The 72,089-nt window shown below is 40.6% G+C and overlaps 1 long non-coding RNA gene across 1 annotated transcript; it reads right to left on the reverse strand.

Moving 5' to 3' along the window:
* Window positions 1-8,505: 8,505 nt before the first annotated feature.
* LOC113029187 (uncharacterized) lies at window positions 8,506-18,397 on the reverse strand. Its single transcript, XR_003273357.1, has 3 exons — window positions 18,367-18,397; window positions 11,150-11,232; window positions 8,506-10,648 (listed from the first exon to the last, which is right to left on the reverse strand). It is a non-coding gene; the product is annotated as an uncharacterized LOC113029187 (long non-coding RNA).
* Window positions 18,398-72,089: the final 53,692 nt, after the last annotated feature.

Below are 72,089 nucleotides of genomic sequence, written 5' to 3' on the forward strand. Positions count from 1 at the left end.
TAGAACTGCTGCTCACTGGATATTTTTTGGCATTCCCTGTAAATGCTAGAGATGGTTGTGTAGATAAATCCCAGCAGATTCTGGAATACTCAGAGCAGCCCGCCTGGCTAAAAAAGAACACACACACTATGTTCAAAGTCACTTAAAATCACCTTTCTTCCCCAAACTGATGGTCAAATATGAACTTCAGTAGGTTGTCTTGACCATGCATGAATGCCTAAATGCACTGAGTTACTGCCATGTTTTGTTTTGTGCAGCTGAACAAAGTAGGCAGTAATTTTCAAAAGGGAAACTAATGCTGAAATTAAATAAGTAAAATAGATGATTATACTCTAGTCCCAGAGTTAAATGAAAAAGTAAAAGGGTGCAATTAATACAGTAAACTAAAAATACTGCCTGTTTTTATTGTATTAATGGTATCAAAATTCATTTACTTCACGTCATTTGTTTATTTCCTCACAATTATTGCACTTTCGGTCCTCCTTAAATCGGCATGAGAAGATGACAAAAATAAGTTAACGGTTCAGTTCCACAGCTGTGGATTAAAATGAATCAGCGATTCATTTTCACAAATCTCTCCTCATCAGAGTAGCACTTCATTGCAAAATTATATTCGTTACATTAACAAATGTGTTTCTGGAGAGGGCTTTTTTCCCCTTCTTCTTCTTTTGGAAGATCTGATGGCAGAGCATGGAAGTGCCTAATTAGGCTGCTGTCCAGGAGGCTACAGCGTGTGTGAGAAACGCCCTATCTCTGGCATTTAATCTAAGCCTGTCACATCCACTTTGCCTCTCCCTCAGCCCCCAGAAGTGCTTTGAACGCATGGCTGAGGGGACACCTGAACACGTCGCTGTAATTTTCTCTTTCGCACTGATATCCCTCTAACATGACACTGGCTGATGGTCTCACTGCCTGCCTTGCTTGTGAAATAATGAATCAAGTGCCATATTGTAGTGGAACCAGTGTGTTTGGGTGTGTTGATGCGTGTTCGTTAAATAAAAGGGAACGAGCAGACGCTGTTACAGGTAGGGAGTCACGTATAATTGGACAAACTAAACAATCACTTTGACACAATATATTTTTAAAATTAATTATCTTTTTTTAAAATGATTTTTCCAAGTGACAGACTTGAAAATTGAACTGTCTTCTATTGATCGCAACATACCAATGAGGCATGGAACAAAGGGGACGCAAAACTACCGAGACAAGCGCTGTGTCAAACATGGGGTGCGTCTGACAGGCGGGAAAAAAACAAAACAATTAGGGCTCTCACGAGGTGACAAGACATCCTAGAAACTTATTATTTGTCAAGTCATTCACATGTTTCTTTTTCACTGGTAAGATGGACACCAGAAGGGGCATTGTTGAACTCTGAAAAAGCAGAGCTGGGATCAGAGGAACACCTCATTCCCCCCAAAAAATCAAAACAAAACGAAATCACAGGGGTTTCAATCCTGGGGAACATTTCAGCTTTGTAAATTTTGATTTTGCCATCACTCCAAAACAAATTTGTGTGCAATCATGGCACTGAAATTAGAAAAATTTGTTTTTTGTTTTGTTTTTTATGAAAACAAAAGAGCTGCAACATCTGCTTCTAGAACAATTTTTCATTTCACTGCAGACAATCTACAATCCTGGCAATGAGCAGTTTTCAACTAATTTCCCCTCAATAAACAGTCTAGATGAAAAGATACAGCCTGAGGAAAAAGGCAGTACGAATTTTCTTCCGAAACTTTTGTGAACTCCTCGTGGGTAGTAAATGCCATATCTGGCCTTTGAAGTCAATATTTCACTTTGTGCTCAAATTAACTTTGTTTTCAAATTCGCTTGACCCAAAGCAGCCGAAGAAATGTTGACTGTGAGCTCTGGAAAATTACAAGTGGAGAGTGGAAGATTTTTGTTTTGTCACGCGTGTTAAAAAGAAAAGAGCTACAGATGTCGTCAGGAAATAGTTTTTGTTGTGCTTGGCTTTTAAACCCTCTGAAAACTAAAGTAAATCCTGAGGATATCTGTGAATCCAAGTTAGATTACGAGAACCTTGTTTGTTATTTATTTAGATTTTAGCTGCTGAAATTGATCTCCCAGCCTCATCGGTGTGATGGGGTGTTCCTATCAAGTGTTGACGCAACATTAACTGTTATTGAAAGTTTAGCAGTACTCTTTCATTTATTTTGGTGTTGCGCTACTTGTACATGTGCATAAAGGCAAAGACAAAACCAGAAAGACAACCATTTGTATGTAAAACACTGCAAAACTGCTAAATAGCGTAGCCCATCCAAATGGGATTTCAAGGCCTTTTAGGTCACTCGCAGCTGACACTTTTATAGCTATGTGATTAAAGCAATAAAAATAACATTATGACTGACATAAGCTATATTAACAAGAGCAACATGTTGCTTTACCTTTTCAGTGGCGATGTTCACCTTGCAGCATGGCTGCACTATTTGCACTACTGCAAATAAAAAAATCTTAAGGTGTGACAAAGAAATCCCAATCGTACTTTCTTTGCATTAAAAAAGTTTTATTTGTGTAAGGCCTCAAGGTTTCTGGAGGTCTACAAGTCCCCCCTGTGACCACTTAGGCTGGCCACTTGGATTTAAAACAAGGAACCTTAAAAAAATGTTCTGTTCAAGTCTTAGGATAAACCCGGCTACCAGGTAATATGCTGCAAGTCTGAGGTAGACACCATCCCCGGGGTTAGGGTTAAGGCATCATACTACTTGCAACCATCTGGCACTTACCAGTCACTAAGGAAAAGTGTGTATTCCTGGCTCGTTGGTGAGTGGTTCAATTCACTTTTATTTATATAGCACCAAATCACAACAACAGTTACCTCACGGTGGTTTATACTGTAATGTTGGAGCTTGATGGAGGCTACCCATATGGAAAAGAAATAGTAAAAACTTATATGTGATTACTCATGAAAGTGGCCACTTTCTCATTACTTTCGTACATTTTCATTATATAATTTTTCAAGGGATCTTATATCTGTTTTCACTCTTATATGCTTTTCATACAAGTTTCACACAAGACAGATACAAACTTTATAAGATTTATATATATCTTTTCCATATGGGTACTGACAGTCCCTCTCTCATCTTTAAATGATGACATGTGAACCCTGTTTCCGGGTCCAAACTACTCTGCGTTTATTAAAGCTGTTGTGTTTTTAACATGTTTTAATGCTTTGTATCTTGTTCTATTTAATCTGAACAAGCCCCTAAAAGCAGTCAGTGATCACTGTCGGCTTCTCTGGGTTTTTATTACCACTGTTTATTTTAAAGCTCGGTTTTTAAAACCTTACAATGCAACTACAGACTTAGACTTAGAACTTTTTGTCATTTTACAGTTGCTTGCACAATGAAATTATGTAACAAGACCACAAGGTGTGAAAGTAAAAGACAATATACAAAACACTATGTATACCAAGAACACCATGTACACTAGAATATACTAAATCATAAATAAGGGTGGAAGGGCTATGGAAGTTGCATATCTGCCAAAATATTGCACAAAAAAGACATCAACATAATAAATGCCAAATAGCAGCAACAGAATACTAATATGATTGTATGGAAGACAACTGCTCAAACTCTGAATTTGCTTTAAAGTCTGTTGGTTTTGCACCTGATGGATCTGAGCCTTTTTCCAGGATTATCTCAGTTGTTCTCCTGACTGAAGTTTGTCCGTTTACAACATCCTGCCATGCAATAACATTTGTCCCTAACCATTGGGAACCCTCACGTTAACTTTTATCAAATGGAAAAAAGTTAGCGTTCATCTTCCTGCTTCACTGTGTTTATATTATGCTAACCATAGCCGTGTAGCTTGCTACCATGTATATACCAACTAGTCCAACTTCAGTAACCCTACAAACGTCACTGCTATTTAGTTTTCTGTCTTCATTTATGTTGGAAGTGGTGGCAGAGCTGTACGTTTTAATTTTTTCAGAAATCCCTCTGTCAGAACATGCTATACCATGTTTAGAAACTACCAAGCTAACTCCCTGCTAACTTCTAACTCATAAATTCTGTTTTCATTGATGCCTGGATGTTAAACTTAATTGTTACACCTGGTAGAGCAGGAATGCTGATCATTTTATTAAAGATGAAAGAATTTAGAGTTTGTAGCTTTCAGTGATGCCGCAGTGTTCGTTTGACTTTGGGACCTGAAGCGGAGTGTGGATCCGGAAACGACTAATGACTCGGACTTAAAGACTGGATTGCAAAGAAAGTGGAAAAAAAGTGTATTCCATGTCCACTTGCTAGCATGAAGTTGGTTGCAAACAGGTTACACGGAAAATCTTCTTGTGATTGCTTTCTTAGCTAGTGGGTTGCTGGAGTCTCCCATAATTTACATCGAAGATCTCATCATCGACTGTGTGACTGAGGACTTTGCTTGTTCGGCTTTGAATTCTGGAATGAGACAACAGAGCTACTATCCATAACATGTAACTGCAAATTCTCCATCTTTCCATTAGTCCAGAACACAGCACCCTCACTCAAAATTCATAAACTGATTTGGAACAGAGTAAACGAAATACAGTGTGAAAATGTTCCTAAAAACAAAGTTTCCTTCCAGCACCCCAATAACTGTGCATTTGTTATCACTGTTGCTAATTTGTAGTCTTAAACATGTCGTGGTTTTATCAAATTTAATTTATTCACCTCCTTGTAATTAGGGTCATGGCAGAGGCATGTCAGATGTTTTGCTGATTTTATTTTCAACTTTAATAAGCCAAAACCCAAACTATTTGCATGCACCGCGTGTTTCTTCCTCCTTGATAGGTGTATTTAAATCTGTGTTTACTCATTCCAGCCTCATCATCTGTGCTTTCCTTGTTGGGAGTCCTGTGAGACTGCTGCAAACATAAAGCAAAACACGTCGCAGAGTCAGTGCAGGCTTCTGCGTGTTCTCCTTCAGGGATCCTGCCTGCCTTTCTCATCTCTGCTCCACGGCCGCTGACCACATTAACACTCGCAGGTGTAACCTACGGCGAGCCCCAGTTAAGCCCGTCAGCCAGCTGCCACCACGGTGAATGCTGTCTCAGTGGTGCTGGGCTTTAATAGATGATAATCACAGCAGGACGTAGGAGGGCACATCAACATGATTTTAATAGCTTCAGATGGATGTGTCTGTCTGTAGAGCAGGACGAGGAAAAGAGACAGCGACATAAGCACCTACTCACTCTGACTCTGAGGTGACCTTCTCCATAGAGACAGGGAAATGTCATCTCAATTAGGCCAATCACATGCTCTGTTTCTGTCACGGCTGGCCCAAGGAACGCTCTGAGGAGTTTTGACAGCTGGATGCTAAGAGCTCAAATTGCTCCATTAGAAACATTTTGATTTGAAACATATATAAATCTAAAAGTGATCCCTGATGTCACAGGTTAAACATACCGGCTTTGTAAGTGGCTGGCAGCAGCATGCTCCCATTCATCCCGTCTATAGGTGGTCCCATTTATTTACGTCTGGAGAGAGGCTTTAAAATGAGGCGATTGCAAATAAACTGAAACTCTAAGTGCATGTATTTAACCATGTTTAAACAAACTAGTGTAGGCCAAGAGAGGGAGGAAGAAAAAATGAATCTCTGCATGTGACACCAACCGGCAAGAGAGACTTTCATTTAAATCATTCAGGTGCCCTGTCATTGCATTTCTAATTTTAGTTTTAATCAGCGAGCTGATATATCTGCATTGTTAAATCAGAAACCTCATATACCTGTTAAGCCGGATCGTTAATCAAGTGATAATCATTCCAATATTCATTTTCTCCCTGGCATGAAAAAAGCCTCCCAGATACTTAGATATGTACACATGAGCACACACGCGCACGCGCGCACACGCACGCGCTCGCTTTTCCTCTCTCGCTAACACAAACATACACAGAGACGCGCTCACTCAAATCAGAGCTTTTCACCCTCACATGGCCTATTAAACAACACGTAATGGTGACCTTGGTTTCGCATAGAATATGAAATAAGCTGGGCTATTATTTCATTAATGCAGAGAACGTGTAGTCCTTCAAGCACTTTAGTTTCTGCCTTAACATTTAACCGTTCTTTATTGCTTGCTGACTAGGCTCAAGACAGCAAGGTCAATTACCAAGGGTTCCCCTCAGAAGGTGCTTTACCTGCCTCATCATTTTGCATACAGTCTTCAAAAAGTGACCATAACGACCCCTGTAAACGCCAGGCGGAGGGATCAAAGAGCTCATCGCTTGTTTTGACACACTACTGTTTTGTGATTTTTATTATTTTTTATTATTTTTGGCCAGTGCTGGGGAATAAAAATAAGCAGGGAGAGTGCTGTAAAAAGGTTTAACATCTTAGCGTGTTAAAATATTCCGCGTGTGACTCGAACAGAGGGTCACTACATGAAAAATGTTATAGACCACGTTATTTAAGGCTTCCGGAGAAGAATAGCAGCTTCCCCCTCAAGCAACATTTGAGGGAGACTAGGAGCTGTGTCTGCAGCTGGCACTGCAGTTTAAGTGCGTCCAGAGCAGAGGATTGTAAACAGCAAACACCCATCAAATTATTTGTATAGCCCCCCCTTAATGACACCGGGCGACACATCACTAATCCACCCTCTTCTCACCACCTCTCTCAAAATGCGTGCACGCGCACACAGGAACGTCACACACAAGTTGCCTCATAAATTTCTCACCTTGCACCATCTAAAGTAATCATACGGGGCCATGCATGACACACTCCCCCCAACACCCCTTCGGCCTCACACCCCTGTACTGACAGAACCTTAATCAAAGGTCACACCAGAGAGAGGGAGGGGAAAGAAATGCACCGCTCTAATTGTTACATGCCTAATTTAGTAGAACATTGCATAAGCTTTGGGCTGTTGTCTGCCATTGATTTATGTTATTGCAGCCCTATTGACTTTCACAACAGTATTCAGTGAGCTATTCCCTTCTAATGTTTACTACACTGGATCTGGCTATTACATCATAGACAATAACTTAAACAGCAATGTACCTACATGATAGGAGATGTTGCAAGATAAAAATGTTTGTCTCACTGGAAGCAGAACTGCCAGAGACCCCCTCATGCCTATGTAATGTAATGCTTCCAAAAAGGAATGATATTAGACGAATTTTTCAATTCGTCCTCAGACAACTACATCTGGCTCCTGCCACCCTACCCCAAGGCATTTGCTATACGAATTTGAAAAGCACACTCAGCTGACAGTTGCTTTTTTCCCCTTTTCTTTTTCCTGCTTGCGAATGCCCCATACACCCTGGAAACTAATTAACTGGACATTTACTTCTGTCGAGAGCCAGCGACTAAATGCCCAAAGTTCAGCTTCTCCGAACTCAAAAAGAAATCAGTCTTAAGCTGCCGTTAACAAAAATGTCACTTATGAAAAGCAAGGGTTTAATATGCGTCTCTGCTCACATTTATATGCGCACCATTCACAGCTTGAAACAACTTAATGGACTTTTAAGTAAAGAGAAGGCTTTACAAAAAAAAGACTGCACGCAATCCTTGAATTTTAATGTTTATTTTTCACGGGTGGTCTTGAAACACTCCTAAAATTTCCCATTTCTCTCTCTCGCTCTTTTTTGTTTGCTTTTGATGGGAGCCGCTGATTATTTTGCACATTTTCATTTGAACTTAACGAGGTCAGATGTGCACGCGAGGCTCGACGATGCTGCGAGGAAGATGGAGGTGAGGATGAATGAAGCAGGATATTGACTAAGATGCAACTTCCTGAATGAAAATAAAGAAATAAATGCCGCACTATTGATTTACTATTTAAGATTCCCATCGAACTTAACGCTTCCTACCTTGACACTAAAAGGGTGAGGACTTGGAAAATAGATGGAAATCCACTCAGGCTGAGTTCTGCCAGGTGGAAGCGCTATTCAATGCAGCATCTCAAACACAAATAGCTCGCTTTGACAGCGCTAAACATAACCCTCCACTCCCCCACCACCGCCACCCGCCCTGTTCAACACTCGATGACAAACATCCCTGGAGTCGAGCTTGTTGGCCCTGACTTCACCTGCTGCTGTTCTGATTGTGTTTGAGCAGGCCGCAGTGTTAGCTCAGCCTCTCACAACCCACTGAGAGCTACACCCTTTCTTACAGGATGCGGAAACGTTTCTTTATCCTCCTCTTGAACTTTATGTTACATTTATATGACTAACAAATATCCCTTTTTTGCAGAAAGCTCCCCACCCCACTCTAAACATGAATTGTGAAAGCAGCTCAGCAGCAGATCTGCACAATGAAGTCTCACCCCCGGTAATTTGCCTCAGGCTCCATGTGGTTTCAATCATTGTCAATCATTTAGTTTAATGCACTTCGGAAGACTGAAGAGGACCCGTGTCACCGCTCCGAGCTGCGCAGCCTCCTACCTCTTCTCTGAGCCGAAAGATAAAAAACAACAAACATGCACTCTAAATTGGTTCCTCTGAATATAATTACTATTCTCCGGGTAATTCCCCAACCACGCCCCCCCCTTTCCCTTTTCTTTTTCCCCCCTCTTCCATCTTTGCTCTCTTCAGATGTGCTCATTTGAATAGGAAGCAGGAATCATGTCCCTTTAATATATGATGTGTTTTCTTTCTTGGACAGTATTATGGAGCCCTTACAGAATAGTTGTAGGAATAAAAACGTCACTGAACATAACGCCCCGATATACTGTAGGACCGTAGACACTGACTATGCTAATGAACGCTCCGTGCAGCCTCATTATGAGCCGTGGAGAGAGCTCGTTTTTCTTGGCTATTTTCCCAATGAAGTATTGCTTGAGGTGGGAAACTGGGCAGAGGTCTATGGTGTGTGGATTGTAAAAGAAGGAAAAAAGAAATAGGGTAAATGAAGAGCGAGCGATCGTTAGTTGGTGTGATTTATATATATATTAAAGGTCGAAGTGTGTGTGCGTGTTTCGTGCATGCGTTGGCTATTTCGGTTTACCAGCTCTTGACAAATGAACAGCAAATTAGTTGTCTGTGGGCATTTTATGGACGTAATTATGGCTTGAGTTTCCCCGCCACTCCAGGGACCTCACGTGGTTTAAACTTAATTCCCATCCAGTTCAGAAGTGGGAAAACAGACATCCTGTGTATCCCTTTTATTTTTTCTTTAATGTGATGCACATGGCTAATAAATTAGATGAGTATGTATAACAATTTTATGCACAACTTTTCCAATTTTTTTTAATGTAATAAGCTCAGGGTCCTGAGACAAAAACTGAGCACGCCAATTAAGACACTCATCTTCTCCCTCTCTTCATCTTCTTCTGTTTTTTTTTTTTTTGGCTTTTTGCTACAGCCTCTTCTTCTCTCCTGATTATTTCTGATGCTGCAATCTCCTAGTCCTACCCCCCATTCCCCATCAGCATCTCAACCTCGTAATTAGCCGGCATTAATTAGATGCACTGGCATAATTGTTAATCATTGGTTACGCTGGAAACATCTTGGAGAATGAACAGAATGCCAAGTAAGGCACAAGGAGAAAAAAGGGAAAAAGGAAACACAACTTTGTAGCAGTGAGAGCGGGAAAGATAGACAGAGAGGTGGAAGATTGTGTGTAGATGGGAAAGCCTCAAAGAAAATGCAATCCAATGTGATTAATTCCCCAAGACCTCAGTTTCCCTACTTAAGCCCGTGGAGATGGCAGCAGCAGTGAGATGAGGTTGGTAATTCATTAATGGATCTGAGTCCTGATATTATTACTGCACGCACTCCAGAGGATGGTTTTGAGAGTTAAAACAAAGCTCGAAACCAAGCTAAGTCGTGGATTATAAACACTCATAAAGGCCACCGCGACGGATCGCTAAACTAGAAAGTCATGGGGATAGTTTGCTTATGGAGTCCCCTCGGCTCGCGGGCGCTGACTGCACCACTGCCTGTCCATCTCCGATTACCGTCTAATCGAATTCAGCCTCATGTCTGGCTGCTCCCGTGGGTCTGCTCTCGCGGTCGACTTCTGTGATAAAACATAAAAACAAGACACCGCCATTTCATTGTGGAACAAGTCAAAGGGGACGTCGGAGACCTGCATCGCCTCTCTTTAGTTATCTGTCTTTCTTTTGCTCCTTTTTATGTGCTCGTTTGCATTTTCCTCTCTGCGTTTGTCTCTCCTCCTCGCCCCGTCTGCCAGCGTGTTGAGGACGGCGGCAGAGTTTGGAAGTAGTCGACTGAGCTTTGGCTGTGTCATCAGGAGTCAGGCCGGCATCTTGCAGAGGTTACGTGGCTCATTCTTTATTCTCCGTGTCAACTGCCCGTAAATGTTTATAGCTTTGTGGTAAGACCTCAGCTATTCAAATTATCTTGTCACAATGCATCCCTGAGCAGGAATAAAGCCCTCCTTTATGGGAAACTGTAAACAGTCGCTGTGTGCTTCATGGGGAACAATACCCATTTATAAGAGTCCAGCAGAGGCCATGTCCAAAGGGGACAGTAAACTTTTCTCTGTGTTTTTTTCTTCCTGCAGCTTTCCCCTTTCTTCCTCCCTCCTCTGTTTTTTCCTGCCTTTTTCACCCTCCTTTCCCAGGGCTTGGCTGAGATCAGGCTGGGCTTTAATGAGAGCTGCTGCCTCAGTCTGAGCCCTCCTCTCTATGCAGCTCCATGAGCCTCGTAATCCGCCATCGATCCTTCCGTGAGTTGTTGCTGTCAGCTTTCTGAAATAACAGAAAGAAAAACAAAACGCCATTCCAATTAGTCCAGGTTATAATTGGGTATTATTACAGTGCTGGAGCAGGACTTGGCAGAGCGAGACACATGTCATCGTCCCCCTTCCCACCCCACCCCTCGCAGCAAAGCCCCTCCGAGAGGTCGGGAGTGACACGGTGCCCTTCTTGCCAGCCCACATCCTGACCTTCTTGCCAGCTCATATCCACAAGCAGAAAAGCTCTCGCTGCCACAGCTCACGACACAGAGCCAAGTAAGCACTCCATTTAAATGTGACTGTAATCCTAATTACACACGGACAACCGTTCGGTAAGAGATTGCTTCCTTGCTTTTATATAAACGTGTACCTCTAAAGAAATGGACTTTGCTTGGCAGAATGTCTGCTGACTTGCTCAAAAAAGCTCAAGGACAGTGGAGGGAGATAACCACTCCAAGGAGGAGCAGTGTTACAATATGCCTCTCAAAGCTTTTGTCCCATCAGTCTGTCTCACCTTTGAGTAACACCTTTGTCGCCAGACAACTTCTGATTCTTTGCTCTGCCTTCACGGTGCTGAAGTTGCACAATGGAGTGAATCTGAATAACAAAGAGGGGCAGTTAACGAATGAACCTCACATTCATTTTCCTCGGATAATAGCCGCGCAGGCTAATATGTGGTATCATTCATTTATTAGGCTTTTTTCTACAATAAACGCCAGTGAATCCTGGTCGGTGCTGCTATTTTTATTATTTTATCACCCCTGAAAAATATGAGAAATCAGACAAAATTGTTTCAGCAAAAAATAGGAGTAATTTTGCAAAGTTTGAAACCAAACTGATTTTGCAGTTTGCTTGAATTTCATCTCAGATTCCAGGAAAAATAATCCTCAGAATAGTTGAATTACTGGACGAAGCCAGAAAAAAACAAACGCACGGCCTTCCAGGATCCAAAGCCAGTGAAAATAAGTAACATTTGGTACAAAAACTCACAAGTGTTAGAGAGGCTTAAATGAGTCTTCACACTCCTCTCTGAAGTGTATTCAGAGAATTGAATTACACCCCTCTGGAGAGACGGAGTGGAGAGAGGAGAGCGTGGGGGTGGAGGGGGGGCAAGAGACAGAGACGGAAAAAAATGGAGACACTGAGCGAAATTGGAGTTTGCTTTGCGTTGTGTGGCTAACAATGTGGAAATACAGTTTTCTGGCACTGAAAAGAGCAAACACCAGGAGTATCAGCTCACAATCGAGCCGAGGCTGGCGGTGTTACTGTACCGTGCGTTGCTATGGCAACAGCTAAACCAAGTGATGATGTGAGGTAGCCTGATTGTCACAAACACGGTCACCGAGACCTGGCTGTCAAGCTGCTCGGGTGGAGAGGAAGAGGGGGGTGAAAGCACTCAGAGCACTTACAGAGGCTGTTCTTTTCCCTCGGTTTACCGTAGCCTTATCCCTCCAACTGCCAAGCCCGGCTTCGTGAAGGAAAGGCCGACTACTCCACACTTTTATGCCATGTCTGAAGCAACCTGTGTAAATCTGTGTGGGCTGTTTGAAGCGCCTCTGATTTGTAGCATCAGGTCTTCTGAGACTTTGATGTCAGAGAAACGGGGGGGGGGGGGGGGGGGGGGAGTAGCGAGTGCAGTGTAGCTGTGCCATTAAAAATAGTTTTCCTGACTTTAATGTGCTGATTAATTATTCTGTGTGAAAAAAGAGCCTTTCTGTTTCCTTCTCAGTAGCTATGGAGCCGCAGACCATGAAGGTGTTTAATAAAAAACAAGGGAGCGACTGATGATCTTTGTCCCTGCTGTCCCAGGGGGAGGTAGGCGATGGGCAGCGGCCACCTGCTACTGGGAGCACTGCACTTTACTGGTGCCATGAAAAAACAGAGGCAGCTCTCCACAGGCCAATCAAACTATACTAACAGCTGGCCAGCTGCCCTCCTCAGCCATGCTCTCTTTCCATCTCTGTCTCTCTGTCTCAGTTTGTCCCTTTCTCTGTGCATCTTTCACTCAACCCCCGCCACAGTCCTTTCTCATCAACCAGTGGTGTGATAGCACCGCAGAGGAGCATCTCCGTCGCTCTACTCCCTTGGCTACAAATATTTACTGTGGTGTCCTGATTTATTCTGGGTTAATTAGTGAAAGTTAAATAGCTATCATCGGCATGATTCTGAAAAAACACAAACTCGGACATGCACGCACACATGTGTGCTGACAACTGGCTGTCTCACACAAGCTCGACGCCAGCTACTGACCTGCCCTCTAGCCCCCAAAGGCATAATGTGGTTTATTATAGACATGTGAAGACTTAATTAGATGTGTATAATGCATGCCGTCCAGGGACTGCTTGCTGTAGTGCTGTATAAAACCCAGGCTGTGTTTAAAACTGGCTGTGTTAACAGTCTGCATTAGTAAATCTCTTTGTGTTGTGTTAGTGACGAGAGGCAGCTTGGTGGTACTGCTTGTGCCTCATTATGACAGACATATGTGGCTTTACTAGCAAAGAGAGGAAGAGTAGTAGGGAACACTTCAGACACACATCTTCTGTTTTTGAATAATTGGCTCTCTATACAGTAAGGAAAACTGAACTGTATGAGAATCTATAAGTAATGAGCGTTATCATAAAACAAATACAACCTGACACACCTTCTGGCTCACTATCTGACAACTCCAGCAGCGACAGCTGCCACATCTGAATATGTGTAGAATCTCTTTCCTTCAATCCCAGCTCACAAAGAAGTTTCTGCATCTCTGGCAAATCATTCGGCCAGGCTCTGTGCCCCTGCCCTGGAGAAAGCCGTAAAGATTAGCCGTTAGATTACAATCTTTACTACAAACAGTCTTTCCAAGGGAGAGTGGGTGAAAGAGCAGGCCAAAGCTGTGCCGATGAGGGAGATTAGCCCAGGCCTAAACAAGAGGGACAAAACAAATCCACTCAAATGAAGAGGCCGGTCACACAAAGGGAAGAGGTGGGAGACTGTGTAAAAAATGGAGGGATGTTGTTGACTCTGGGAAATGTTTATGGCTTGCAGTGGGCATAAAACTTGAGTCAGAGCTTTTGTGAACAGAAACAAAAAGAGAGGGAATCAATAAATCCATGCAGGTTCACAGTAACACCAGATTCTCTGACATTTGTCACAGGCATTATTGGCCTTTTGGACAGCACTATGACCCTGGGTCACATCGCTGACCCTTTGTTCATCTCTGTCATCGGAAACGTGCAGAAGCCACACAAAGTGCAGACTGTCATAGAAACAAATGTTTCCTCTAGGTGTTCTTCCATGTTTTATGTTTTATAGAATTTCCATAAATCCCACGGCAAGACCTAAGCAATCTGTTAGCCTATCTCACTTCTCACTCAGAGCTCGCTATTCTTGCAGCCCCAAGCTCAGTTGTTCCTCCTAAAGTAGGACACAAATTCATTTTGCCACATACAGCCCAGTGTGACCAGTAAAATGGCTGCGTAATAACTTGCCCCCATAATTTCCCCCCCTTCCTTTTAGTATGAACAGATGGTGACCGGTCTGAGATGTCTCGAGAAATATGCAATTGCAGTTGTTTTCCTCAGTCAGAAATAATACCATCAGAGAAACTCATCCTCAGCTTGGTTTGGTATGGGTAGGCTGTGGGTAATGTCTTTGTCAGTAAGAAAGGCTGTAAAACTGACATAATTAGACCTCTGGCTCAATGTAATTAACAGTTTAGATAGTCACTTTGATGACATGAGCCATTCTAATGAGTTGCAACACAGTGCTTTCTGGTGCAAAATACAGTGACAAGTCCAAAATAAGCCCCCACCCCCAGCAGTTTTCGCACTTTGCAAAGCCATATAGTGACTGGACAGTTTTCCCAGTTTTATATGCTCCACGCCGTCGAGCTACAGAAACATCACATTTAGGGTTGCCAACTCCCTGAAAAATAAATAAGGGACACCTCGTGGCCAGGGCCAGTTGTCTTCACCCTTCCCAGTGTGGTAGCTCTTTTTTTGTGTGTGAAATTATTTTTTTAACCATTTGACTTGAAGTTGATTTAAGCAGATGCATATTCTTTGTGATATGACCATATGGGAAACAAATGATCATTTAGCCATTTATTTTTAGCTCAAAATGACAACATTAACACAATAAAACAGGTCTCTTTCTTAAACAGAAGCCTGTCATGCTTAACTTTTGAGAATATAAGTAAATCTTTCTTTAAAAGCACTCTGTCCTGCTTAACTTAAAATAATAGAAAACAATAGAAAGAAAAATATTCTTGTAACAGTGCACATTTAGTGCATTTAGTACAATTGGCTTCAGTTGAGGTATTATTTCAGCTTTTCTAATGCTAATCAGCTGCTCCTGTTTGTAAACCCACTTGTTCCCATGATTACGCACCATAACTCATCATCATTATTCATCTATGTATTACTTTTATGTATTAGTGATCTATTTGTTGTAATCATCTATCCTTGCAGTTGTTTATTACACAAAATAAGTTATATTATCACACTTCTGGCCACATAGCGCTGATATTCACTGCACATGCCCATAGTAACTTTTTCCAGCCAGGTGTTTTCCTTTTCCCATTCTTCCCTTTCTCTGAGGGGAACAAACATTGCTGCTCTAATGCTGGGCTTACACTGTGCGATTTTTGGCCCATTTTGAGACGATTTTTGAGTCGTGCGACCGATTTGGTGATCAGACCGATTTTGGCCTTCATCGTGCGTCGTGTAGTATACGTGGGGTAACGAGAAGCGATTAACACCTCACGACCAGCTCCCGATCATCAATCGCTCGTGACGTGTCACCGCAGCCGCTCACACTGCTCACGCGCAAACACATAAACGTCGGTGAAAAAGACGGTGTTCTGGACACAAGCGATGGAGGCACAACTTGTAGAACTTTGGAAAGCTCATCCGAGCCTTTTCGATGTGGCATCACAAAATGATCACGACCACAACAACCGTGAAAATAGTTGGATTTACACTGCTGCTTAATCACAGCTGCCTGATCAATGTTTTTCATTAGCAATTTAGCAAAGTTGATGGTGGTGGTGTGTCTGTGTGAGTGAGAGACAGAGAGGGAGAGAAAGCGAGAGAGAGCGACAGATTTTCTGTTATAACCTTTATTTTATGGAGGCACAGTGTGAGCACTCAGGTCGCATCAGAGCATCGGGCGAGTCAATCGTGCAGTTTGAAAATCGCACAGTGTATGTCCAGCTTTAGGTGTACTGTCGTCCGAGACTTGCACCGCAGTGTCGGCGTTTGTTTCCCTGTTGGCCATGCTTCTTGTTGTGGTCATCTGTCGTCTTCCGGTATTTTCTCCGCAAGCGACCTTTCCTCGACCAATGAGATGAGCGGTAATCTGAATTGTCATACTCGAATTGTCATAAGTGTGCTGTCAGCTCATTGGTCACAAAGCAGGAGAGGGGCTGGGAATTATGTTTTCAAACAAAGTGTTAATTCCATAAACATTTATAGACTACTTTTGATTCTCACTGTATTACGGGACAAAGTGCGTCCCTTATTAGCTCAATACGGGACGTGTACTTTTGTTTCGAAATACGGGACGATTCCGTATTTTAAGGGACGGTTGGCAACCCTAATCATATTTCTTCTGTTAATTTCCTAAGACAGCTTGGCTCTGCAGTTTCTTTATGAAATTATATTTACTTAAGAGTAAATAGTGCATTTTGTGCAGCTGAGGATAAATGCACAAACCAGCAGTAAATATTTACAGCACAACACTAGTGTGTGGATTGATCGAGCAATATGTGGCTGTGTATTGTCATTTAATATAGTTTAGATGATATTAAACTTTAGGCTCTAGCTGCAATAGTTGTTAGAAAAATTGTTGCTTTGGTCTTTAAATGTGATTTGTTTACTGTAAAGTAGAAATAATGTACAATACTGTGTCACCCATCCATCCATTTTCTTCCACTCATCCGAGGTCACAGGGTTATCCAGGCGTGCACCAATGTGTTCCCAGACCAGCAAAGAGATATAATCTCTCCAGCGTGTCCTGGGTCTGCCCCAGGGCCTCCTCCCAGAGGGTCATGCCTTTCTCATCCTTGTTTGATGCCTGAAATCACCTCAACCGGCTCCTTTCGATGTGGAGGAGTAGCAGCTGTACTCTGAGCCCCTCTTGAACGGCTGAGCTCCTCACCCTAACTCTAAGGGAGAGGCCAACAACGCTTCAGAAAAAGCTCATTGATGTTTCGGTCATTGCCCAGAACTCGTAGCCACAGGTCAGGGTAGGGACGTAGATCGACTGGTAAGTTGAGAGCTTCGCTTTTCCACTCAGCTCTCTTTTCATCATGATGGACCGGTATAAAGTCCGCAACACTGCAACCCTAATTTTTTATATTTTTGTTTCGAAGGAGCCATGCTTTCTAGTTATTTTTCTTTTTTTTTGTTGTCTAAAATACTTGTCTAAAATTTCTGAAGGTCTTTTAAAGTTCTTCTTTGGAAATTGGCTGCTTTTTCCACTGATTTTCAGTCCATTGATTTTACCTGACCATTTTCACAGGAATGTTTTTGTTGGTAAAGCCACTTAACACTGACCTATGAATCATTTATGCATAAACAAGGCATGGGATGAACCAATGTTGTGTCTACACATTACAGACAGCAAAGGACCAATTTTAAATTCAGTCACTTTGTTACTAGCAGCTTGTAATAAAAACACATTATTTGTTCCCATTTCTTTAGATTAGCCTATGAAAATGCCAAACATAACACAGTATGACAGACACAAAATAGTCTTTTGGCACCAACAAAGTGAGTCCAAAAATGACTATTACCTGAAACCTTCGCATATCTCAGCATGGTGTGCACAGTGTCCTTACAGAATGTGAAGAAACAAAAAGGACAAAAGAAGTGGCAGGACTAAAAAAAAACTTCTTCAGCAGATAAAGTCATATTCTGAAGTAACAGGAAAAAATCAAGCAAAGACCTGACACAGGAAGTGAGAGATGCAGCTGGTGCTTCAATTGATCGATCTACTGCTCGGCGAAGCCTCATCAGAAAAACGGCTGCCAAGAAGCCATTTTTAATGAACGGAAACAGGACGAAAAGGCTCAAGTATGCCAAATATCACAAGAACTGGACTGAAAATCAGTGGCTACAGGTTCTATGAAGTGATGAGACCAAATTTGACATTTTTGGTTCAAGTTATCAATATGTGCAGAGGAAGTCAGGGCAGCAGTACAACAGTAAGTGTCTGCAGCCTTCTGTAAAACACGACACAGCCTATGTCAAAACCACCTTTAGATTTTGATCCACAGTATAATATCATCTGGAGGGAGTCTGCTCCATTTTTCAGGATGACAATGATCCCATGTAGTAAAATCATACCTGAATAGAAAAACACAATGAAACAAGCAGAAAATGTCCTTCATGAAGCCTGGAGTCTACTGAAAGAAATTAAAAGAAAGCTTGCGTAAATTTGAGCTGTAATATTGACTTTCAGGCTTGTTATGAACCAACTCTGTTTTTTACAGTGGCCCTGAGAGGCCAAACGAACTGCAACTTAAGAAAACACCAGCAATAAGAAAAACACTGCAAAAGCACACAAAACACAACGGAAATAGGAAAAAAATGATTTCCAAAAAGCACAAGGGAAGTGTTTCTGGGGAGAAAATAACCCGACGGACCAGTTGCAGGAACCAAAACATGCTAGGCAAGTGTTTTAATCTCATGATTCATATAATACTGATGACGGATTTTAGGCTAATAGTTAGGCTAACACACTTACCTCTCATCTTTTCTTTCCTCACAAAACCGACAGATCCTCCACTTCTTGTGTCTCCCAGCGCAATTCTTAGCATATTGGTTCCTGCAACTGGTCCGTCGGGTTATTGTCTCCCCAGAAACACTTCCCTTGTGCTTTTGGAAATATGTTTTTTTTTTTTTTCCCGATTTCTGTTTTCTTTCTTCTTATTTCGTTTTTCCTATTTCCGTTGTGTTTTGTGTGCTTTTGCAGCGTTTTTCTTATTGCTGGTGTTTTCTTAAGTTGCAGTCCATTTGGCCTCTCAGGGCCACCGTAGTTTTTCCTCATATGTCGTACGTATGGTTGCATATTTAAATAAATCTTTGCACGTATTTCTTAAAATATAAAGAAATGTGGGTTGACTCAAGACTTTTGTGCAGTACTGTATGTATGAGTAAGAAATCGCTGAGTCATTTATTACACGTCTTTGCTCACATTCTGTTTTGCCTTACTGTGTAATAAGTTCATGCTTAGTTCTTTTTTTAATGCATTTATTATGTTTACAGGTTATATGAACTTCTGTAATACCTATAATGTTTCCGACATCAGTACTTCTATATCTTTACGGTCACACAATGGCTCTATGTAAGTGCCGAGTGGGGAGCCCACACAAGATAATTACTTAAATAAAAATAGAATTTAATAAAAAGAAAACCACAGACACCAAAGAGGGATGATGTCAGGTAGATGGAGAAGAGAGAGAGAGCAAATGAAAACATGGAGCAGCTTTTATAGAGGAAGGCCCAGGTGAGCTGCAGTCGCTTATGACTCTATGCTATCAGCCACTTGCTGTTCAAAGTAGATAAAGTCCACCTCAGTTTCCCTTCATTGTCTTTTAGCTCATTAACTGAACAATCCCTGCTTGCAAAATCTGTCTGTCTGTCCGTCTGTCTAGCCTAATTTCAGATATGCACTTCTCTTCCAGTTGAACGATGGAAATTTTGCTTCACTTTTCAGTAAACAAACTAGTTCATTACTTAAAGCTAAGCACAGTTACAAAGTTGGAGCAAACAAATTCCAGCAGTGTCTCTCAGCAACAAATTGACATTTAATCTGTTGTCACTTTGTAATTTAATTTCAAACGCTGAGAGCTCAGATACCTAATCCAAACTGACTGTGTGTCCCGCTCTCAAATGAGTTTGCATACAGTTTCTATCATCGCAACAATAGTGACTAAATGAGGCAAACATGACCCTGCGAGCACAAACAGACAAACTCCCATCATTGCTTTCACAGGTGTGTGTTTATGATTGCAAGTATGTGTGTGCGAGTATGTGTGTCTGAGCATGGCCTGGAAGTGACTGCTGGCTGTTTTGCTGTATGAGCATGCGAAAGCTGCACCCATTCATTACCCTGTAAATACAGCCTGAGCCAGAACTATTATTTAGTTGTGGGATAAAACCGTGAAAGCAGCTGGTGAATTTGAGGATTTACCAAACACTAGAGCGAGTCGACAGAAAGGTAGTGTCCTCTTTTTAATATGTGATTATAAAGTGTACCGATTGAAATGGCAAAAGTAATGGCGAAGCATTGTCAGTAAATATAATGTTGCCTTCTGATTGAAAAAACAAATGCATTTTCAGGGTAAATGTGTATGTTGCAAACTCTCCTCAAGAAACCTGATTTTCAGTTTTAGTTTTTGCATATGTTTTACATCTTACCGCGCTTCCTCCTGCATGATCTCTCTGTCTCTGTACACTAACCCAGTGGATTTTAGATTAATCACGTGTTGATTGAAGTGCAGACTTTCAGCTTTGAGTCAAGACTTTAAACCAAAGTGTTGCATTAACTGTTCAGGAATTACAGTTATTTTTGTACACAGTCCCTATATCAAGAGGCACAAAAGTAACTAGACAAACAAACATATTCTTAAATACAAGAATTGTTTTTTATGCATTGGATGAAAATCCTTTGCAGTCAATAACTGTCTGAAGTCTAGAACCCATGGACATGAACAAATGTTGTGTTTCCTCCCTAGAGATGCCCTGCCAGGCCTTCACAGCAGCCACCTTCAGCTGCTGCTTATTTGTTGGTCTTTCTGCCTTCAGTTTTGTATTTAGCTACTTTTGGCTGCTCCCTTGTCACAAGGGGTCACCACAGCGGGTAGCTCAGCATGTTTGATTTGGCAGTTTTTATACCGGATACACTTCCTGACATAGCCCCCCCCCAAAAAAAACATGCTCTATTGGGTTGAGATCAGGTGACTGATTTGGCCGTTGAAGGATATCTTTTGCAGTATGCTTTGGGTTATTATGTATTTGCACTGAGAAGCCCTGTATGACCAGTTTTACAGCATCTGGCTGAATCTGAGCAGAAAGTACAGATTACATAGTTCATAGCTGCTTCTATCACCAGTCGCATCATCAATAAACATTAGTGAGCTGCTATCACTGGCAGCCATACATGACCAGGCCATAACATTACCTCGGCCATGTTTCACGGATGATGTGCTATCTTCCCGAGCCGTTTCTCTCCCTCGCTGTACTTTTCTCTTCCATTCAATCTGTCCAAAGATGTTTTCCCAACTTTTGAAGCAAAGCCTTCTCACTCTTGAGTGTAACTGGTGGTTTGCACCTTGTCATAAACAGCCATCACTTGACTGTAGATCTTGGCATTGACCTATTCGAGAATGTGTTTGACTTGGTTAGTTATTGTGAAGAAGTTTTTTCTGCCTATCCAAGGAAATAACACTGCAATTATCCACTTTAGTTTTCTTCCGTGGTCTTTCAGGCCTTTTAGTGCTACTGAACTAGTCAGTGTGTTTATTGTTTTTAAGACTATACCAGACTTTTGAGTTCTTGTTCTCTCTGATAGGGTTGTTTTGGTTTCTTAGTGTAATGATAGTTGCTCTCACTTGCTCCGAACCTCATACTGAAGGTTCCAGTGAAATGGTACCAAATACAATTTTAAAAATTGTGATGAAATCCAAATAATTAATCGGCTTGATTTGTCATGGAATATCAAGGGAACAGGCCTCACTTCACCATGAAACTATCTGTCAGTCAACTGTCCGACTGGTTTTGAACCTCTGAATTTGAGGACTGATTTAAAATAATTCTTCTGAGAGTTCACATCCTCATACAGTGGGGCAAAAAAGTATTTAGTCAGCCACCGATTGTGCAAGTTCCCCCACTTAAAATGATGACAGAGGTCAGTAATTTGCACCAGAGGTATACTTCAACTGTGAGAGACAGAATGTGAAAAAAAAATCCATGAATTCACATGGTAGGATTTGTAAAGAATTTATTCGTAAATTAGGGTGGAAAATAAGTATTTGGTCACCTCAAACAAGGAAAATCTCTGGCTCTCACAGACCTGTAACGTCTTCTGTACGAAGCTTTTCTGTCCCCCACTCGTTACCTGTATGAATGGCACCTGTTTGAACTCATCATCTGTTTAAAAGACACTTGTCCACAGCCTCAAACAGTCAGACTCCAAACTCCGCCATGGCCAAGACCAAAGAGCTTTCGAAGGACACCAGGAAAAGTATTGTAGACCTGCACCAGACTGGGAAGAGTGAATCTACAATAGGCAAGCAGCTTGGTGTGAAAAAATCAACTGTGGGAGCAATCATCAGAAAATGGAAGACATACAAGACCACTGATAATCTCCCTCGGTCTGGGGCTCCACGCAAGATCTCATCCCGTGGGGTCAAAATGATCATGAGAACGGTGAGCAAAGATCCCAGAACCACACGGGGGGACCTGGTGAATGACCTGCAGAGAGCTGGGACCAAAGTAACAAAGGTCACCATCAGTAACACACTACAACGGCAGGGAATCAAATCCCGCAGTGCCAGACGTGTTCCGCTGCTGAAGCCAGTGCATGTCCAGGCCCGTCTGAAGTTTGCCAGAGAGCACATGGATGATACAGCAGAGGATTGGGAGAATGTCATGTGGTCAGATGAAACCAAAGTAGAACTTTTTGGTATAAACTCAACTCGTCGTGTTTGGAGGAAGACGAATACTGACTTGCATCCCAAGAACACCATACCTACTGTGAAGCATGGGGGTGGAAACATCATGCTATGGGGCTGTTTTTCTGCCAAGGGGACAGGACGACTGATCTGTGTTAAGGACAGAATGAATGGGGCCATGTATCGTGAGATTTTGAGCCAAAACCTCCTTCCATCAGTGAGAACTTTGAAGATGAAACGAGGCTGGGTCTCCCAACATGGCAATGATCCAAAACACACCGCCCGGGCAACAAAGGAGTGGCTCCGTAAGAAGCATTTGAAAGTCCTGGAGTGGCCTAGCCAGTCTCCAGACCTCAACCCCATAGAAAATCTGTGGCGGGAGTTGAAAGTCCGTGTTGCTCGGCGACAGCCCCAAAACATCACTGCTCTCGAGAAGATCTGCATGGAGGAATGGGCCAAAATACCAGCTACTGTGTGTGCAAACCTGGTAAAGACCTATAGTAAACGTTTGACCTCTGTTATTGCCAACAAAGGTTATGTTACAAAGTATTGAGTTGTGTTTTTGTTATTGACCAAATACTTATTTTCCACCCTGATTTACGAATAAATTCTTTACAAATCCTACCATGTGGATTCATGGATTTTTTTTTCACATTCTGTCTCTCACAGTTGAAGTGTACCTCTGGTGCAAATTACTGACCTCTGTCATCATTTTAGGTGGGGGAACTTGCACAATCGGTGGCTGACTAAATACTTTTTTGCCCCACTGTATCTGGAAATGATTTTGGCTTTTCTGCTACTTTTTCGTCATTCTGCTCAGCAGTATTTTTTACTTTGTTTAGTGTTTCGCCTCTAGACAGAAACACAGCAGCTCACACAGACTTCTTATGGTGTTCTGCTGCAAACTTCGTAAATTTATATACTTGGGGTATATAAGTGGGGTGGCTGTAGCTCAGGTGGCAGAGCAGGTCAGCCACTAATCAGAAGGTCGGTGTTTCGATCCCAGGCTGCCTCCTGGCTGCATGCTAAATATCCTTGGGCAGGATACTAACCCCATGTTTGCCTACTGGTGGTGGTCAGAGGGCCCGGTGGCGCCAGTGTGCGGCAGCCTCGCCTCTGTCTGCGCGCCCCAGGGCGGCTGTGGCTACAATGTAGCTGCCATCACCAGTGTGTGAATGGGTGAATGACTGAATGTAGCGTAAAGCGCTTTGGGGTCCTTAGGGACTAAGTAAAGTGCTATAAAAAAATGCAGGCCATTTACCATACTTATAACAGGTCCAACTAATCACAAATAGTGAGGAGAAATTAAAATGCATCCCAAATAAGAATCAGACTCAGAAGGTTAAAATCATGCATTTTTCAAGAATTCAAGCTCCCTCACTTCATTGTCTATTTATTCATAGCTGATAATTTCGTTATTCTGCCTCTGCTTAATGATGCATTTGAGGTGACTTTTTGGAAATGCCATTACTGTTTGCTCTGCTCCAGTCGCAGATAGAGATGATAAATCAGTTCATCCGTACGAACCTTTTAGAAATATTCTGTCTGTAAATCTGATCAGTGAGTGTTCGATTTTATTTGAGTTTACACACAAGTTGGAGGCTCAACTGATGGAACTGCATTCGAATGCTCAGAGATTTGATTTTCTCACACTTGCACCTATACTGCAGACATTAATGTTGTTAAAAATGCGAACCTTCAAAACATCCTTTCTTTTTAATTCTAAGATGAGAACAATTTATTTGTCTGTCACTAGGTTGAATTTCTTTGGCCTTTGGACTGTTGGTTGAAAACAAAAAAGCAATTTGAGATTCATGTTTTGTTCACCATCATTTTGAAGACTAAATTGTTGGCTTAGCAGGGTAAATGTAATGCTTATAAACAGTTTATTTGGACTTCAGTGACTCGTATATATTTATTCACATTTTTTGTGTGTATACACCAATCAAGCACAACGTTATGACCACTGGCAGTTGAAGCACATAACACTTTTATCTCTTCGTCATGGCATCTGCTAGTGGGTGGGTTATATTAGGGAGCAAGTGAACAAATCTTCTTCAAAGTTTGTGTTAGAAGCAGGAAAAATAGGTAAACTAAAGCTTTCCAAAACTCCAGCTCTTGGGGGGTGTTCCTGGTCTGCAGCGGTCAGTATCTATAAAAAGTGGTCCAAGGAAGAAACAGATGCATGTGGTGAGTGAGGGTTGGAAGCAGGTCCGGTAATTCGATCAAACAGACAAGCTCAAACCTCGTCTGCCCAGCAGGTTCTGAGAGAAAGCTGTCAGAATACTAGTGATGGGATTTCCGGCTCTTTTTAGCGATCCGGCTCTTTCGGTTCGGCTCACTAAAAAGAGCCGGCTCTTTCGGCTCCGAACCGGCTCTTCAGGTTGTTTTGTTGCTTTAATTTATTTATTATTAACAATAATATAAAATTATGCATAAAAGGAATTACTAATGTAAAAAAAAAGTGGTTTTATTTATATATGTTTATATATAAATATATGCGGTGGCCCCTAGAGACAAAACACGTACAAACTCCAAAACACATTTCTAGCATGAACTGAACTTCCAAAGCAGAGCTACTAGATCACTTAAATTACACAATTGAAAGCATGTGTGTATTGTTTGTGTATTTATACACAGGCACTCATATATATTCAAATAATTTAAAAAAAAGTTCATTTACCTGTTACTACCACACACCAAATCCGGTCGTTGGTACTTGCTGGCTTGTGTAGCCACAAGATAACAAAAGTTCAACACTGCGCCTGGCATCCTGGAGCAATTCTGTTGTCTTTTGTACGTGTTTTGAGTTTTTATGTGCTTCTGAGTTTTTATGTGCTTCTGAGTTTGTACGTGTTTTGGAGTTTGTACGTGTTTTTACGTGTTTTGGAGTTTGTACATGCTTCAGAGTTCGTACGTGATTTGAAGTTTGTATGTGCTTTGTCTCTAGGGGCCACCGTAAATATACTTTTATTTATTCACTCCACATAAAATGTAATAAATAAATCATATAATACAAAAATCAACTATTTACATTTCAACTTTTAACTATTTAAATTTTCAGCTTTTTCCTTTTACAAATTTAAAGTGAAAACAACACTGCAAACCACAACACAATTAAATATAAATTATAATATTAAAACAAGAAGAACATGCATATTCTCTGTCATATGGACCTGCATGAATAAACTTTCTGAATCCTTTATCATCTGCAACGTTAAATAGTTGTGGATGATTACTATACCTTTCTAATGTGATGTTGTTGTCCCTGGCTCTCTTTCTCTCTCTCTCTCCCTCTGGCTCTGTTCCTGTGCTACTGAGTATAACTACCGCCCCTCCCCCCTCTGCCCAGCGTAAAGCACAAGGCTCGAGTGCAGAGTGAAGCGAAAAAAAGTGCGAGAGAGAGAGAGAGGGTGAGAGAAAGAAAAAAAAAAACCCCACGTGACGGCTCGCGATAAGGAGCCGGCTCGCGCCGTTCACGTCAAAGAGCCGGCTCTAAGAGCCATTTCGTTCGCGAACGACCCATCACTACAGAATACAGAGAGTATCACAGTTTGTTGAGTATGGGGCGGCAGACCAGTCAAGGTGCCCATGCTGACCTCTGTCCATCAAAAGCACCAGCAATGAGCATGTGAGCCTCAGAACTGTGGCCAGGTGTGCGTGCATGGCTTACCCTGGGGATAGGTGCACTATGGGAAAAAGGCAACCCAGTGGAGGCAGTGTGATGGTTTGAGTAAAGTTCTCCTGGGAAACCTTGGGTCCTGCCATCTATGTGGATGTTACTTTAACACGTACCACCTACCTGAGCGTTATTGCAGATAATAAACACCCTTTCGTGGAAACTATTCCCTAAAGGCCGTGGCCTCTTTCAGCAGGATAAAACAGCCGGCCACAAAGTAAAAAGTTTCAGGAATGGGTTGAAGAGCACAACAACAAGCTTGAGGTGTTGACTTGTCCTCCAAATTCCCCAGATTTCAATCCAATTCAGCATCTGTGGGACAAACATGTCTGATCCATGGAGATCACACCTCACAACTTACTCGACTGAAAGGATCTGTTGCTATCATCTTGGTGCCAGATACCACGGCACACCTTCAGAGGTCTAGAGGAGCCCGTGCCTCAATGGGTCAGAGCTGTTTTGGCAATATTAGACAGATGGTTCAAATGTTATGAGTTATACACAAAACAAATACATTGAAAGAAAGTAGTTGATCAGATTAGTCAATGTTGTAATAATAACTGTTTCTCAGTTATAATCCCGGTTGTTAATATTAAGTAATGCAGAAAATCGAGCAGATATTCATGAAAAACGATTTTATGATAATGTAATAAGGATATACAATCAAATTTTTCCTAATTTTTTACATTATTTTTTGTAGAGATTGTGAAACCTGCTATTAACTACCTCATACTGTAACGACACACTTGACAGAGTGAATCTGATGAAATAACAATTATTATTATATAAGGGTCTAGGATCCTTTACCGCTTACTGAGTATTGTGACTGTAGCTTTCATCCTTAGGGCAGCACCCTGTAAGAGAAGCACTGCAGTGTGAGGGGGTATTTATCAGCTTCCCTTTTGGACTAAACAGAGAGAGGTTTTCCAAGGTCTTAGCGCTGAATTGCTTCTGTCAACATACTGTAAATGCAAGCATGGTGGGATATTGGCAAACAAAGGATAACTTCAGCATTCACCTTCATGGTTCCACTGAAACAAAGTTGACCGTTTCAGACTGGAATCAGAAAATAAACTCATCTGCCGAGCAGGTTTCACAGACCAGAATGTCATGTCTCTTTTGGTTTCTCGGCCGTGCTTTGATGGCCGTCTCTGAGGAGCACTGAATGAGCTGTTGATTAGATTAATAAGGCAACAGACTAAATGTGGTGATGTGTTTGGTTTACAGGTCATTCCCAGAGCCCCTCTCACTCTGCGGTCGCTGTACAGGACCAGCCAGCGAAGCCATTTGTTCTTACCGCAGATGCTGATAGGTCCCTTGGGTACCGGCGTGGTTGTCTTACTGCTACCACAGGCAGGCGGTCATGTTGCAGGGAGATTTCTCCTGCTTTCCCTCTTTCTCACATCTGCGTGTCTGACAGTGGCATCTTATAAAGTCTGCACAGAACACATTAAATCATGTGGGACAATTTTGAAGCTGCTGCTAGCACTGCCCGAGCGCTGGTTCCCTTTGATATTTCATCACAAGAACTGAAGTGCAAAAACTTTAAACATGGATTTCTAATATCCTGGTGTTGTTATTGCCTCGCTGTTATCGAGGTCCACTGAGGCTGTGTAAAACATTACTCTATGAGATAATGGAATAATGTCTCACGCTAGCCTCATTTCTTTCCCTGTATAATCACTGATATGACGTGATATAACACGACAAATGAAAAATATCACATTTCAAAGCAGGCAACATCTCGCATTTATCATTGTTTCAGGGAATACCCATAGGGTGAGCCGTGGTGCTTACCTGAGACTGTAGCCTATTGATCTCAGCTGGCAACGCTAACTGTGCTCTATTCATCCTGTTCTGGCTGAGCTCTCGCACAAACAGAGCCGTCAGTCACTGTCTCAAAGCAGCATTGGCACCACCTTTGACATAAAGCTAACAATATCATTTGTCTCTTAAGTCACTCTGCCGCATACTTATTTAGGGGCAATTGTGGAAGAACGCGCTCGCATTTTGCTTCTAAAGATGCAGAATTAAATTTAAAGTTTAATTAAGCAGTAATGAAACTTCAACTGGCGTCTGCATAACCCATGTTAAGCTCTACTTGTGCTCACAGCAGCCGTTTAAAGGATTCAGACCTGAATTATCATATTGAAGCAGCACTGCCTGCATGTAAAAAAAAAAAAAAAATGCATGATACACTGGCAGCTGCTAATTTATGCTAAGCAATGTAACAGACCGCAGATGAGCGTGCTGTGTACACGCGGCTTCTTGGTGGCGCGTGGCAGGTGTGATCCCTGTAAGCATTCTGCTCAAGGTCAGAGCATCAACGTCCCCGCGTTAGGGATCGGGATCAGCGCTTCTTTCTGCAGAAGCAAAATCAGGAAATAATATTGACACCTTAAACAACTGATGAATTCATTCGGAGCTCAAGAAAAATCCATCCCAAATGATTTGCCCATCAGTAAAAACCAGAATGTGGGCATTAATAATTCATCCAGAATCAGAGGGAATTGATCCATAAAGCTGGCAGAGTCTTCGCAGACAGCAGGGTTGGAGATTTTCTCCTTAACGCACGTGCTGTAGACTTGCAACTATACCTTTTTCTTTACATCTACATGTGTACGCTCCAACCCAAAAAGAAACACACACAAAAAGCGGAACTATGCGGGCGTTGTAACAAGATGTACATGTCCCCATACGTTAACGTCAGGATGACTTGCATTATTAAATAAAATAACGAGGATGGGTGAAATGCCACAGAGGTATCGGGTATCAGGTAAGTGTTTGCGTTTCCTTCCTGAATATATTCAGCAATGCCCCATTTCTGCAGCAGTTAAATGGTGCCTCACTGTCTTGGTTTCCGTGAGCTTTCGCTTTGAATTGAGTTTATCCAATTATCTTGCAGGTGTGACATCACTGAAGCTGAAGAAAGTCTAGGAGGCAGAGAGAGCGCTGCCGGTTGAATGAGAGATAAGCAAATGAAAAAGATGCAAATGGAGAAAAGTTATTTTGAATTTTTTTTTCTGAATGTCTAAGCTAATTGGTCGCTAGAGAGAAGATGCTGATGCAGAGGTTTCGAGGCGTGCTGCAAAGCCACCCACTCTATGACTCGCACAAAAGCTCAGAGGCGAGCTTGCGCGCACACAATGCACACAAACTCATAAATGCATCTGCCACATCTCCCGTTAACACCCCGCTCTGCTCGCCTAACAATACTCTATTCTACCTTAGCTCACTCTGGGTTGCATTAGACATCACCTTGTTTTGTCTTCTGCATCATTTTCCTCAGTCTCAGCCCTCTTTTTATGTTTTTTTTGTTCCGTGTATGTTAAAAGCTAACATTAGCATACCAGAATGTCCTGCTTTTGTCCTCTTTTGTGAAGCATTTCCATCTCTCACCTGCCATTAGGCAACATGATCTGTCTGCCTGAGTCACATTTTACACAAGGGAGACTGTTCTCTACACACCCCATTAGAGACTAGGAAATAGCCCCCAATATGTCTAGGACACTCTGTGCAGAACATATGCACCCTCGCTCTCTTGCCTCACATCCACACACACACACACATTTACACAGTTATTCACTCAGGAAGCCTGCTGTTCCTTCAAAATAGTCACTGTTCGGTTGATAAAGATGCAATAAAATAAAGCAAAACAAAATGAGCGGAGGCATAATGAGCTGCAGAGGGAGTGGAGGACACCTGTTTGTTTATACAATCTTTCACAAATACAGTGCAGCTAATCACCTGAGGTGCTGCTGGGGTGACGCATATCTGCATCACAATGGAGGGGTCGGCCCGCATTAAACACAGAGGACAGATGCCGTTCCATTTTGCTTTGGCTTTTCGATTTTAATGCCTGTTTTCTTTTTTTCTCTCTCTCTCCACCGAGACGTAGATGCAGATGTTCTACATTGTGCTGCACCTGCATTTCCACCCCAGCTCCTGCTTGCCAACCATCAAAAAGCAGCCAGACTGAATGTACTCACAATGATCCAAGTAAAAAAAAAAAAACAACCTCCCCCATCAAAGAAGGGAAAGTAAGACATCAAAAACACTTTCAATCTCACCTCAATTTTCTCTCAATCGTTGTCTGCAAAGCAGTTCTCCTCTATCAGAAATAAAGAGAATCCTATTACATATTTCTTACTTTTACTGGCTCTGTTGCCTCTGACGCCCTTTCAATAGCTGTAGTTACCACTTTATTTGCTGCCTCCATAAAGGTGACTTATAAGCTATTATCACAAGGCTGGCAAGAAACGTCAATACAAGATTAAAAGGTGTGAGCAGAGAATGGGACAGACTTCATTAAAGTTGATGCAGAGCTGCAAACACCTATTGATATGTGAAAGACAAGAGTGATAGTCGAGAGGTTCGGTTGAGTTTTGGCCCCCTCATTGACACCTATTGACTGTGACTGACTTCTCATATGTAGTGTACTGATGAAAGTCTTCGCTTCACCAACACCCATTTTCAAATAATGGAAAATGTTGGTGATACGTGGTAATGGTGAAGATGGCATTACTCTTCTACTATAATTGAGATTATACAATGAGTAAGAACAAGTGCAACTACATCCAGGATCCAGATTATCTGGATGTACCTCTGTCAGTGCGCCCCAGGGTGGCTGTGGCTACAATATAGCTTGCCATCACCAGTGTGTGAATGTGTGTGTGAATGGGTGGATGACTGGATGCGTAAAGCGCTTTGGGTTCCTTAGGGACTAGTAAAGCGCTATACAAATACAGGCCATTTACCATTATAAGTTTATGCCTATTAAAAAAACAAAAACATACCTCTACTACTGCTGCTAGTTCTTAAATGCTTCCTAGAAGTCCCCGTATGACCGTTTGTGTTTTATCTGCAATGAGCAGTGGATCTGGTCTAATCCAGCATGTCAAAACAGCACCGGTTTAACTTCAATTTCATTTTTCTGAAAGAGGACTAAGTCACAGGGAGCCAACTGTGGCGAGCAGGGCTGGCGGTAAGCTAAGATTGTCTACACGTGGCCAAAAATCTTATGTCTTTTCAGCGTGCTATGTGCTATCTGAATGGCACATTGACATGCTTTTTGGTCCCTGGGTCATAGCCAGAAAGCCAGTTCTCATTACCAGTGAAGATCCTCTACAAGTAAAGCTGGGTCACTTTGACACAGAAGTTGCTCTGTGCCCAAGTTTAAGGTCCATGTTGAAATCAGGTATAGAATAGAATAGAATAGAAAACTTTATTTGTCAATTTCTTCAAATGTACTTGCCATACAAAGGAATTGAAATTACATTTAACACTGTCCCATGCGTAGACATTGACAACAATAAAGTGCAGATGCACAACAAAAACAGCCCTAACAATAAGGTAATATTAAATAGGTAACAGGATAGACAAAAAATAAACAAAATAAAGTGTTCCAACAGTGTTCCCTGGAAAATAGTATACTAGTCTACTTGAGGTAGTCCCAGGTTGTGGTTGGTAGGGGTATTTTGTTTTAATGCAGCATAAGACTATAGCAGCAGTAATAGTAATATAATAATATAAATAGTGCTAAAAGAAATACTAAAAATATATAGCAGCAGGTGTGTGCAATTGCAATGCAGAGGTAGTTGTTTCCAGTCAGGAATGTATTCAGGAAGAATGAGATTTTCAAGGAGGCCTCTTAATTTAGCAGACAGAGGTCTGAAGTAGTGGTGTACAATGCCGTGATCCAATACCAAGAAAATACAGGGCGAGTATTGATGATACCAATAATGACCTATAAAGGCAGGACCAATACCAGCATTGGTGTCAATACTATTGACATTTGGATTAATCAGCCCACCTCTTGTATAAAGATACAGAAGGAGATGTAGGGGTGATCAGCCACAATAGGTCAGCCATTTCTGATTTATATGCATCGTGTACGACTGCCCAACAGGTCCTTAAAAGTATTTGTTTCCAATTTCTTCCACCAATGATATCTAGTTCCTAACAGACGCTTGTCTCGTAGCCTGAGTAAAAACAGACCTTTATTCTAAAGCGTAATAACACAAATAAAATATATAATAAAAACTATGTAAAAATCAATTACACAAGATCACAAAAATGAATTCAGTGACAAAACATTACTATTAGAATCATCAGTGTTATCTCTCACCTGTTTGCGCAACATATTCAGTTTTTTAGCTGCTGGCACATTAGTATAATTAAATTGGGTGCTCTATTATTGTAATGTCATTGTTCATTGGAAACTATGTGGGGAAAATTATATTTTATGATAATTCCCCACTCGCCCCTGTGGGCAGTCAATCCTTCAAGCTAGAGGCCTGGGAGCTTGAGGGTCCTGCGCAGTATCTTAGCTGTTCCTAGGACTGCGCTCTTCTGGACAGAGATCTCCGATGTTGTTCCCGGGATCTGCTGGAGCCACTCGCCTATATATATACTATACGCTTCTTCTGGGCTATATTCTCAGCAGCATATTAAACATATTAGGTCCCCATAAGGAGAATCATGTGCTAACAGCTGTCTAAATGACTCGGGTAAAGTTTGTAGCATGCGTTGTTTTTGTCTGCTTCCACTTGTCTTTGCACTAGGATGATGTCGGCGTAAATGTGCAGTCATATTCATTGTGTTCCCACTAGTGCTATCAGCGTTAATCTCGTTAAAATGACATTAACGCCATAACGCAGCAAATCTCCGTTAACAAGTTACCGCGGATCGCCCCGTGCGTGGGGCTGGACGGCGTCAACACGTTAATAAGCTAACTAGTTCCCACAAATTGAGCATTGCGTGGCACATCCAACATACTGTTTCACTTTTGTCCATGACGCGCTTACCATCAGGGTCACGCTTCACATGAAAACCAAGATAGTTCCAAACGCCAGATCTGAATGAGGGTGGGGGAGGTTCAATTTCGGGTAGCGCTGAGGTAGTTGCCATGTTGCAACGAGCTTAGCTTCTGTCTTGCTAGCTTGCGCTGCGCTCAGTGGATCTGCACTCGACAGTGCAGCCTAGGCGGAGTAGTCGAATGCAGATCCACTGAGTGCTCAACACAGACAGCATCATCAGAAGAAAAGTTGATAAAATAAATAAAAAATTTTGTATTGTTCAATACATATGTGTACCGAACCGAAAGCACTGTATCGAACGGTTCAATATCGATACGAGTATCGTTGCACCCCTAATATATATATATATATATATATATATATATATATATATATATATATATATATATATATATATATATTAGGGGTGCAACGATACACAAAATTCACGATTCGGTTCGGTTCGATACTTTGGTGTCACGGTTCGATATTTTTTCGATACAAAAAAATGTTCATGCATTTTTAATTTGTCATTTATTAAAATTATAAATATATATTTTAACTCAAAAGTACAGTTTTTAAATTTAACCCTAACCCTTGTGCGTGTTTTTTATTTTGACAGCGAATGCGCACCTGCGGACCACTTATGTGCAGCCCACTTTTATTAACATACAGCACAGATGTACATGAAAAATTACTCAAAATTAAATTATGAGCATTCATTAAATAATAATGCTCCATAAATAAAAGAAAACAATGTTTTTTTTGTGCTAAACAAAGAGCTCACAATTGTGCAGTCAAAATGTAAACTAAAAGACGCTGAGCGTAATAACAAAGACAGACAGATTTCACAGCTGCTCTGTTCCCAAGTTTTACTGTGTGACTGATAGCCTGGAGTTTGAAATCCGCTTCATAACCACGTCTCTTACAGGTGCCATTTATGGTCCTTATACACAGTAGGGTAATATTACGTTGAAGCACAGTACGTATCACTCCGCGAAGCTCCTCAGTAGCCGTAATGTGCCGACAATCTATCAAGCGGTGCAGCTCCGTAGCTTACCAAAGTCGTACTCAAACATTTGTGATAGATTGCTGAGCGCCGTGTACCACATAAAATCGGTTCGCGGCCATCAAGCACAACCAGAATTCATACATAAGGCGCGCTATCAACTTTTGAGAGAATGAAAGGATTTTAGGGTTAGCGCGGTTAGCTCGTTAGCATGGTTAGCTCGATAACACGTTGACGCCGTCCAGCCCCACGCATGGGGCGATGCGCAGTAACTCGGACACGGCAAATCTCCGTTAACGTCTTGTCGCTGCCTGCACGTGAAGCGATGGGGGAGGAGGGGGAGTTGTCTTCAGTGAAGGAGAGAGGCGAGGCCGAGTAACGTTGCGTAGAGACAAAAGTGGACGAAAGAGAGGCAAACTTGCGGCTCCACAACTATAATTATAACGTAACATAGACTATATCGATATAAAGGATATTGTCACATCTTATATCTCGTATAAAAATATATCGATATGTTTTAAAAACTCGATATATCGCCCAGCTCTAGCATGTATGTCTATTCCCTAATGCCTCCTGGACACATTAATCAATTTGAAGGAAACACACTATATATGTATATGTGTCTGTGTACATTGTTTGTCAACAATTTTCAGCGCAGTGGCACTTTGGGGTCTGTAAATAAGTGTTCATCAAACAGTGATGTTAATAGTGCTAGTATTTAATTTTTCTTTAGTTTTGGGATTCTTAGGTTTCTCTAGTTTTGCAGTTTTGGTTAATCTTGATATTCTGTGTAATTGTTTGCCATTCTGTTTATAGTGGTTGTTTTGCTTTTCCTGACCCTTATTAGTCAGTTATCTGTGCCTTGGCTATTTTAGTTGTTAGGTTGTGTATTTTCAGGCTCTCTGTGGTTCCCTCTGTGGCTCACTCTTGTCCCCGTCTCTGTTTGTTTACCTTTATGTCTCAGTGTCAAGCCCACATTTCTGTTTCAGGGTAGGATACTCCCCGGACAGGTCGTCAGTCTGTCGCAGGGCTAACACATAGAGACTGACTGAACCATTTGCACTCACATTCATACCTATGGGCAGAATAAGTAACCTTACCCGACTAACTGCATATTTGCTATATTAAATAAAAATATATATTTTTTAAACTAACTGAAAAAACTGTGTTTACTCACAAAACTAAATAAAATAAATCAATATACCAACTAAAAGGCTTTCATCTGAATTCTGTCAAATCTGACAATACAGTTAAGAACGGGAGGCATCTTAGTTTGACTCTGGATGTCTACCTGTTCTGAAATTTCAAATATTTTGTCCCTACAACACTGAACTAAGACTAAATCTAATAAAAACCAAACTAAAATGAAACATTTTTCAAAATGAAATAATAAAAAAAACTAATAAAAAATTTAAGTAACTCTGAGTTCTGCCAACAATTTTCTATTTTCTATTCTACTAAAGACTCATTCCTCAGGGCCATGGAACAATATCGTCCAAAACCACTAAAAACACATAAATGAGTTAGATTATTGCACTGCATGCCTGGTTTAAATGATACAGAGTCTCTTGAATTAAGTTTAGTTAATTACGCATACTAGTACAATATGCAGGGCTATAAATATTCTACACTACACTGTGGCTATCTGTAAGTAGGGGCAAAAGGGCCATTGGCCTTCCCACTTAAAACCCCTTGTCCCACATTATTTCTAGGTCAGGCATCACCACTGTCCCTGGTTCATCCATCATAATCCAGTAAAAGGCATAAGGTAAAAAAAAACAAGTAATCACAAAATAGGGTAGCCTATTCTATTAATCACAGGTTTTGTCATTTTCATCTAAAATAATTTTATTGTAAACTGTGACACAACATGGGAAAATGTAAAGACAAGAAATGCAGCACTTTTTATTTACAAAAGAGTATTTGGTTAAAACGATATGTTTGTTCAAATATGTTATTTTCTTCAGTTGTTTTAAAATAATCTGTGCCCGAGTCACCGATGAGACAGTACAAGAAGAGTAGCTATTCCTCCGTTACACCACAAGAGGGAGTATCTCCTAAAATGAGCAGCTCTAGTGGGAGTAAAGTCTATCCGGTTGTTCAGTCTGACGTCACTAGCCATGTCTGGGTCTAAACTCCGCTGCAGGTCCATATATCAAACGATCACTATGGCATTACTGAGAGTTGAAAAACTGTCTAAAGTCTTTCATCTTTAATAAAATGATCAGCGTTCTGCTCTACCAGGTGTAACAATTGAGTTTAACATCCAGGCATCCATGAAAACGGAATTTAGGTTCTAGTGAAACTTACATAATCTACAGCACGCCAAAGTTAAATAGCATAGCACGGAGTTAGAAGTTAGCAGGGAATTAGCTCGCTAGCTTCTATCTAAATACAATATAGCATGTCCTGACTGCTGGGTTTTGGAAACAAATTAAAACGTACAGCTCTGTTATCACTTCCAGCATAAATGAAGACAGAAAACTAAACAGCAGTGACGTTTGTAGGGTTACTGAAGTTGGGCTAGCTGGTATATAATGATGTGCTACGTGACAGCTAGCGACACAGCTATGTTAGCATAATATAAACAAGCTAACTTTTTTTCCACTCGATAAAAGTTAACGTGAGTGTTGTCGGTGGTCAGGAACAAATGTAATCGCATGGCAGGATGCTGTAAAAGGACCAAACTTCAGCCAGGAGAACAACTGAGATAATCCATCCACAATACGAGGTTAGTCATTCATATACTGCTGCATGGGCTGGGCTGTAGTTACATCCTAAGGTTTTAAAAACTGAGCTTAAATAAATGATTAGCGGTAATAAAAGCCGAGGGAGGTCAACAGGGATCACTGACTGTTTTAGGAGCTTTTTGAGATCAAATAGAAGAAAATACATAACATTAAACATGTTAACAACACAAAAGCCATATTAAACGCAGACTACTTTAGACCCGGAAGTAGGATTCGTCGCGTCATCACTGAACAACCGGATAGGAAAGCAGATACAAAATAGTAAATAACTTAAACTTGGTCTAAGAATAAGTCCACAGGGTTGCAGAGAATGTGAGAAAGCTGGCCGTCAATTACCTTTATTTGTGTTTAGTGTACATTTATTGGTAGGCATATAGATTAGCCATGAAGCTAACGATTAGCAGCTAGAGCTAATTCGCTAGGTGTGGAAACCTTGTGGCGCTGTGGTGGATCTACACCTGTACCTGGCTGTTTATGTTTATTTCATTTATTGTACTGTAAGAAGTATTGGTGTTTTGAGTTTGAATCAGGCCAGACGACTCAGAGTAACGCAGTGCGACTAATGAGCTGAGTGAGTCAAATATGTAATGATTGCAGAATATACAGTAAAGGCAGACTCACAAAGCCACACTGATTTCATATCCTTTTAATCTAAGTGTGCAACAGAAATAACAAGAAGAAAAAAAAAATCTTGACTCACAGTTACAAATCTACATGTTTCATACACCGTGCAGCTATAGGATTGCTGTTTTAAATATACTGTCGGTAAATCACGTGTTCAGCCTCAGCCACAGTGGCCTCCTGCTAAGTAAGCTTCTAAGCTTAACTCTTTTCTAAACCTCAAAAAAGACAGAAATAACATTAAATACAACATAGGAGCAGAAGCAATAGCAGTAATGCTAACTTATGATGTGGAGCAAGAGTTTTAACAGTCCCATGAGTCTTTGCTCTGCCCATGGCCAAAGCACCGTCCTCTGGTCACTACAGGATGTTAGCCGAATCTTTTTCTTTCTTCCTCTTCTTAATGAGACAAAACCGCTGACCACCTAATACCCCCCTACAGTTCAGTGATCACAACGCATTTTAAGTTTCACACATCATCTGACCTCACACTGTTTTGTCTGTACTGGATGTCTGAATATCTGCGCTTTCACTCCTGGTCCAGACCTGGGTGGATAGAAACATTGTGCCTTAGAGAAAAGTAAGAAAGAAAACACAGAGGATTATTTTTTTATATATGAGAAGAATGGAACAGAACAGAAGTTTAGGAAAGTAAAATGGCTTTGTTAGAGAAAGGTCATGGTCACAGTTAAAGTTACTGAAGATAAAAAGAATCTTTTGTTGAAGAAACAGGATATGAGCACATTTTCCTGTGGGGTGAAGCCGCACACTTTGTGCTCCCCAAAAAGCGTGACCTCCTCCTGAAAAGCTTTTGTAGTTTTAAAACAATATCACACAATATCCGCCTTTGCTACGAGAGGACAATCTTATTCACGAAACAGCAAGGGGCCGCTTGTCTGTGGGAAACATAAACAGACTTTTTTTTCAAAGGTTTGAACAAGAAATTTCATTGTTTTTCTGGTGAGGACAGTGGCTGTGGATGAAAAAAAAAATAGCACATCTCTTTTCAGCGGTTTACAACATGAAACAAAAAATACTTAAGAGAAAAACAGTCCTTCTGCCGCCTCTGTAGCTGATTACTTGCTTAATGCAGTTTCACACTACATCATGCTGTTCTGGTCTAGCTTGGCCCTCAGCTTCTGACAACGGAGCGAAGGCTGTAGCAGGTGAGAGAGTTCATTAGAGCAGCAAGCTGGGGTCCACAACAAGCAGCCTCTTCACATGGAATAGCAGAGCTTAGCCTCCAGCTGTGACCTCTCCCATCCAACATGCAGAGATAATACAGCAGCAACACAAACTCAAGGCAAAAAGTCTTCACATGGAGGCGCACACTTAAACCAAGGCGGAGAGTTTAACAAACGTGGAGAAGCACAACCTTGCCTTTCAGCGCTCTGCCCCCAAACTTACCACCAACCCAACCTCCGCGGTAACTCTCACTAGCTTTCAGATACATACTTTTTTTCTTCATATGAATATTTACAAAGGTCAAAGCTTCAAAAGTTTGGAAATTGTTAAAACAAATATGGAGAGTTAAGGTCAAGGTTAGGAGTGTAATGAAGGCAGAAAGCAAATTTTTGGCGCCCAGATTTTTCCACCGTGCATGCTGATGAAGTTTGCCCTCCACTAACCCTTCAAGCAGAGCTGATTGTGTAAGGCTCTCTGTTTCGTGAGCACACAAAACGCATGTGTAACAGGTGCAGGGCAGAGAAAGCCATCATACCCCAAATCTTATTCGATAAAGTATTTATTCTAGAAACGGAATAAGCGCGCACACACACACACACACACACACACACACATATATATATACACACACACACACACACACACACACACACATATATACACACACACACACACACACACACATATATACACACACACACACACACACACACACATATACACACACACACACACACACACACACATATATATATTAAAAATTAACCTAAATTGATAAGTTTTCTGACGCAACCTAGAAACAGCCTCCTGGCTGCCATCTGCTCTGCATGGGGATAACTTAGATCATTTATGTATTGTGTGCTATTTTGCCAAAAGAATGAATTGCATCAGATAAAAACATTACTCTTTAAATAGGGGGGGGATTAAGCTCTAAGAAACTGTGCTTCATACTTTTGAATGAGGTTAAAAAGAAAACCAGTATAAATTTAATCTTTAACCACCAGCAGATGGTTGTTGTAAGTATATTCTCGATGTTTTGAAACAAACAAACACATGGTACTGCGGAGCCTCTAATGAACCTTGTAATTTACGAGTGAAAAGCGTGTGTCACTTTTAGAGCAATTTTTTTTCTCTAAAATGTTCTGACAGCATCTTCAGTTCTAGTGTAAAAAGTAAAAACAAATCAACAAACCCTTAAGAGCTTCTTCTCAAAGCTGGGAGGTCAACTTGCACTCACTAAGTACATAGCTTTTGGTGTTGTATAGTTCAGTGAGAACGCAAGGGTTTGTGTCCCAGTGGGACCGACGTGCTATAAATGCTTGCATTCATATTGAATTTTGGGATAAGTGTCCATTAAATGAAATGTGTGTTAGCACTTCTGTCAGATTATGCGTTTTGCCACAAACAGCTGAGCACATTTTAACCAGGCAAATGCCTTGGGTACTTGAGTGACTCACTCATTCTTCCCTCCTGCTCTTGTTCTACTTGTCTGCCTCCACCACACGGGTAATGGATTTTGAACAAAATACTTGCCAAAACCAGTCAACCAGTCAAAATTTAAGTACATCCACCATCTCCACTGACAACAGCTGAAGCGGTGAGTGAAGTATGAAAAGATCAAGCTGGATAACATTTCTTTTAACTTATATATGTTGGAAATAAGTCACTAAAAATTCTTAGGGACTTTAACCTAAACAAAATCTGAGTGTACTTTTCCTCGTTTAACCTGTCTGTAATGTTCATACAAATAAATATATAATTTGTAACCATACATACAAATTTACTAGGACATCTACACTGTTTGGACAAAAGTACTCAAAAAACCTGAAGTCCGTGATAAAGAAGTCTGGACCAAATGCTTTTCTCCTACTAGGTTTCTGTTTATAATTCATATTATTAATTTCCGGCTCTCTTTCAAAATGTTTCATTTGTCCTGCCTACTTCACCTCGGCCCCAACTGGTTGCAGCCCCTCCTGAGCCTGGCTCTGCCAGAGGTTTGTTGTTGTTGTTGTTGTTGTTGTTGTTGTTATTTGGTGCTATATAAATAAATTGAATTCAACTGATAAATTGTAATAATCTTTTTTTGGTACTCCAACAGATTGTCTTCAAAAGATGAGCTTTACTGCTGTGGTGTTGTTTTCTTATATTGTGGAGCCTCAAATTCAGCTTTTTGTTTATTACCATCTTGGTTTATTTAAACCAGATTAGAAAGAATATAAGTTTGAAGCACTTCTACATTGGTTTGAGGCTATGCCCATGTTTTATATAAAGTCTATTGAGCGAGCCAGTTGTGTGGTGAGGCCAAGAAAGTGTCTCAAATTCCCAACCTTTGGAAACTGAAAATGTATTACAGCCTAAACCACTGAAGCCAGAAGCTTAAGGTTAAAGCTCAAAATGATTTACAACAAAATGTGAAATGTCACTGTACTGTGGTTTAAAAATCCAGTTTTGTGTCAGTTAATGTTACAGAAACAACTGTCGGCCAAAAATCATGAAACAGCATTTTAACCATCCTCTTTCATAAGACAGCGATAACAAAACAAACTGAGGAGTTCAAGGGTGGTCTCTCACACTATGGACAGCTTTGCACTTGAGAAAGCAAACACTCAATGGATTATTAGTGTTCTTGTTCAGTCTTACTCATGTTATTTTTGGTTCTTGATTGTTATGAAAGTGCAGTGTGTTTCTGCTAAGTTTAGCTAGCAATGTGCCAACACATGGTCATGCTTTGTTGATATGTAAAGGTTAAATGCAGTGATGCTCCTGTATCTGCTCAGGAGAGCTTGCATTGTATCTAATCCAAAATCTTATTTTCTAAAATAAAGGTAAAATCCAAATACTTGACCAAAGATCTTTCAGGAGACAGGAACATTTTAGACACCTTGTCCCTTCCTAATAACAAGTCCTACGTTTTATGGAAAGGTGCTGGAGGCTTTGTTGGTCTCGGGATCTCGTCTCTGCTTTTTGCAGATGATATGATTCTGTCAGTTCTACCCTCCAGCTCGCACTGGGTTGGTTTTGTGCCAAGTGAAAAGCGTGGCGTGTCCACTATGGGTTGAGAAGTTGGGCTCCCAGTTCAAGGATTTTGTTCATGAGTTAAAGAAGAAGGTAGGAGGAGACTGACAGGTGGATTGGAACAGCTCCTGCAGTAATACAGAGGCTGTACTTGTCTGATATGGAGGCTGACTGTGAAAGCCAAGCTGTGGATTTAACGGTTGACCTATGTTTCTACCCTCACCAGTGGCCACATACTGTGAGCAGTGACCGAAAAAGTCAGATCTCTGCAAATGGTGGAAATTAGCTTGTTTGGAAACGTGTCTCTGACTGAGGCAGACACAGGACACTACAGAGATTATGTCTCTTAGTTAACTTGCCAACCTGGACCTGAAGAAGAAAATGGATGGACCGATGGATGGAAGCACTATTTCTGTCTAAGTCTATCAATATTTCTTACAAACCTTTTGCCAAAACTAGAAGTAGGATGTAGGACACTGAACCGTAATTAAAAGGGCTTGGTAGCTTTTAGATAACCTTGAAAACAGGCAGATAAACAAACAAAGAGCACTGAAAATTCTCCACCAAGCTCTCAGCTTGAGCAATTTCATGTAGAACATGTAAGTACAATAAGTAACAACAATAAGTAGTGAAAATACTAAATGTCATTGTTGCACATACATGCTGTGAGAAAAACAGTGGGAATGCTTTTTCCTACAAGTGTAAATATCTTACTGCAACTACTAGCCTAGCTGTGTTTGATTTATTTTTTACATAAGCAGCCAGCGTGTTACTTGAGGTTCAGTTCGAGAAGGTTAACCAATCAGGTTTTTAGATGATCAGATTTCTAGAAGGTTGGTATCTCTGTGGTTTAATTTTTGGACATGGCTGCTGTCAAAAGAAATGTAGTGATCTTGTAAAAGATTACTTAGATAATATTAAAAACTATTACAGCTATAACTGAAGTCTTGATTGTGTTGGCATATAAAGGTGAACTTCTCTGAAGGACAGAATTACCATTGCCTCCATCTTCAAGCCATCTGGGGCTGCACATTTTTATTTTAAACCCAATTGCTTTCCCCCTCGCTTAGTTTACATTCATAGTAGAATTCCACTGAAAAGCTGCAAGGAAATATATCTTTATCTCTTTTTGCAATTTTTGGACACTCCTGTCTTGTTAGATTAACCTTTATTTGAATAAACCAGCAATGGATTTGGTGTTTATGTCAGCGTGAGAGGCTCCATTGATCTGTACGTTATAAGCAGCATGTCCAGCATGCAGAAAGGAGCATAACACCCGCATTAAAAACATTACATCAAAAATATATAAATGCACACCAATGACTAACACCCACACAGGTAGAGAAAGGAAAATGCGAACTTTGGACAAAATAGCCCCAGGACAGTGCATGTTTAAAACCAAGATAGTTCCTTCTGTAAGGCCACGGTTCTATCCACTTCACCGCCATCAGAGCATAATCTGTAGATTTTAAAATGCTCCTAATATATAACACTGTTCCCACACAGCCACCTTGAAAATTTCCAGACAAGCTTTCGACAGTGTTGCACAAAACTGAAAGAAACAGTCTGCCCTTGATGAGAAGGTGAGTGCTCATAAAGGCGGTGCGGGGTCTTTGGAGAGCAGTGCACAAATAACAGCCATGAGACGTGCTTTGTAATCGCACAACAGAAATCTTTACATTACCATATCTTTTATTCAATTTTATTATTCCAGGGTGAAGAGGTGATGGCCTTTACTTTCTCCCCAGCATGGACAGAGGCTTATATTTTTGTCAGCACATCACAGATATCCTTTTATTTGCTATCATGGGAAGGGCACATGTCAGTACTTCTGCTATGATGCACTGATGAAAGGAACCCACAAGGTCACATATGAATTGACTCTGTGGAAATCACGCCACCTAAAGAACTGAGACTTTCTAGCAGAAGCTTCATGACAAGTAAGGTCAAACCAGCTATTGTGCACAAAAGGTAAGAGTAACTGCTAAAGGTGCAGAAGTGCAGAAAACTTTAATTTTCTACTTAGAGACTGCTGCTCAGTTTTTATCCAAGTTTTAAAACTTTGACAAATCTTCTAAAAATGAATCTGAAAGCCATACTAGCTGCTGAGTGCAGCTGCAGCTGCAGCAGTGCTTTGAGCCAAATGCTAATGTCAACATGCTCATGCATAGAGAGATGGGGGTAGCCACAGTGACATCACCCATTTGTTTGCAGCTTCCATTTGGAAGCCCGAGCTTTAGTGTTATTGTTCTCGCCAGGATTGTTTCTTGGAGCCAGAAGTGTTGAAATCTGAAATGAGGGTGAAGTTATCAGCTTAGACTAGCAAGCTTGGTTAGCAAAGAATATATGTGCAATATACAGATAGCTGCTCATCTGTGCTAAGTACTGTGCAAATAAAGTAGCCTACTAGTGTTTTTCTCATTAAAAGTGGAGTTTTATTTATATTTTTTGTCATGTCATGGTATTTGAATTGTTCTTGTTTATTTCCGTTGTCAAATGTAAATCACGATTTACAGAACCACAAGTTTTAGAACTATCATCACCTTTTAATAAAAATTGAGCACTAATAATTCCATAATTTGAATTTAAAAGCATATAATTTCAACAAAGCTGATATGATTGATCAAATGTCACATATATAAATATCAGGTAAATATGTATCTTTTTGCACTATAGATTACAAGTTTTATAGATTTCAAGTAATGACAGCACTATATTTAAAATATACCTGAAGTCTACTGTAACATGTCAACTCACCAGCCACATTATTATGTACACTGGTTCATCTGCTCATGCAAATATCCAATCATCCAATCACATGGCAGTATCTCAGTGTATTTAGGCATGTAGACAAGGTTAAGACTGTGTGCTGAAGCTCAAACTGAGCATCAGAATAGGAAAAACTGAGATTTAAGTGACTTTGAACATGACGTGGTTGTTGGTGTTAGACAAGCTGGTCTGAATATTTCAGAAACTGCTGATCTACAGGGGTTTTCACTTACAACCATCTCTGTGGTTTACAGAGAATGGTCAGTGAAACGGAAAATATCCAATAAGCGGCAGTTCTCTGGGCAAAAATACAATTTTAATACAAGAGGTTAGAGAAGAATGCCCAGATTGCTTTGAGCTGATAGGAAGCAACAGTAATTCAAATGGTCACTCATTACAAGCAAAGTATCCAAAAAAGCTGACTGCACAACACACAGATGGGTTCCAGCACCAGACGATCACGCCGGGTGTCAGCTAAGAACATGAAACTGAGACCGAGTTTGAAAGGGCTCCCCAAAATCAAAGACTGGAAAATTCTTGCCTGGTCTAATGAGTCTCAATATCTGCTATGACATTTGGATGGCAGGGAAATGCCACAGCCTGGGGATTATTGCCCACCATGTCCATCTTGTTATGACCAGTATAACCATTACCTAATAGATGCTTACAGCAGGATAACACGCCATGTCACACAGCTCAAATCATCTCAAACTGATTTCTTCAACATGCCAGTCAGAACACTGCCAGTGTAGTCAAACGGCCTTCGCAGTCACCAGATCTCAATCCAATAGAGTGCCTTTGGGATGCTGTGGAACAGGATCTGACAAATCTGCAGCAACTGTGTCATGTCATTATGGCCCAAAATCTCAACAAAATCTCTTTTTGAATCTGTGCCATGAAGAATTAAGGCAGTTCTGACAGCAAAAGACTGTCCAATCCGGTAATAACATGTCAGGTGAGTGTGTATTATTGCTTAAGGATGAAGGTCTTCTGGCATTAGAGGACAAATGCAACCATTAATGAGTGCATATGTGAATGAATCAATTAATGAGCATTTTAGCAGACTATTTTATGGGGCCACAAAGTGCTTAAAAATCATAGCACTGCATTTGTAATACAGAGTGTAAGCTATATTTAGCAGTCATTTAACATTATGCAAGTATGTGGCTATTTGAGATATAAGGGCGCACATTTGTTATCGCTTGTAAGGCGGAGCTTTTTCTCTCATGATACTTTCCTGAAAATGTGACAAGAGCGCCCTTCATCACTAATATTCCTCGCTTCTCCAAACTATATTCCTGTGTGATGATAGCTTCGCAGGTTGTCATTAAAAGCAGTAAAGGTAGTGGCGTGTTACATTAGCACTGGAACAGTTGTAGGTCTTGCTCAACAGCCCTTCTCTTCATTAAAAGTTGGTTAATTGACGGTGAACTCTATCTACTTGTGAAGGAGTAATGAGCTAGGAGGGAAGGTCAGGTTCAGTGAATCAGCACTGATTTCACTAATTAATATAAAGGAAAATCCAAGTAGACTATAAAGAATGAGAAAAAATAGCCTCATAACGTGCTCGTCTCCAAGTTTATTGCGCTGTATTAGTCCTCGCTGTAATCATACAATCGTACAAAGGGGAAAACACATGAGTTTCAGTGAGTTGGTAGTAGCACCAGCTCTGTGTCTTCCTTTTATCCTCTCATCTTCTGTCCATTTGACTGATCGTGTGCATATATGTGACTGCCTGTCCCTCCACCCTGCGGTGAGCGTGTTAGCCTGTTTAAGTGAACACTTTATCATCCTCTTCTCTGTCAGGGTCTGCTCTTCCACTCGCTTTGTTTCTCTGCTTCTGTGCTTTGCCTTTTTCATCTTCTCCTTTTTTTTTTTTTTTAAATGCTGGCCAGTCTCCATGCTTCTGTTCTACAGCTCTCCCTCCTCTTTCCTATCTCTGCATTATCTTCTCCATCTCTCCAGCTGTCCCTTTCAGTTCCTCTCCCCCTGCCCTCCCATCTGCTGATCATGCCCTGATTATTCTGCAGAGGGAGGCTCTTCCCCGTCAAACCGTCCTTCTCCCCGGATGTTCCCCACTCTGTCCCCTATCCATCAAGACTTTCTCCACACACAGTCGCTCCATCTGTCAGCCCCCCTCGGAATATTCTTTCCATTTCTTCAACCTTACTTCCCAACTTTCATTCATCGCCTTCTTCCCGCATCAGTATATTCATAAAACTATTTCTTCATCATTCGGATCCGTCCGTCCATTCACACAGCTAACTACACTTCTTCTGTTCCTCCTAACCAGTCCGCACCCTGCAGCAGTCAGATCAAAATGTAGAGAGACAGAGCATGAGCCAAGATAAGCTCTCCCTGCAGGTCACTGTCTATGTACCAGCTGATAGGAATCAATCTGCACCGCGGGATACTACTCCTTTTGTTGTGTTTCTCCTCTCTGTTACAGGCCCTGTACTTTTATGTCTCTTTCTCTTTAATCCTCCCCATTTTTCTGAAGCAGTGCCAAAAATCATTAAAGTGCGATACCTTCAATCCTTTCTTCCTCCTCACTGTCATTACAGAATTTGAATTGTATTTTGTTCTGCTTTTTGATTTAGTTTATACCGGTGGGTGTTCGCCACATAGCGTCTGTAATGCGGTGCAATCTGTCATTTAGGGTTTCTTTCATCTGCCACTTCAGAGGTATTCCTGTGGTTTATTGTACAAGATAAATGACTATAGGTTCTTTAGTTTGGTAGATTGAGGGGTCAGGATGGAAGCCTACTAAAGCTAATACTTGCTATTAGCCACAGATGTAACACACAGAGGAGACCAAAAGAGTTTGCATCAGCTCGGAACTGAATAGGCAAAGTCGGAACAGGGTTATCCCATCCGGAATAAGTGCTATCAACATCAGCCTAAAAAGCCCCGGCAGTGCATGGGCCAGAGTAAGATTGGCAGAAGGTAAGTCATACTTTCAGCAGTTGTTTTCAAACAGTTGTTAGAATTTGAGTTTATTTTTTGCTTATTTAGTTCAAATTAAGTTTTACTAGAAAGGGAAGCATGCAGTGCAAAATCTGAAATTCGCAATTATCCTGAAATAAACAGCAATTACAAAGATAAAGAGTCATTAAGCCTTAAAAATGTAAGGCTTAATGACTCCCATTTCAGCATTTCATTTCTGTTCCTCAGCTGGGAAATACTGAGCAAAACACCTTGAATTTCAGCTGTTATGTGCTGGAAAATCTATAACAACGTGGGGCAAAAAGTAGTTAGGTAAGTTTCTTATTGTTCACCCATATTATTCGTAAATGGCCTGTATTTGTATAGCGCTTTACTTAGTCCATATGGACCCCAAAGCGCTTTACTCTACATTCAGTCATCCACCCATTCACACACACACACACACACATTCACACACTGGTGATGGCAAGCTACATTGTAGCCACAGCCACCCTGGGGCGCACTGACAGAGGCGAGGCTGCCGGACACTGGCGCCACCGGGCCCTCTGACCACCACCAGTACGCAACGGGTGAAGTGTCTTGCCCAAGGACACAACGGCCGAGACTGTCGGAGCCGGGGCTTGAACCAGCAACCTTCCGATTACAAGACAAACTGCCAACTCTTGAGCCACGATGAAACCGTAAGATGTATATTTTGGAAATAGCTTGGGATTTTGGATTATTATGGATAAACTAAAGAAAATTGCCAATTTTTAATTTAATTTTTAATGTTTTATGGTTAAATTAGTGTTTTTCCACTTTTGTTTAATTTCTGCACACCACAGCTTTATTACACTGTAATAACTATCTAGTGCTATTTGAGTCCACCACCAGGTCCATATGTATAAAAATGGGCCATTACTTATTTACACTATTAATTAACACCCCTCCCCCAACCATAAAAAACAGTTTTTATTTTAAAAAATTTTTTTTAAAACAATCACAGATTTTTTCTTTAGCACAAGTGGTTTAAATGCCTCCAAACATCTTCATTCAAGTTCATTTACTTATAGAAGTTATAAAAAATTCAACCGATTTGACATTTTTTATTACTGCTGCACAGCCTTACTTATAATATTTGGCACCAATTTTTTTTTCTATTTACATATTTTTTTTAAGTCTTTGAAATAATTCCCTGAATTACCTGTCCCCCATTACTCTTATGGAAATCCTTTTGAGACTTGTTATGATTAATTTAAAAAGTAATAATAGCGAAAAAGATGTTTCCTCCTATTTCATATTTCATCATCCAGGCATAAGGACCACATCATGGAGTCCTTATGGCTGGAGGAAAAGTTTTGTAGTGCTGGAACACTTTCCATCTCATGTGGTACAAGCAATGTAAAATAAAAGATTTTTATTTCATTTAAGTTTATATGTTATTTTATTACACACAGGCACCAATGTGTAAAAATGTAAAAGTCTGCTTAAATTGAAAGTAATAGTACAAGTAAGGTGGTCCTGTTGCAAGAAATTATTAAAAGTCTTATTAAAAGCAAGGATTATAAATTAAATCCCTAAAATCGTTATTACTGCTTAATGTGACTTATTATTATGGTTATTGTTTTCATTTAATAGGTGTTAGAGATTTTTAAACCTTCGCAGGATTATGATTTTCTTAAACAGGGTGAAATAAGGATGATTGGGAATGAGGTTGAAGAAGGGGTGTTTCATCTAATGAATGTAAATTAAAACTTTTTTTGCTAAGCCCTAGCTGTGAAATCAAGTCAAAATTGCATGTTCCCACTGGTTTATTATAGCGTGAGGCAAGCTTTCACTGGTGTGAGGTCAGCCCCATCCTGTTAACTGTTGTTTTTTCTTTGTTTTGCTTTCAAAAAATTAACTAAATTAAAGAAATCAGTATTGTATGTAGCTTTGTGGTTAAATAAAGGTAATAAATTAACAAAATTTCATAATAAATAAATTCAATAAAAGAATTCAACAAATTCTACTTCAAAAAAGATTATCAAGGAGGTTGGCGTGATACTTGTTTATTAACACCCTCTTAAAATATATTTGCAAAGTAAAGACGGGGACATTTTAGCTCTTAGAAAATGCAAATGTGTAAGTGACTGTACATTCAAAACACTTATTATTAGATATTGTCTCGTAACAGGAGGGACATTTAGGGACACGTCATGCAAGGAGACAAAATTGTTTTAGCGTGATATCTCAGTTTGAGGAATATATTTTCTGATAATTTAACAAGTTCTCCATCAGAGAGAATCATAGAAAATTTGAGAATGGTGCTATCATGAAATGGCACCAAATAGAAGGCATAGCATGGCCCAAGTGTACAGCAATCAATGGATGCTCGCTCAGCTTTTGTACTGTCTTGCAGCGTGTACTACTTTGCAACTAGAGACTCTTACTCTTTAAACCTGTGACACAGTTAGAAGAAACGCTTTGTGTCATTTCAATTTGCAAATCAGACTAATGTGGAGGATTTCAGCAGTACAAGGGACGTGTATAAAGCCTGACTACCAGCAAGGACTTTCTGCTGTAACATTTTCCTATATTTATTAACACAGCATAATTATGTTTGATTGGCATTTCAAGCTTATTCAGCTTCATTTTCAGAATCTGAAAGTCAGTTGATTGGACCATCTATTTTTTTTTCTTTTTCCAAAATAAAAAACAGTTAGATTAATGTCGTTTTTATGCATCTTTTCATACACGTGTCTTAGATTAGTGTTCTCGGATCTAATTGGATTGCAAGCACAAAAGCGAAATCAGTCATGAAGGACAAAGTTTGAAATACTAAATGCCAAAGTAAATACAAAAAAAGCAATCTACGCTTGCCAAGAGTTGCGAGAATAAGTTTACTGAAGTTAATTAAAAGCTCACAGCCTTACTTAAGTTTGTTTCCTTGATCTTTTGCTATGGTCTTCACCACCTCCTGAGAGAAATATCCAACTCTTTAGGAGCTAAAAGTGAAATCCACAACATGTCAGACTAAGTTGCTTTGCGTACCTGCTGTTTGAGGTTTTTTATCTGAACGTTTTGCCTTAAATGAGGTTGCTCGGGTGGACTAGAGCAAACATTAAAGTTATGCGACATAGAACTAAAACCATGAGCTAAGTTATTCATGATTCATCACTATGAATAGGACCCTTTTTTTTTTAAAACTGGACAGTCAAAAGCTGAATTAATTTGTGTTACTTCAAAGACATTAATTTAATTTTTTAAAAAAAGTTGAACTCTCGGTGAATGAATAGATAGAAACAGATTTTAGATGCTGGAAAGTTGGGTGACTTTATGTCCAATCTTCTATGGACATGTTGGATTAACTGTGACTAACCTCAGTGGAGGATCCCCCCCCCCCCACTAGAGGAAGGTCAGTGTAGAGGTGGATGGGAGTGGACCACACACACCTCCTGCCACGGAGAGATTTATCAAGCCAGCTTTGCTCCCCGAAACACATGGTTAATTTAGCAGCCATTACAGGTGACATTTTGATGAATAGAGAAGGCTGTTCACGCATACATAGGCCATAGGCATAAACACACACAAACACACGCACGCAGACGTGCTCATAGAAAGAATAATGGTCATTTTACTGCAGTCTGCAGGAGGACGGGAGATAAAAGTTAGTGTTGGGAGAATGATGTGTCAGGATGGTTTCATTAACTCAGAGATAGAAGACTCCTGTCTGAGGCATCAGCGATCATTCTAGGGGAAGAAATTATTCTTCACGGCTGGAGATGGACATGTGCACTAACATAGTGACAAACTACTCAGTTACTCACAGTTAATCCCAGCTGCTTACAGACCCAGATAATCCTGTCTGTGTAATTAGCACTCCTGCTAATCAGGATTTAGCTGAAATGCTAAAATGTACCTGTGTGCGCAGCCCGAGAGAAAAGTTGCACGCAGCCAGGAGACAAGAGGCCATTGCTCATTGATCCCCCCCTAACCCATTTATCATCATTTTCATCCCTTTAAACTGATATCTATTGATTTGTCGGCGCTGCCCTTCACTGCTTTGAGTAGGAGGTTCCACACATACCACAAACATTTGATCACTGTCAAACATGTGTTGGCTGGGGCTGTGACAAACACACACTAAGCTGCTCCACAAAGAGCTGTCTATTCAAACCAACAGATGATATAGAGTTGTTCTACCCACACATGCAGGATGCAGTCTGCCTACGGTTGAACAGCAGCCCAGAGCCAGGAGCGGATAGAAAATGTCCTTTATGAAGCAGCGACTCTGCTCGGGCTTCTATGTCTTGGCGGCGATTTGGCAGGGAGCAGAACAGACGTGCAGACAGACAATAGAGAAGTCTCTATGGAGATCAGCCTGCACCGCTACACGGCCACCGCTTCTTTTTTTTCCTCCCCATGTCCCGGTGCCTGCAGGGACACTGTATAACCCTTTAAAATACAGTTTCAAACCCCAGACAAATCAATTTCCTTCGCTTTGTTGAATATCAAACCTCTCCCAAGGACTAGCGTCAGATTCAGAAAAGATTATTTTGGGAAAATGAAATGAGAGACTCAAGAGTATGTAGCACTGAAGCATAACTCTTAATAATAATGATAATAAAAAGCCAATACTTTGTCAGTCTGTATCATCGCAGTAACAATCAGATCAGATCAAACAATCACATCAGATGCAAACTTGATTTGATTATGGTCTTTTCACCACTGTGGGTATTTTTCCTCTACGGGAGCCGGGGAGTAGAGTGGTGTCATTACCTTCGGCTCTGATCACGATGCATCCTGAAGGTCAGACCTGATGAATTGAAGAGACAGCACTGTTATAGAGAACAGCCATTATCCATGATAGTGAAAGAGATTATTCACTCTCCTGAGAGAGGAGAGGAAAGGAAATACTGAGCAGAGTAGATAAAGATTAAAGGACGAGAAATCAAAAGGAAAGGAAAGGAAGGAAGGAAAGGATCCACATTCAGAGGGCTCAGACAAACACCTCAGTGAGGAGTCACTGTGAAATGCTGATAGCTGATGGGTGACAAAACTCCCCTACCCACTTAAAGCTGACACCTCGGTGCAACTGTTTCTTTCCACAGCATGCAGTCAGGGATGATATCATTGTACCTGAGAGAAGCTCGAATACTCCCAGCCCAGTTAGAGCTGACACCAGGAAACAGTCTCCCTCCTGCGCTCCCCTCTGTTTCAACTCAACATTTTCTCTCAGCGGAGATGTCCTCTGACAGAATTCAGCACTGTAACCACTACACAAGGCTGTTAGCTGAAGATATCCCCTCAGGCTGGAGTTTAAGGGCAGAAACGCCTGCTGGTTCGACTGAATTAAAATAATGTGGATTCCTAACCTCATCGCCGAATAATTTGCAAGCAATCTAAAAACACGAGGACATTCTTTTTACCCCGTAACCCCTTGAATTATGTTTAAAACTGAGGCAAGAAATATGCAGCTTGTAATCTATGGGATATCCCATCCAGATAGGGGACTTCTTGAACCCTAAGCCTATCTTCTAGTCTGTCTCTGCTTCTCTCTGCAGGCTGTGGTGATGAAGTGCTTTGTGCCTGCAGTAGTCCAGCGGTGTGCCATGCATGTTAAAAAGCCAGTGATGGCGGGGGGAAGCCTGGGGAAGGCTGTGCAACCAACAAAGCTGCAGGCCAGAAGCCACGCTGTAGGCCGGGAGGTGAATAAATGATTTGAATGGCAGTAAAATCTTTCTATCCTGTATATATCGTACTTACTATTGTTTGAGTACTTGCGATTATTTTATTATACTTTTTATATTTTACATTTATATTTATTATTTATCTTGCAGCAAGGCAGTGGCACTCTGTACAATGACAATAAAGGCTATTCTATTCTAAAAGGCGGATGCAAATGGGCTCGGTCTGGTACGTAAACATACAGCCACATGCATGAAATGACACGAATAAACAAAGCCGTGTGTCTGGTTTTATCTACAGATACAAACGTAATGGCGATGCATGAGCACAGCTGCAGATGGGCGCGTTCACTCACACAAACACCAGTGTGAGTCTGCATATTGTACATCAGTCAACCCCATTATCATCTGCAGGAGATGAATACTGACAAGAGCAAGATGCTAAGAGAAAACAGCCTGTTTTTCTTCTTCTACGTCCTCCACGTTCACACAGCTATTACATTCATAAGACATGATTATACAACTAACTACAGGGAACCTTTTCAGATATGGAGATATTTGAGTTTTGGAAATAAAAGGAACATTTAAAAAGCTGCCAAATTCATCTTGAATCTAAATTGCAAGAAAATAGTTCATTTAATGCCACAAAAAGATTTGAAGAAAGTTCCTACTGCATGCACACACGCGTGCGTATATGTGTGTTGTGCGTGCATGTGTTCGTGTGTGTCTGTATACACCTGAATCTGAAAGCTCTGAGGACTAAATTAGAGAAAGAGTAGGTGCTCTGTTTCTGAAGAGAGGAAGGCTAGACCACTTCATGGGTCACACCTCTAGACTCCATCAGCACTCCGGGCCTCATTGAGAAGAAGATCTCTGGGGTGCAGGGCGGAGAGGATGACCCGAGGTTGGCCTGGGGAAGTCATGCTCAGAGAGGCAGACATCACTGCACAGGTCAACTGTGCTTCTCAAGGGGGTGATTAAAAAGTTAGAGGTGTGATTTTCTGCTGTTGCTGCAAAATACAGCACAGTACCCGAGGCAAAAATGTATTCGGTTTTTCTCCTGTGAGTATTTTACATTTTGGCATTTAAATGACTGTAATATTAACATAAAATTAATCATAATGTGAAATTATCTGAAGTTGACTTGACTTCCGCCTACCTTAAAACTGCTACAGAATACCAAGACAATACATTTACATTTTCTCCACATGGTCCACCTTCTTGGTTTTATCTCTGGGATATTATCAGTTTAAGACAGTGAGACTGAAACTCAAAGTCTCTGCTTGTGACTCATCATCGCCAGCTGTACAGTGCTGAATACATTCTGGTTAGATGAAGAATAGTGTTTTCCCTATAGCTTTTCTATATCAAACAAGTTATCTCAGCAGGATTTACTGACTAGTGACTAATATTGTGTTATATTGTCAAAGGAGCTTGCAAAGAAAAGCGTCTGGACTTCTTTAAGTTGCTTGAAGACGTTTCACCTCTCATCCGAGAAGCTTCTTCAGTTCTAAGGTCAAATGGTGGAGAGTCCCAGATATAAACCTAGTGGGAGTGACCCCCCACAGAGGGACAAAAGGACCCCCTGATGATCCTCTAATCGCCTGAGCCAAGGTGGGAAACTGGGCGTGGGTCCCAATCAGCCAGAGTTTCGGGTGTGTTCATTGTGAAACCTGGCCCCACCTTATCATGCGAATTCCTGAGGTCAGATGGCCCAGGATGTGAGTGGGCGTTAAAGCGTCTGGGAAGGGATCTCAAAACTGGATTATAGATGGCAGAGAGTTGGTGTCGTAAACCCCCGCCTCTGTTCAAAGATGGTCGCTCACAGTGGACATAGATGGCTTCTTTTGTCCCTCTGTGGGGGGTCACTCCCACTAGGTTTATATCTGGGACTCTTCACCATTTGACCTTAGAACTGAAGAAGCTTCTCGGATGAGAGGTGAAACGTCTTCAAGCAACTTAAAGAAGTCCAGACGCTTTTCTTTGCAAGCTCCTTTGACTACGATGACCTGGATGACTGAGAACCTTCACAGACATATTGTGTTATATTGCTACCCTGTGCCGAGAATTGGCTCAAGGTTGGTGAGAAGAAGGGAGTCACTTACTTTGATCCACTAGAAATAATTTACTGCAAATAAACTAACAAAATGCAAACATCAAAGAGGGCTGATGCCAGGTGGAGTGGAGCTAAATGAATTGAAGCTGCTAAAGTTCCAGCAACTAAACAAAAAACTGGAATTGAAGTCTGAGCATGAGCCAAATTAGCATAGCCAAAGGCTCCTCCAAACAAAGGCTCTCTGACAAGCCCAAACTTCCCAAGACACCAACAGTTAACCAAGCAACGAAAAAGCTTAAACCAACTCAAAGCACAATTAGTGGTGTACACCAAAACTACCAGGCCAAGCTTCTAAGTTACAGATATCACAACACCATTTAACATTAAGGTCACTTAATCTTCATAGACTTATTAGTTATACCATACTGAGCCATGTTAACCAAATATCATAAGCATTTTGGATACACAGTGGTCCCTCGCTATAACGCAGTTCTGTGTTCTGCATCCTGATTGGCTGTAAACCACTTTCAATCAATCTCCTCCGTGCCATGTCTCCTGTACAGTACAGAATGTGTTCACCTTGTCAAATATACATAAATCTTTGATCGCTAGCGGTTTGATGCTGAAGTGCTGTACTGTATATTTGTAAGTTTCTCCCCAATAAACACAACAATGTCGATGAAACATTTTGCACCGCCAAAAGCACCCAAAAAGGCAGAGGAAGATGCTAACCATCGCACAAAAAGTTGGACATCTGGACATGCTAAAAGAAGGTAGAAGTTACCGTATTTTTTGGATTATACCCTTATATTATATTATACCCTGAAAACAGGGTTTCATTCTATAATACTGGACTTGTTTTTCTATGAAGGTTTGAACTTTGAAAACGTTCATGCCTGTCTGAAAACAGTGTATAAAGTGTGTAGTGAGGGGTTCTACAGCCTTAAAACATCTATCTAAAAAATAAAGTTTCCCCTATTGTGGGTTATTTGTAGAATGTAACTCCCGCGATAAACAAGGGACCACTTTATTGGCCATATATTTTGTCTTTAAATTATACGGCAAACCCAGAAACACATGTACCAGAACAAATGCAGTGTTGCAGTAACAGCCAGAAATTCCAAGCTCCCTAGTTCTTGCCAGTGCATTCAAAATTAATCTCAACCCTAGTCTTTGGACAGATACGTGTGCTGGGTACTTACGCACTGATTCCACTGGCACCAAAAACTGGGAACCATCTGTAAACCAGGGAAATGCTCCCAAGACATTGTCTTCAGCCACAAACTTGCCTATATATGATCAACCACTAAAGAGATGCATGGCTCATGGAAGTTGAAATATGGCTATATTTAACCCAAAACAACATGTAAAATCTTAAAATTTAATTCTTTGGTTTGAAAGCCAAACAAAATAGCGACTGGTGCTGCCTTCCTCCAACACTAACAAAAATTAACTCAACTAAAGTTATTAAAATACCCAGTACAAACAAAACAACATCTTTTGCAGAGCTCTCAAGCATCTTTGTCACAATGGTGAATTCCAAAATTTAATTCCTTGATTTTTTTTTTTTAATATCCTGGATGAGCCCCTATTTGTCACGAACTAGCTCAAAGGTGGAAGTCCACATAAGAAGGTAACTCAAATAAATAGAATTTATTGTAAACTATCAAAATGCAAACATCAAAGAGGGTTGTTGCCAGGAACATTTCTATACTCTGAAATGTTTCTATATATCTACATGGACAGGGCATACTGGTATTCCTCAGACTTCCTCAGATATTTTATGGAAAAATGTGTCATGTCCCTCGATAAGTAAATCTAATAGTTTCTTTGCTTTGTGAGTTGCATTTGGTTCTCTTTCTCTATAGGGCCTCTGTATAAATGTGAGCCAATGCAGAAAAATTTCCAACAGGTTCACAAACTTTTTCCTGCAACTATACGCTGATTATGCGTTAGTTAATCCTATTAATCCTGGTTACATTAAAAGTTAACCACCTTTGCTTCCAGCTTGAAATTGGAATAATAAACCACTGAAAGGTCCCTTCAAATTATTTGTGGTACACTGAATAAATAATATTAATCCAGTAATACAACTTACCCCTCTGAAACATTCATATATGCCATTGCAACTCGATATGGTTTACCATTATGCATTTAAATTGCACTGGCAAAATTGCCTCAGTCATTACAGCACCTTTGTAGGCAAAACTCGTACCTGTCTTTGTCTTGATGTTGGAACTACTGCTGCTTCGCTGACATGCTGGACTTGCTACACAGAAGTGTTTCAGGCATGTTTTTTAAGTAGTCCGTCTCAGATATTCAATCCAGCTGTCGCAGAGGCTTGCTTTTTACCTGTGATATATGCATGAGTGGAAGCGTAGCCTTTGAATTTCAAGTCTATTTTCCTGCATTTTACACAGTGCACAGTAATTGTGTGCCGGGCTCTGAGTGCTTCCAAAACACAGGTGACCTAAAACTCAATGCACTGCCTGAGCGCCTCTTGTGTAGACCCACATAGAGCACCAAAGCTGCTGCGGTTTTTCTGCTAAGCCCTGAGGGTTAGATTTGGGCATTTAGATTTATTTTTAACCATAAGCATATCTAGTCTTAGAATTGACTCTCCCTTGAATATAATTATTTTGACAGTAGTGACAGGATCACCTTCTGGTTAAGGAACACCATAAATATTTTTAGAGAATAGGAAGAGAATGCAAGGCAGAGAATGTGGGGTGTGCATGTCAAGGTATCCATACCTCCTGCAGAGATTCTGCAAAAGCTGTCTGACTGCCCCTACTAGAAGGTGACGCGGTTAGAGGTGAACAGCACCTACAGTGGGGCAAAAAAGTATTTAGTCAGCCACCGATTGTGCAAGTTCCCCCACTTAAAATGATGACAGAGGTCAGTAATTTGCACCAGAGGTACACTTCAACTGTGAGAGACAGAATGTGAAAAAAAAATCCATGAATTCACATGGTAGGATTTGTAAAGAATTTATTCGTAAATTAGGGTGGAAAATAAGTATTTGGTCACCTCAAACAAGGAAAATCTCTGGCTCTCACAGACCTGTAACGTCTTCTGTAAGAAGCTTTTCTGTCCCCCCACTCGTTACCTGTATGAATGACACCTGTTTGAACTCATCATCTGTATAAAAGACACCTGTCCACAGCCTCAAACAGTCAGACTCCAAACTCCGCCATGACCAAGACCAAAGAGCTTTCGAAGGACACCAGGAAAAGTATTGTAGACCTGCACCAGACTGGGAAGAGTGAATCTACAATAGGCAAGCAGCTTGGTGTGAAAAAATCAACTGTGGGAGCAATCATCAGAAAATGGAAGACATACAAGACCACTGATAATCTCCCTCGATCTGGGGCTCCACGCAAGATCTCATCCCGTGGGGTCAAAATGATCATGAGAACGGTGAGCAAAGATCCCAGAACCACACGGGGGGACCTGGTGAATGACCTGCAGAGAGCTGGGACCAAAGTAACAAAGGTCACCATCAGTAACACACTACAACGGCAGGGAATCAAATCCCGCAGTGCCAGACGTGTTCCGCTGCTGAAGCCAGTGCATGTCCAGGCCCGTCTGAAGTTTGCCAGAGAGCACATGGATGATATAGCAGAGGATTGGGAGATTGTCATGTGGTCAGATGAAACCAAAGTAGAACCTTTTGGTATAAACTCAACTCGTCGTGTTTGGAGGAAGAAGAATACTGAGTTGCATCCCAAGAACACCATACCTACTGTGAAGCATGGGGGTGGAAACATCATGCTATGGGGCTGTTTTTCTGCCAAGGGGACAGGACGACTGATCCGTGTTAAGGACAGAATGAATGGGGCCATGTATCGTGAGATTTTGAGCCAAAACCTCCTTCCATCAGTGAGAACTTTGAAGATGAAACGAGGCTGGGTCTCCCAACATGGCAATGATCCAAAACACACCGCCCGGGCAACAAAGGAGTGGCTCCGTAAGAAGCATTTGAAAGTCCTGGAGTGGCCTAGCCAGTCTCCAGACCTCAACCCCATAGAAAATCTGTGGCGGGAGTTGAAAGTCTGTGTTGCTCGGCGACAGCCCCAAAACATCACTGCTCTCGAGAAGATCTGCATGGAGGAATGGGCCAAAATACCAACTACTGTGTGTGCAAACCTGGTAAAGACCTATAGTAAACGTTTGACCTCTGTTATTGCCAACAAAGGTTATGTTACAAAGTATTGAGTTGTATTTTTGTTATTGACCAAATACTTATTTTCCACCCTGATTTACGAATAAATTCTTTACAAATCCTACCATGTGGATTCATGGATTTTTTTTTTCACATTCTGTCTCTCACAGTTGAAGTGTACCTCTGGTGCAAATTACTGACCTCTGTCATCATTTTAGGTGGGGGAACTTGCACAATCGGTGGCTGACTAAATACTTTTTTTGCCCCACTGTATACACTATGTTGAATAGTTCCTATCTTCCAGCCATCTAACTTAGCAAATATTCCAAGCAATAGCAACTGAAAGAAATGTACTTTTAGCTAACAGTGTTCTTTTACACAGAAAAGTGCACTGATTGAGAGATCTAATATTACACTGAGTTATCATGTTCTAAAGGCAGATTTAATCCTTAGGAGAACATCTGCTATGGTACAAAAAAGCCTTGGGCAGCTGTTGTAAAAACTATAAGCTGTCAATCATGTCTTATGCCCCCCCTTTACATCCCTGAGGGACACAGAGAAAGGGGGGGAAAGACAGAGTTAATCAAAGGAGTAGTTTTCCAATTAAGTGACAGCGAAAGTTACAGGATTGTATCTTGAATCCATTTGGCTTACTTCATGCCTAAGATGAGAGCTCTAAATAGACTCTGTTGATTCTCAGGTTTAGTGATTAAGCTTGTCATGGCATATAAGAGTTCCACAGAGTGCTGTTTTTACACCGCATTGTCTTGATCCTGTGTGGCTTTATGCCATCCCAGGGAAAGCTTTTAGAAGCACAATCACTGCTGTGTTTGAAAAATGTCACCCCGCGTCATGTGTGTTGAGATTAAATTCAAATGTTTTCTGATGCTCATCAGCTTACCCTATGAATTATTCCAAGAAGCTCCTTTCCCGCTAAAGCAATTTGTTCTGATGGGACTGTAGGTCATCCACGTGGATCCGGAGTGTGGCCTTAGTGTACGATTACATGTTTAGCTCCAATATTGATGTAATCCACAATGGGTATTACCCTCTAGCAGATATGCATCGGGGGACTTCAAATCTGCACCCAATCTCTCCCTATCTTGCCCCTGCAGCTTTTTCCATCAAACGGCAGCGATTTGGCGCACTTCTCCTGATGGGGTGCTCCTCTATTCTCCTGCGGCTGTTGGACGGCTGACCCTCAATCCAAGGCGCCTCTTCGAACACGTCTGAATGTTTTATTCATGACACCTGTAGAACACAGTAAACTGCTAAACCGCAACCAAAACAAAACGCCTCAGTTACCTCAGGAGAACCACTTTCCCTGTTGAAATAAGACACTTCATGTCTCTGTTGCAGGGGTGTTTAGATGCTCATACTATGAAACAACCACACTGGGACAACTGAATCCATTTCACCGGTTGCAAAAAGATATGCTTATGCACATCAACCCCTCTGTTTGACTAAAAATATATTCTTATTTCTTGGAGGATGTCAAGCAAGGATAATTACACCACTGACACGTCCCCAAAAATAGCCATGCTAGTCTGTTGTTTCTAAGCAACTCATTGTATTTAAATCTATTTCTCTTTTTTTTGTTCATTTGCTGTCTCACCGAGAATAGATATAAATAATCACAGCACTCATATAACTGCACCCACCCAGTACCATTTAGCTCAGCTTAGCATAAAATTAAAAACAAGAGACTACCAGCCAAGAAATTGTCTGCTACAAAACCACTTCTTGTTTTTACAAGGGTTTTTGTATGAATTATGTAAATGTGGCATAACATAAAATATCAAGCATGGTTCTCTTCAGAGGGTGGCAGCTAGGCTAGGAGTTTTTAGTGTACTTTTACATCTCCCCCCAACAAACTTACTGTTTTTCAGCTAGCTGTTAGCATAGAGATTGATTAGCTTAACTTAGCATATCAAACATAGGACATATGAAAACAGAGGCTTGTAGAACATTACACAACCTCGATGTTTTTTCTTAGCTTTTGTTCCCACTTTGGGTTTAAAAAGGAGACCTAATATGCTTTCTTCTTCTTCTTTTTTAACCACTTAAGGATGAGATAACGTTAAATAGGTTATAAAACGGGGTGAGAAATATAAGTCCAGACATGTGTGGTATCCACAGAAACCTCTGAATCTCTGCTAAAATGTCGTATAAACTACGGTGGCCCCTAGAGACAAAGCAGGTACAAACTTCAAAACACTTGCAAACTCCAAAACACATGCAAACTCCAAAACACGTACAAACTCCAAAACACTTGCAAACTAAAAAACACTTGCAAACTAAAAAAACACATGCAAACTCCAAAACACGTACAAACTCCAAAACACTTGCAAAATCCAAAACACTTGCAAACTAAAAAACACATGCAAACTCCAAAACATGTACAAACTCCAAAACACTTGCAAAATCCAAAACACTTGCAAACTAAAAAACACATGCAAACTCCAAAACACATACAAACTCCAAAACACATGCAAACTCCAAAACACTTGCAAACTAAAAAACACATGCAAAATCCAAAACACGTACAAACTAAAAAACACATGCAAAATCCAAAACACTTGCAAAATCCAAAACACGTACAAACTAAAAAACACTTGCAAATTCCAAAACACAACGGAAGTGCTCCAGGACGCTAGGGGCAGTGTTGAGCTTTTGTTACCTAGTAACTACATAAGCCAGGAAGTACCAATGACCGGATTTGGGGTTTGCAGCCTTAAAGGCCGCATTTTAAGGCCGATTACGTCACAGCGACAAGAGAAGGCTTTCCCAATTCAAAGGCTGCTCGAAATGCGGCCCTCAAATGCGTCCATAATTTCCCTGAATTTTAAGGATGGGTCGGTGTAGCCTTCATGGCCCAACATATCCCAGACTTCATAGTGCGGTGGTGGTGTGGATAATTTTGCCGGAAAAAAACGGTGGAAGCGGAGCGGAGGAAGAGTAAACTTTCAGAAGTAAGTACTGAATATTATGTCACTTATTTATGCGCAAATATTTTTTTAATGAAGAACCATTAAACCATTATTGTTGGCCACATGTCGGGAAAGTTATGTGACATTAGTGATGTCTGTACTTTCAGAATTAACTTGGTTTTAAAGCCTTTACTTTTAAAATATATATATATATATAGTCGACCTTAATCTTACAGAGATTGTGATGATTTTGTGGATAATTAAAGTCAGTCATATATCCACAAACACAACAAGCTGAAAGTCAGTGATGCTGCTCGGTTTGCAGTCCTGAATATCACGGCACAAGCAGGATTCACTGCACTTTAATGTTAGCTATGTTATATTGCTGCCTCTGTTCGGTGGTGTCGAGCCAAACGGACTTTAACGTGTGTTTGAACGAACTGACGGTTCACTCATTAAGCTGAAAGAAAGATGCTTTAATCACAGGAGTCACACATGTGTCCACTGCACCATCTGGGAACTCCTCTTGTTTCGTAATAACACAAACACTAAATCCTCCTTCTTTTGTGCTGTTTTGTAGCAGTGTATACACCTGAGACTTTCACCTGTCTGTCTGTCCTGCACTCGCTCTCTGTTTCTTTCTCTCTGATTGTGGAATAAAAGTATGAACATGTGTTTATAAGTCACACTTGTGTTTGAATCCTGCAGCTTATCACACATTTGATTTCCATGTGTGACAACTGCAAGTGTCCAGAGTGAGGACAGACTGAGGGACACACTGCTGCACATCATCTGTGAGGCTTTGCACCCCTGATGATCCACCAGGACAAACTCAGCAGTGTGTGAGGAAGAGGAGGAGGAAGAGCCAGCAGCAGCTGACAGATGGAGAGAATAGACAGACTGTTCCCTGTTTGTGAAGGACTGCTAGAAAAGTTTAAAATAACTAATTGTCTGTCCTGAATCAGTCATATTAGGTAATGTTCAAATAATTTTATCATTCCAGTGTTTTCAGTGTGGGAGAAAGTACTCAGGGCCTTCAAGTTACACACTATGAAAGGCAGCAACAAGTGTAATATTCAGAAACCTAAAGTATGTATCAGCAGCAGAATGGACCTAAAAATAAATGTTTGTTCCAGTTCTATGAAGCTTTGAGTTTTTTGGATCAGTAGCACTGCTGTGTTTGTTGCATCATATTGCTGTAATTGTTTATATGCTTTATATATTCTGAGGTAAGTTGATCTATAATGTTACATCATATTCTATAAGGATGTTATGTGTTTGTAGACTTTCTGCCCAGTTTGACCCATTTAGGAGAAGCCAGCCTGTTTAAGGCTCTGATATCTATTCTGTATGACTTAAAGCAGTTATGACATGGTCTGATTTTCTCACCCAATAAAGGAATATTTCATATATCAGTCTACTCTTCATTTTATCAGAAACAGTTATCACAGCTTGTACATTTTCTTTTTATAAATATATGTAAGCAATGAGCCAAATTTAGTAATGCCAACATACTGAAGGAACAACATTTGTCTCTTATATATGATACACCTATATATGCACTGTCAAAGATACTTGTCTTTGAGTGAAGATTTAAGGTGATAAGACATATAAATAACTGCAACTTGAATCTGTACTGAAGCTCAGTATTTGATACAGAGTTCATGTTCACTGCTGTAATAGCTAATAATGATTAATATAATAACTATAATATTGGCCATATTATATTTACATTACCAAAGTGATATGATTTTAGTCTCATGAACAACATCAGCTAATTCTTATTTACTAATTAATCTTGAAATAACTGTTCAGTACAGAAATGAAGCCCAAAAATCATGTTTTACTGTCCTGTGGTCTCAGCCTCAGATACTTATCAAATCACACAAAGCTCTTGTAGAAACAAACAAACAAATGAACAAAATATGTTCTCCCTCATTTCTGTCAAACCAAGTTGTATGACACGTTTCCAGCGGTTAGTATCATGGTTGCTAGGCAACCTGGGAAGCGCAACGGAGACTAGACCGTCCCATTCAGACAAACTTGCCGTTTATTTTGCAAATCGAGCTCAACACTGCCCCTAGCGTCCTGGAGCACTTCCGTTGTGTTTTGGAATTTGCATGTGTTTTTGAGTTTGCAAGTGTTTTGGATTTTGCAAGTGTTTTGGAATTTGTACGTGTTTTGGATTTTGCAAGTGTTTTGGAATTTGTACGTGTTTTGGAATTTGTACGTGTTTTGGAATTTGTACGTGTTTTGGATTTTGCAAGTGTTTTGGAATTTGTACGTGTTTTGGAATTTGTACGTGTTTTGGAATTTGCATGTGTTTTTTAGTTTGCAAGTGTTTTGGATTTTGCAAGTGTTTTGGAATTTGTACGTGTTTTGGAATTTGCATGTGTTTTTTAGTTTGTAAGTGTTTTGGGTTTTGCAAGTGTTTTGGAGTTTGTACGTGTTTTGGAATTTGCATGTGTTTTTTAGTTTGCAAGTGTTTTGGATTTTGCAAGTGTTTTGGAGTTTGTACGTGTTTTGGAGTTTGCATGTGTTTTTTAGTTTGCAAGTGTTTTGGAGTTTGCATGTGTTTTGGAATTTGCATGTGTTTTGGAGTTTGCAAGTGTTTTGGAGTTTGCAAGTGTTTTGAAGTTTGTACGTGCTTTGTCTCTAGGGCCCACCGTAATAAACCATTTCTACAACCACCAAACACACAGAAAACAAGCCGTGATTAAACGAGCAGTTACGTAAATGCGCCGAAGACCGCTAAACAAACAAAACCGAACCGGAAATTCACATGCGCATGCATAGAAACAACAGGTGGGATAGTTTGTCAGGTAGGATGGATTCCCAGAACACCTGTTAAAGATAGGCTGGTTAGCTTCCAGAGCTATCACTGACTCCACACACCAAGTTTCACCACAATCAGACCAAAATTCACTGTATGCGCCGCAAAAGAAGATCACAAAAACACATAGCGGCGCAAATGCGCTAAGACAGAGATTGGCTTACTGTCTAGATTTCCTCCGATATTTTCACCGGTAGCTGGTAGCAACTTGGTTATCAGAAGTTACCACGCCTACCTAGCCGCATCAGAACCATTTTCCGTCAACAACGTCCATTTTAGACCCACCTACAGGCACGTGACTGGACAGACGCCACATGCAGAAAATTTGGGCCCACGTGGATTGTGGCATTGCAACGTCTGATTGGTTGAAGTGTCGTGAACGGGCATCATTACTTTGATTCTATTGGCTAAAACGATTAAAAAGAGGTGTCAATCATGCAAATTGACCAAAAGAAACCAAAGTTACAGCCCCTCGGAGTTTAAAGGGCCCATTACCATGTAAATGTGTGGTTGTTGCATATAATTTAATTTTTGCTTGATGCAAAACTAAGATTAAAACTAATAAAACAAGTTCCAAAAAGAGACTTTTCCATTTGATTACATCTTTTATGATGGATTATGCAGAAAAAGTAGAATTGGGCTGAAATATCTATTGCTTTATTACCTATTCAGGTTTTAAATCGTGTTTTTAAAAAGTAACTAAGTAATTAAGTAATTAATTACTTTTGAAAATAAGTGATCAGTAAAGTACCTTTTGGGGAAGTAATCAGTAATTAGTTACTGATTATTTTTTTCAAGTAACTTGACCAACACTTGTTTTACACATGTTATTTCAGACATTTTTTCCACTTTTGGTAGAGATGTATATGCTGATTCGAGGTACACAGGTCTGGCTGTGAGCACAGAATCCCTACGCACCTTTTGTTCAAGTGTTTTGTTTGCAACAGGCAGCCAATCAGAAGAAAGATGGCTTAAAGTGAGGAACAAGGAAGCTAAAATAGATCAAGGCTCAGTATATGAAAAATAAGCATTATGTTGAACTTGAAATCATGCAAAGCTATGAATATGGAGCGGGGTCTCTTTAAATAAATTTTGTCTACTCTAAGCATGAAACACTGAACATTTTTAATTGATCAGTGCATTTTTTCAGAATGCTTATAAAATGATTTTTGTATAATCCTATCGGTCTTTGTTATTGTGGTTAGTTTTGATAGTTAATTAGAGTCAGTTGTGATGTTATTATCATCGTATTATTTACAGCAGACTTTTCTTTGGCTGGTTAATTACTGGAGTTGTAGCTAGGTTGTATTATTTGTATATTTTTATATATGCTTGCGCTTTTAGAGACCAACATTATTTGCAGATTTTCTTAAAAGTCACAATTATACAGGAAATCATGCATAACAAGCATTCACTTTATAGCACATATCATTTATATATTCTTTGTCTATATGGGTGCTAAGCATGCTATCCAACTCATATAGGGTCATCCTCACAGCACCCCACACTTGAAACATGTTGCCATCCACACTCACAAAAGCGACAGTAATTGAACTCCAGTCATTTGCTTTACTACAAATAGACCTCTGATAGGTTAACCTCTTTTATGAGAGCTTTGTATGCACAGAGGAAGAAACAGAGTAATAGATGGATTGGGACAAGAATGGAGAAGCAGGCCTCGGCCAGACATGCAATTAGAGGCATGTGGAGACACTGAGGTGGAGTCAAGGGTGATATTGCTAGTGGACAAATGCTAAGAAAAAACAAAATCCATAAACATGTCCTCTGGATCCCTTCAGTCCATACAGTTTTTTGTTTGTTTGTTTTGTTCTCCATTGCACTATAATTTTGATGCTTTTTTACTTATTTCAATAAGTGTACTCCAGGGGTGTCAAACTTATGGCCCAAGGGCCACATCCAGTCTGGAATGCAATTGTATCTGGCCCGTGAGATAATTTCATAGATCAATTATTAATGGCCTGTTCGTATGTGGTAGCCAGATCTTCAACCCTGCTGAGGATCCTTGCAGGCAGGGGTGGGACTTTATTTTGATGGGCACACTATGCAGCCAATCACATGCAAAGACAGACTGGGATCATACCGAAGGATGCTACGCAGATGTTCCTCAGAAAGCAAGTGCAGCGGTACAAGCCAAATACAAAGAGAGAAAGGGAGCTTTGCATTTAAATGCAAAAGTGTCAGGAAAAGTAAAGAAATGAGTGACAACATAAAATAAACAGTATGGCTGCATCTGAATGATATTGGAAACTGCAAAGCTGAGTGCATGTATAAAATTAGCAGCTGGCTAAAGTGATACCCATTTATATTCTCAGGTATTTTCCGTTGTGGAGGACAAAAGGTTTCAAACCTGTCAAGGTCTTAAACCTCATGTGTGTTCTCCATAGTAGTAGTAAATGCATAAAAATAAGACTTTTATGAAAACTTGCTTCCTTGAAAAAGACTAAATTTACAGTTCAGTAATGACTATTACATAAATTGTATACAAAGTGTCTCTGAATGGCAGAGATGCAGAAATATCTGCATGAACCACAAACCCATGGCTCAGTGTCTGAGTGTCTAAATGAGCCTCACAGGCCTGAATGTGCGCTTGAGGCAATTTATAATTCTTAACTTGTTTGATCTGCAGCTCACCACAAACAAGTACAAGGAGAAATTTTGGACTTTTAAATGTAATTTCATAAGTTTTACAGCTTTTCCTGCTGATAAAAACCTCTCATATGGCCATTCATACTGAACAAAGTAACTCAAAGTGACGTTGGATTGATGTCTTTTATGTGTCATTTTTGGATTTTCAGTTTTAGTCCACTCAAGGGGTTGTTTTGTAATGCCAGACAACATCTTTTTTTCGACGTCTACTGAACCTTAGTGTACGAGCTATTTGAAGTTCAAGTGTGGTCGTAATGGACGTCTTTTCGATGTCAAACTTAGACTCATTTTATACTTTTTCTACAGGCTCTGTAATCCCATGTTTCCAGGGGGTGGAGGACATGCTTTCTATAGTCCACCAGTTAATTTTTCTGTAGGTTTATTTACGCTTTCATAAATAAATAAATTGAATAAATAAACCACTTAAAGAAAAAAAAAACTGCCATTCATAGCATGCTGATAACAGAGAACCAGGGTTACACTAGTAACCAAGCATTTTAATGTACTTCTTTTTTTCTTTTCTTTGCATTTGTGAAACTACAGAATGGCAAAAAAGGAAAAACCCAAAACCTTCCCATATTTTTATCTAATCAAAATGTAAGTAAGTATACAAGACAAACAATCCTAACCTTAACCCTAAACTACCCTACTGTGTTGTTGTTGGCTTGAAAGAGTTATTCAGAGGGTCTGTCTGTTTACAATTAGACAGCTCTTTCAAAAATAACTGTTTAGTTTCGGTTCTTTTTGTTAGACATGTGAGATGTTTATCTCCTGGTGTGCTATCTTATACTTGTATCTTACAGAACAAGTGTCTAAAGCTCTACCTAATGAGTTTCAGAAAAGCTAAATGTAACCCGATACACACATATGCCAGTCTTATTGTGGTATCACAAAACTTTGAGCAAAAAAACCCCAACAAACCACTGTGGCTGAAGCTGTTGTGAGTGAGCAAACGAGCATGCCTTTTTCACTTTTCAAACCCTAATCTTCCCGGCAATCAGTGGATTTGAGCCAGTGGCACTTTTGATCAAAAAATTTCTTCTCCCTCATGAAAAATGCAAGAATTTCCCTTATGATCAATAAAAGCCTGTACCACTGGATCCCAGGTGATCAGACACAGTGCATAATACACCCTGTGTGTGACAGCCACGTATTGTAGAATGATTGAAATTGATGCAATGTCAATGTTCAGTAATCACAGAGCTCCCTGTCTCTACTCCTTGATCATTCAGAGTGAATCAGACCCAGTCTTTGATCAGTCTCTGGCGCTGTACCCGGGGACCAAGAAAAAGAGACAGCTAGTACAGAGGAGAGGACAGACACAGCCATGTATTTACCCCTGCATTTCAATTTCACTAATGATTATGCACGTCCAGTCACTGTATAACAGCTTGGAGGAAGCCAAGTGCTGAGCCAAAGCCTTTATTAAAGAAGATCTGAGTGAACATTATTGCTTTTGCTGCATGAAACAAACGCTTCAAGCAATTATAATGATTATCATTATCTGCTGAGAGACATGCTCGACGCAAATTGGCTCTATGTCAGTAATTAAGTGATGCACCCCTTTTTTGAGGGAGGTGAGTGAAGTTTTCACAGTGCTTTTAAAATAAAAAGCTTCAGTAATGCTGTGCAGAATTTTAATATCCACTCTATGGGGGATAATTTGACCCATTCTCTCAAAAGGTTCTGCATTTGAGTGTTATCACCTTTCAGAACGGCTAATTACATGTAAGAAAAAGCAAGAGGAAGAAAAAAAGTGTGGCTAATTTGAATATTTCTAATCGAAGTGGCCAACCGACACAATAAATGTAGTGTCCAAGTCAGTTCTGAGTTCTATAATTTTACTTACAGAAGTTCTTTTTTTTCTAATTTCCTAATTCTTTCACTGGAACTTGGCCAAAATTGTGTGTGACAGTGTGTAACAGTCTAATTTCCTCTCCATGTCAGGAAAAGAGAAAGTAGCTGCATTAAAGCAACCTGCAATTGGGGGGACAAATTAAAAGCAAAACCAACATAAAGTCTCCCAGTCACGTTTTAGATCCACTACGTGCCGCCTGAACAGCTTCAGTGCAATTTGGCATTCATTCCCATAATCTTCAATGTCTTATTTGGTGTGACCGCAGATATGCCATAACACATGATTCACAACTTTTATAGTAATTAAACAATTCATTGACTACTCACACTATCTTGAAGGAAACACACACAACAAGATGATATTTGATCATTAGGTAATGGCGATTTGCGAGAACAGTTGATTGATTTGCAGTGACTCTTACATCTGGAAGGGCAAGTAAACACAAATCAAGGCTGCAAAATTTTCCCCACAGCACCCCTCACCCTGTATGGTCCAAGTATCCAGGTGTTTCCTTTAATCCTTCACACACTTAGTCCACAGTTATAGTAGCAGCCTTCCAGCTACAGTAGCCCTACCAGCTAGTCCAGGTGTGAGTTTATGTATACAATAAATTGGATATTAATTCTGATTTTTATCACCTTCCTATGCTTCCACTAGGGTGCTGTTGTGACAGAATGAGGTTAGGCGAAACATGACTAAAAGGGTGACTACAGTAAAACACCAGCGACTGAAAAGCCAAGAACCAGATGCTGTCACAGAAGAGTATTAGTTGTTTACATCTGACAGGCAATTCTTTTTGCACAAAAAAAAAAAAACCTCTACAAAGTTTTCCTCACTTCACACGTAATGAAAACTTTGGAGAGGATTGTTTCAATTTAGAGTATTTTGGAGTTTTTTGGCAGGCAGAAATGCGAACTGAGTGCAATTTGCTTACAAGGGCAGAATTAGCGTTGAGGATGCCATTCTTTTCATGCTTCAAGTATGAACACTTAAAAAATGCAGATAGCTCTGTCAGGGTGTTGATTTGATTTTTCAAGTGCTTTTAACACAGTCCAGCGCTAGCTTCTCTTCTTCGACCTCAAAGACATGCTGTTTCCATCTTCCATAATAAGCTGTGATTATCAGCCAGCCTAAAATTGTATATGCAGTACTATACTACACACCCCATCATGATTACTATCTCTGTTTCGATTTCCTTTGTGCACCACTAACTTCCTATCCAGCGCCATGTGTCTGATGAGTAGTGCATGAGTAAATCAGTTGCTCATTATATTTATAGTAGTAAATGCCACATTTGACATGTTTTATAACACGTAGAGACAATGAGACAATATGTTTTACACAGCACCAGGCTGCTAACTGAACATAAAAGATACTCAAAGGCACTCATTTTGAAACATTTATTGTTCTCAGATTGACATTTTAAAACTGGGTGTGACTGTATTTGGACACAAAAGTATATTCAGAGCTTTATCAACTAGCACTGGCTAGCTAGCTTAAACAGGTGCTTGTAATTCACTATGATTTTAAAATTGGAAATTTGGTGGCTACCTTTTCATACAACCTGAACAAGACAAAACAACATACACCTTTCACCAAAAGTGGCCACAGCCTTAATAAATTTACAAGTTTAGGCCTTAAAATAATTTTAAAAGTATTTGAGTTTTTTTGTTTAAAGTTCCTTTAAATTACTGCCATCTTGAGGCCACAGTCAGCTGTTGTCTCTGGAAGCAGGCATAACTCTGCTTGACTAAAATCCAATGCAGTCTACTTCCGTCTGTCCAATTTGGAGATGTGTGCGTGTTTCATTGATAAAAGCTTGTCCAGCTGCTGAGGCCAGTACCATTATCTCAAATTCAAATTTTATTTGTCACGTACACAGTCATACACAGTACGATATGTAGTGAAATGCTTGGACAACTGCTCGTGACCTAAAGAAAACAAAAAAGGAATAACTGTACAACACAAATTAGAATGAAGGGTAAATTTAACTGGGAAAGAATAAGATAAAATATATAAATTAAAGTTGAAAATAAAATAACTGTACAACAAAATACACAATATAGAACTATATAAGAATGTATGAAGAAATCTAAATATAAATAAATATATACACAATAACAGCAGCTGTACAAGTATTAACCGGAAATGAAGAATGTAGTGACCAGTGTTGTGCAATCCACATTATGTCTTTTGCAGTGCAAATATGCTTAAAGTGATTTAAGTGATGAAGTGAAAACAAAGTCCAGAAAGTCCAGTGTGTGTGTAAGAACTGTATGTGTGGGTCAGTACTGTGTGGTGGTGTGATTGAGAGACTGTATCGCCTGCGGGAAGAAGCTCCTCCTCAGTCTCTCTGTGTTGGTCTTCAGGGAGCGGAATCGCTTTCCTGACCTCAGAGAGAACAGTCTGTTGCTGGGATGGCTGAGGTCCTTCACGATCTTCCTGGCCTTGGTCCAGCACCGCCTGCTGTAGATTGAGTGCAGGTCAGGGAGCTCGGAGCGGATGGTGCGCTCAGCTGACCGCACAACCCTCTCTAGAGCTCGTCTGTCCTGCATGGTGCTGTTCCCGAACCAGGTTAAGATGTTTCCCGCCAGGATGCTCTCTATGGTGCACGAGTAAAAGTTCCTGAGCACCTTGGAGGGCAGTTGGAAGTCTCTCAAGCGTCTGAGGTGGTAGAGACGCTGTCGGGCCTTTTTCACCACGGTGTTGATGTGACAGGACCATGACAGGTCCTGCGTGATGTGAACTCCGAGGTATTTGAAGCTGTCCACTCTCTCCACTGGGCACTCGTTGATGACGGGGGTCTGGTAGTTCCTCTCCTGCTTAGTGCTGAAGTCCACTATCAGCTCCTTTGTCTTACTGAC

Source organism: Astatotilapia calliptera, chromosome 2, assembly GCF_900246225.1.
Source record: "Astatotilapia calliptera chromosome 2, fAstCal1.2, whole genome shotgun sequence".
Classification (NCBI taxonomy): domain Eukaryota; kingdom Metazoa; phylum Chordata; class Actinopteri; order Cichliformes; family Cichlidae; genus Astatotilapia; species Astatotilapia calliptera.